The 72,089-nt window shown below is 43.7% G+C and overlaps 2 protein-coding genes across 5 annotated transcripts; both read right to left on the bottom strand.

Annotated features, from left to right (window-relative positions):
* Positions 1-15,989: 15,989 nt before the first annotated feature.
* On the bottom strand, positions 15,990-67,799 carry LOC147618058 (ubiquinol-cytochrome C chaperone family protein). 3 transcript variants are annotated; one of them, XM_086775298.1, is made up of 8 exons: positions 67,636-67,799; positions 67,325-67,538; positions 26,813-26,979; positions 26,536-26,660; positions 26,344-26,404; positions 16,505-16,553; positions 16,279-16,357; positions 15,990-16,147 (listed from the first exon to the last, which is right to left on the bottom strand). In XM_086775298.1, the coding sequence occupies exons 1-7, from the start codon at positions 67,765-67,767 to the stop codon at positions 16,293-16,295; spliced, it is 813 nt and encodes a 270-aa protein (XP_086631424.1). In that variant the 5' UTR covers positions 67,768-67,799; the 3' UTR covers positions 15,990-16,147; positions 16,279-16,292. The 3 variants fall into 3 exon arrangements, with proteins under 3 accessions (XP_086631424.1, XP_086631423.1, XP_086631425.1); XM_086775297.1 differs by having other exon boundaries at positions 16,286-16,357; XM_086775299.1 differs by having other exon boundaries at positions 15,990-16,144; positions 16,286-16,357.
* LOC147618059 (uncharacterized) lies at positions 64,193-67,313 on the bottom strand. 2 transcript variants are annotated; one of them, XR_015262164.1, is made up of 3 exons: positions 67,015-67,313; positions 66,010-66,914; positions 64,193-65,774 (listed from the first exon to the last, which is right to left on the bottom strand). XR_015262164.1 is itself a non-coding variant. In XM_086775300.1 (2 exons), exons 1-2 carry the CDS (start codon positions 66,189-66,191, stop codon positions 65,501-65,503), a joined length of 456 nt encoding a protein of 151 aa, XP_086631426.1. In that variant the 5' UTR covers positions 66,192-66,998; the 3' UTR covers positions 64,193-65,500. The 2 variants fall into 2 exon arrangements, 1 of the variants encoding a protein (XP_086631426.1); XM_086775300.1 differs by lacking the exon at positions 67,015-67,313 and having other exon boundaries at positions 66,010-66,998.
* Positions 67,800-72,089: the final 4,290 nt, after the last annotated feature.

Below are 72,089 nucleotides of genomic sequence, written 5' to 3'. Positions count from 1 at the left end.
AAAGTCACTAATATCATGGAGAGCAGAGGCCTATGAGGAATCATGAGATCTCCAAATATCAAGCATACGACGTGATAGATGTGCATCTAAAAACAAATGATCAAGGATGTGTACATGGGGTGCTGATCCATGGTAGTTTGGATCTCTAATACATAAACCACTGGGCAATGATCTGATTTAGAGGTGCCTGTAGTAGTAATAAAAGTATGCCCCCCTTTGTCAAGCACCCAATCATCCACATAAAATCTGTCTCACCGTACATAAATACGTCATGCATCCCTTCTCCTGTTAGACCATGAATAAAGAAGAGTGGATGGTCTCCTCAAAATGTCATCCTCATGTGCCAACAATCTCTGCCACCATGAATGGAGAGTATAAACCTCTCCCAAGATGCTCTTTCAAGAGGATGCACCATGCCCTCATGTCCACCTCTTTTATTTGTTTTGGCATCTCAACCATGTTAAAATCCCCACCAATAATCCAATGGTCGACGAGAGGCATTTGCGTAGTGAGAGATTTCTAGAAGACAATCCTCTCACCTCTATGGTTAGGAGCATAGAGGTTGAGAATACCAATGTGTGTAGTACCTTGCATAAGAAGGATCCACTTCGCTCTCGCAAGCAAAATGACACCATGTCCAATGATGCAAGGCAAGATCAAAGCTGAAACAAAGATATACAGACACCACCCTTGGTATACCAATAGCTGGTGTGACGAAAAGGTGTGTCCCGAGAAAAGCTCGCCTGATCTCCCACACTGGCTAGAGTTTATGCTCTTGCAAGTTTATGCTCTTGCAAGAGCAATACATCCATACGTCCACCTATAATTGCACAATGACGCTGGGTTTTTATAAAATTTTTCAGCCGCCGACACGGAAAAAAAACCCCCAAGATCCTAAATGTTCCAAGAGACAATCCTCATAAGGACTCACAGTATGAACGACCAGATCTCGTGTGGTCGACAGAGCAGACACCCTTCAGAGAGACATAAGTACGTCTTGCATAGGTAAGGGAGGGAAACTCTGACGATGTAAACCTTACCTCTCTCTCCCACTCCAGGGGAAAGCAAGGGCAAATCCTCAAAACTGGAGAGGTACCATGACAATGCAAATGTGCATCCAAATCATGTGCCTGCAAAGCCTCATCCTCCACCAAAGAAGGATCCAGATCATGTGTGCCCGTAAAGCCTCATCCTCCGAAGGAGGATCAACATCCGATGAGGCAAGAGCTGCATAAGGGTTAGGATGCTCCACTAGGGGTGTGGGTGAAGTGGCAGGTACAGGGGTCCGAGGGTGCCTGCCATCCCTAACCACAACCCAACGCTATGTGGTTTGTTGTGGCAAGTCTGGGCAACTGTAGAAGGCATCCGATGGGTAGGACCACGCTGCCTCCTAGCATGGCCCCTCGATCTAGGACAATATCTAGCAAGTCTGGGCAACTGTAGAAGGCATCCGATGGGTAAGACCACGCTGCCTCCTAGCATGGCCCCTCGATCTAGGACAATATCTAGCAATGTGGCGCTATCGAGACAACATATCCGACACTGGTCAGGTCAGCTTGTAATCTCCATCCTCTGGAAAAAATGAGATCCATTAGTTCTCTGAAGTATAATATGGTCATCAGTAAAAATCAATGGATCAGGAACAAGCACAAGGACCCAGGAGAGTACACCATCAAGAGTGGTAGTACCAGCTTCGAAAGTTGAGGGGGAGAGCCCGGAAGGGCTGGTACCTAGAACATAGCCAAAGGATACCCCTATGAAAGCTAAAAGCTTCCAATAGGACCGAGGAAGAGCAAGAAACCGTAGTGAGACTGGGGTAAGGCGCTGATCCTCCACCACTGGATCAAAGCCCACCTGGTGTACTGAAAGAAGAAAATCTTCCTAGGGCCAAGAGGGAAGGGGCTGCTAGAGCCAAAAATTGAGAAGCAGCTTCTGGAGAATGAAAGTCCACCTGGAAGAAGCCTTGACCAAGCAAATGAGTATCGTGGAAGTGCACAATCAGCTTTGAAGGGAGAGCTGCTAGAAGCCATTCATAGGCTTGCGAATGAGAGGGGTGGAAACCATAAACTCTCGCAAACGAGGGTGGTCTAGACCTTAATATCAATACGAAAGAGAGGTGAGCTCGTCTTAAGAAAAATTGATGATTCGTCTTAAGAAAAATTGATGATTCTCCTAGCCACTGGGGGTGACGAAAGATTGGCTACAGAGCAAAGATTGGCTACAGAGAGCAGAGAAGAAGCCATAAAGCCAATAGACAATGTGTGGGCGCCCGACTTGAATCCAAATAAAATTATTGTTGCTGAAAGAAAAAGGGGAATGGGGGAGGACAAGGTGGAAGTAGAATGCGGGAGCAAAACAGAGGAGGCGGGTGCAGGATGAAGGGGGGCAGAGGTGGGAGAAGAGTGGGGGTGGCAAGGCGGGAGCAGCTGGGGCAAAGACAGGAGCAAAAGGGTAGGCGGTGGCATCAAAGGGTAGCAATGGGACTGGTGGGGGCAACAAAGGTAGAGCAGGAGATGCTGGGGCAGAGGCTAAAGTGGTAGGGCAGGAGTAGAATGGACAGAGGCGGGGCGGCAGAGAATAAGCGACTAGGGCAGAAGTGAAAGAAATTAGGGTAGAGGCAGAAGGGGCAGTCGGGAGAAGAAGGGACATAGGTGGGGGCAGGAATCAGCAGAGTCAGTTGTCTATTCGAATGATATGGGTTTCATATCTATAGCCTCTCGAAAGATCCTTTTGGGGGCTATAGATAGATATGACTATAATATAGCAATTGAGCAAAGCTTACATTGGGAGACTTAACTAAATCCCAACCCTAATAACCTCACAAATTTTTAATTATGTTGGGGTAAAGGCATTATGCCCACCCTTATAGTGTGTACTAGCCCATAAGTTATAGTACATAGTACACTTAGTACTTTTAATGTACTAAGTGCACTATGTGTACTAGTGCAATATACATGTGTGATAGGGGAGTCACACACTCATATCATTGAGTTGACTTATCCCCACAACTCTCTCTCTCTCCCTTCTTCTCTCTGTGTATGTCTCCCACATGAAAACCTAACCCTAATTAACTCTCCCATTCAACTGGTATCAGTGCCCTGGTTTAGGGTTTTGTTCTCAAGGGTGCAGAGCTGGAAATCGACGTAGAAGAGCTGCAAAACGACCTCATGTGCTGTACTACGAACTCCTGTGTGCTGTTGTGCAGACCTGGTAGCCCTGGTTGCCTCGCTTCTTCAGCCAAGTCGCAGGCAGCGTGAGCAGCTTGCAGCAGGCGTTGGTCCACAAGTCGCACGGCGGGTGGACATCGTGGGGAAGCGTGTAGACGCCTGGCCACAAAGCGTAAGGCTACTAGGCGGAGGCTGCATTACGTGTCCCCGTGTGAAGGCGAGCTCGAGCTACTGGACGCGTGTATGTAGGCAGACGGGTAGCTCAGCGCATCGTAGCGAACCATTAGGCGAAGGCAGGCGGGCGTCCATCGAACACACCTACGAGTGAGCCCCTATAAAACTGCCAGATTCAGTGAGCCGTGTAGCGCTGGCACTGGGCAAGTTCGCTTCGCTCCACGTCACCTTCTCCAAGGCAAAGCTCTCCTTGTTGGCGAATACGTATACTGCCCAGCAGTAGCTGGGCGTAGGCAGCCAGCAGCGTGGGCTGCCACGTTGCCCAACTAGGCAGCGCAGAGGGCTGCCCAGCCATCCGTACAACTGCAGAGCAGCAGCAACAGCATCAGCATCAGCATCAGACGTGTCCCCCCTCTCTCCTGCAACAACAAAATTAAGTCTGCAAATCTCAGAGAAATTCAAAAATTAAGAGGTATTTGCTTCAATTCTTTGGGAATTTCTTATCAATTCAATCAATTGGGCAGGTACAGGTGCCAAATTGCTCAAATTTTGAGCGAAATTGGCAAAATTGGGTGACATTGGTCACAATCAGGATCAATTTGCAGAAAATTGGATGTCAAAATTTGGGGCTTTTGATGTAATTGTGCAATTAAGCATTCATACATGCTGTATGATGTGAGAAATTGCATATTCGGGCAAAATTACAGCAAATTGCATACAGGCACTCGCATTTGATGCTTTGGGCAACGTGTTGATGCCTGTCAAGCACTCAATGTGCCTGTAAATCAAGAAGTTTTTATGTACTGGATGTATATGTGGCCACAGGGAAGCATTATGAAGACTTTGGATGCCTTCATGTGTGTCAATGTACCATGTATGATCAGAAATTGATCTTAGATCAAGGGACTTTTCTAGATTTTATGCTTGTTAAGCTTGGCAAAGCAGCAGGCAAGACTTTTATGCCTTGAATCCTCAGAAATCAGTTGCAGTCAAGGGGCTTTTGCCCAATTTCTGTTTGGGACTATTGTATGCAGTGATCGAGACTGTAAAAGTCCGATTTTCACTCATTTGGACAGCTAGGAGAGCATTTATTGCTACAGTACCTGTTGGTACAGATTTGGTACAGCTTTGTACAAGTTTTGGCATGGCTGCACATTGATTTGAGTGAGCAAAAATCCCAATTTCAATTGCTGTACTTGCCGGTATAGGTTTGGTACATCATTGATGAAGCACTTAGTACTGCTGTACAGTACTTTGGAAGGGCAACAGAGCACATTTAAGGTGCTGTCCTAAATCTGCACCAACCAGATTTTGGTGATTTTATCACATACAGTGGGAGTAGAGTTGCATTCGTACTTCCGCAGTGGGAGATAAACTTTGGGAGAACAACTGTGAGCACTTTGTGTGCTTTTGGTGCAGTGTTTGTACATTTTGCAGGGAGTCAGGCATTGACAGGTTGCATATTGCTATGGCAACCACCACAGGTGAGAGCTCTTCATTGCTTCACATCAAGAAGCTTGAAGGCTCACATAACTATGATATTTGGCAAACCCAGTGCTATAATGTGTTGCTCCAGAAGAAGCAGCACAAGCCTATCAAAGAAAGGGGTGTAAAGCCCGCTTCTCTTACTGCTGAAGAGTGGGAAGATATGGATGAGCTGGCAAGATCTACTATCATGTTGTCTGTGTTGTCAGACTCTTTACTTTTCAGCATTCGTGTGAAGAGAAGACAGCTTGGGAAATGTGGCAAAGATTGCAGGACTTGTATGCCCAGCAAAGTACCTCAAGCAAAGTGTATTGGTTGAAGAAACTCATAGGTCTTCAGATGAAGGAAGGGGTGTCTATGGCAGCCAATCTAAATGAGTTTAATGGTATTGTCAGCCAAGTTATAAATCAAAAGTTGGCAATGGACGATGAGTTCAAAGCCACTTTTCTCTTATGCACTTTGCCAGAGAGTTGGGACACATTCAGGACAGCCACTAGCAATTCAAATGCTATGCTGTCATATGCAGATGTGGAGGGTGCTCTCCTTCAAGAGGAGATGAACAGGAAAAACAACTTTGTTGGAAAGTCCAATGCAATGAATGCATGTGGGAGATCCCAGCAAAGGGGTAAAAGCCAAGAACGGGGAAGGAGCAAGTCCCGCTCCAAAAAGGACTTGGAATGCCATTATTGTGGCAAGAAGGGACACATCAAAAAGCAATGCTACAACTGGAAGAATGATCAAAAGGAAAAGGGCAAAGGAAAGGACAAAGACAAAGATGAAGCCAAAGATACAAAGCCAAAGGGCAAAAGTGGAGTCAAGATTGAAGAAGTCAATGTGTCACATGCAGGTGACAGTGAGGATGAGGTCCTATTCACGTCTTCACTTGATGCCCGTTCACTTCTTACAGGAGATGGTCATGGTATGCACTCATGGATCATTGATTCAGGTGCCTCCTTTCATGTCACAGGTTGCAGAGACTTGTTTGTCAGGTATAGTGCTGGCAATGAAGGAGTAGTTTATTTGGGTGATAACCATGTATGCAAGATTCTTGGCAGAGGTGATGTGAGGCTTGTGTTTTCAGATGGCTCACAGCTTATGCTCCATGATGTCAGGCATGTGCCTGAGATCAAGAATAACCTGTTTTCTACTGGACAGCTTGATGATGCTGATTATGTTACCACATTTGGTCGTGGAAAGTGGAAGATTAGTAAGGGCTCATTGGTTGTTGCCAGAGGCTCTAAGGTGGACACTCTTTACTTCATGCATGCAGGTGTTTGTGACCATGCTAATGTAAATGCAACCGAGCTGCCGGAAATCTCTATGTGGCATAGCCGGTTGGGACACATGAGTGTCAAAGGAATGGAGCAATTGTCTCGTTTTGGTTACTTGCCTTCTCTAAAGTTTTCAAGTTTTCAGTTTTGTGAGCATTGTATATATGGCAGGCAACTCCAGTGCCCCCACAAGAAAGCTCTTGGACAGAAAGATGCTTAGTTAGAGCTTGTGCATACAGATGTATGTGAGATGCCTCAGCTTTCTTTGGGAGGGGCAAAATATTTTGTGTCTTTTATTGACGATGCCACACGCAAGGTGTGGGTCTATCCTCTTCGTTTGAAGAGTGATACATTCTCAGTGTTTCAGACGTTTGTTGCTCATGTTGAGAATCAAACTGGCAAAACACTGAAGGCTTTGCGTTCCGACAATGGTGGAGAGTATATGTCCAAACAGTTTCAGGACTTTTGTGATGCTAAAGGCATCAAGAGGGAGCTCTCTACTCCTTATGATCCTCCACAAAACGGGACAGCAGAGAGGATGAACAGGACCATTCAGGAGAAGGTCCGTTCTATGTTGTCACATGCTGCGTTACCTCATGGTTTTTGGGCTGAAACTGTTATGACAGCCGTTCATCTTATAAACAGGTCACCTAACACGAGGCTTGGTGGGAAGTGCCAGAGGAAGTATGGACAGGGAAGCCTCCGTCATACAAGCACTTGAGAGTGTTTGGTTGCACTTGAGAGTGTTTGGTTGCATTGCGTACGTGCACATACGCAGGGAAATACGCACCAAACTTGATCCTAAGTCTCACAAATGCATATTCCTAGGATATGGTGACAGAGGTGAAATGGGGTATAGACTTTGGGATCCAATGAATAGAAAGATTATACGCAGCAATGATGTCATTTTTTATGAAACATGCATGTATAAGGAGCCTGCAAGGCAACAGGAGCCTGGCAAAGTCATCTTTGATGATGATGGACATCATGGACAACAACCAAGGGCTGTAAATCAGCCATTACAGCAGCAAAACCAGCCCTTAAATGGTGTTGAAAATGGTCCAAATGGACAGCCAGAGATGGCAGAAGATATCCCTATGGATATCCCACAGTTAGAGGAGATACCGGGCATGATATTTCAGCCTTATGGCATGGAACAGGAGCCACCAATAGGTGATATGTAGGCTGGACAGCAACCTGCAAATGATGGTCATTGGGTACGGAGGTCCACAAGACCCTCCAGAGCCCCTGACAGGTTTGTTCCAGGGGTTGACTACTTGATGCTCACTGACTGTGGGGAGCCCTCATGTTATGAGGAGGCTTTACAGAGGGCAGAAAAGGCTCTTTGGGAGCGTGCTATGAAGTCAGAGATGGATTCTCTGCACAAAAATGGAACATGGAAGTTGGTGCATTTGCCTACAGGCAAGAAGGTTTTGCCATGCAAGTGGGTTTACAGGCTCAAAGTTACACTTGATGCAAAGCCAAGATACAAAGCCAGGTTAGTGGGCTAAGGGCTTCAAGCAGGAATATGGTGTGGACTTTGATGAGATCTTCTCTCCAGTGGTCAAAATGACCACACTTAGAGCTGTATTAGCTTTGGTTGCTCATGATGATCTGGATTTGATTCAGATGGATGTGAAGACTACTTTTCTTCACGGTGATCTCCATGAGGAGATATATATGCAATAGCTAGAGGGTTATGCAGTGAATGGAAAGGAGAAGCTTGTATGCAAGCTAAAAAAGAGTCTTTATGGGCTCAAACAGGCACCAAGGGAATGGTATCATAAATTTGATACATTCATGAAATCCCAAGATTTCAGGAGAAGTGACATAGATTATTGCTTATACACCAAGAAAGCTTTGGATGGCAGTCTATTGATCCTCATCTTGTATGTTGATGATATGTTGATTGCCGGGAAATCTCGTAAAGAGATGGATGCCTTGAAGAAGAGGCTGCATCAAACCTTTGATATGAAGGATTTGGGTGATGCAAATCACATTTTGGGTATGCGGATACTTCGGGACATTAATCAACATGTGTTGTATTTGTCTCAGAAGGAATATATTGGCAAAGTTTTACAGAGGTTCAATATGGACGGGGGGGAAGAAGACTAGTACTCCTTTGCCTCCATATGTGAAACTTAGTGCTATGGACAGCCCACAGTCAGATAGTGGCAGGGCTGATATGGCCAAGATTCCGTATGCTTCAGCTTGTGGCAGTCTCATGTATGCCATGGTTGCTACTAGGCCGGACATTGCATTTGCAGTGGGAGTGGTTTCTAGATACATGGCCAACCCTGGCAAGAAGCATTGGGAAGCAGTGAAAGGTGTCATGAGATACCTGAAGGACACACAGGATATGTGCATTTGTTTTGGCAATTGTTTTGGCAAACAGGATGCATTAGTGCATGGTTACACGGATTCGGATTATGCCGGTCATCCAGATAACCGGAAGTCTACTACCGGTTATGTTTTTACGTTCACAAGAGGTGCTGTGTCATGGATATCCAGGATGCAGAAGTGCACTGTCTTATCTACTACAGAGGCCGAGTATATTGCAGCCACAGAGGCTTGCAAGGAGGCATTATGGCTATCTCGGTTAGTGGTTGATTTGGGTTATACAGGGGATGTTCCATTGTTGCATTGTGACAGTCAGAGTGCCATCCAGTTGGCAAAGAACCCTGTCTTTCATGCAAAGACCAAGCATGTGGATGTGAAGTATCACTTCATCAGAGAGGTGATAGAGAACAAGCAAATTCAGCTTGTTAAGATTCATACGGATGACAACCCGGCTGATCTGTTGACAAAGAGTTTACCTCCGGAGCGAGCGGTTTGCTCATTGCAAACACTTGATGGGCATTGGGGATGAGGCCAGTTTCAGCCTTGATATGGCGTGGTATATTATCATGTACATGCTGATTTTTCTTTTCCTTTACTTAAGGGCACTTTGCCTTTAAGTGGGAGGTTGTTGGGGTAAAGGCATTATGCCCACCCTTATAGTGTGTACTAGCCCATAAGTTATAGTACATAGTATACTTAGTACTTTTAATGTACTAAGTGCACTATGTGTACTAGTGCAATATACATGTGTGATAGGGGAGTCACACACTCATATCATTGAGTTGACTTATCCCCACAACTCTCTCTCTCTCCCTTCTTCTCTCTGTGTATGTCTCCCACATGAAAACCTAACCCTAATTAACTCTCCCATTCAAATTACACTTCCCTTAATTTCATTCTATTGCCTCTTCATATGTGATTGGATTTGATTTCACTTAAAGCTAATGCATAATAAGGGCTGGCTATAGAGTCAATATCTCATGAATTGTAATGCTAGTGGTAGGCTAATAGTCCTTATCATCTTCTATAGCTATCAACTCATCATTAGATGTATTTTTTTAGTAAGCTAGAAATTAGAAGTTGCTTCCCCTTGATTGAAATTGGCATGAACTTTTTCCATGAAAGTAGGTGTGTGTGACCCTTACATAATGCTAAATAATATACATACCTAATGTAAAATGAGTGTAAACCAATTTAGGCATAATTAGACGTTATTTAGTTATCCTAACGGTCTTGTTCGAGACGACATAGCACCCACATAGCATTCCTCCAAGCATTGCTCCTTCTTTCCAATGAGTTGAGGTCGACTATGGCATGCAAACGTGAATAGCTTTCACTGTTGGCACCACCTTGTACATAGTAATTTCTAGCCCACGGGCACCCCGAACACACAGTCTTAGGCAACACTTGTAAAAAGGTGATCATCTGTATAATATACTCTTGCTAAAATGAGAAAGGAGATCATCAAAATTGCGTCTCTAAAGACCCTTGCATAAACAAGGTTAAACATTTTTAGTGCATCTCTAAAAAATGGCCTTATTCGTTCCGTATTTTGCATTGTGTTTGATTTATTGCAACAACTATGGCCCAGAGTCAAGGAAGGAACTCACGATTGATATAGTTGTTTTGGTTGAGTTTTTATGAATTTGCATGTTGATTTTTGTGTTTTTGAGGTTACAAACCAGCATAAAGGAGGACACCATGTGAGACATTAAGTCCTTATTTATTGTTTTTCTTGCATTCTTTGATTCATTTGATAGCATTTGTGATTTAGAGTAGGATTAGGAATAATTTAGGATCATTTGGACATGCGAGAAGCCCCAAACTTACAATCACAATTCAACCATTGCTCCCTGGAAGCACCTTTATGACCTCTTCTACAAATTATAGAAGTCACTTTCACAAATTTTTTATCCAAATTGGTCCAATCACAAACTACCAAATATTAGATAGAGTTGATTGTAAAAGTCTATTCCTCCAACAGTGACACTTCTATGATCATACAGGTTTAAAGACTTCTACAACCAAAGAAATATAAGTTTATATAACATTAAAATTATGTTTTGAAACAAATACAAAATAATTCCTCCAATCGTGTAAGACTTCCACAGACTTCCACCACCATAGAAAAACACTTCTACAATCGAAGAAATCACTTCTCCAATTCACAATTTTTCTTGGACTTCTACGAGCATTAAAGTCAATGAACTTTTGAAAATAAAAAATTTATCCATAGAGTAAAAATTTGATGGAATCTTCACTCAAGATGGTTTGTCACATACAACCCACTTCACAAAAAGAAAGTGCAATAAACAACTTCCAATCATCACAAAAAGAAAGTGCAATAAACAACTTCCAATCATCACATCAATCCAATAGAGACACTATCCTTTGGGCATGTACTCAAGAAAGTTCTTAACTCCTTCGTTGTTGTCAAGAAACTAATAATAGTGAGTACGCATAAATAATGAGTCAAGAAGAGAGTGTTAATCTAGGGGGTGCGTTTGGAAATCAATCTAATATAACCTAATTGTCTAGGGCCAATTAATTCAAACTAGCTACTACATGGACATGATTCACTGACTAAGTAGGAACCACAGCGAGACCAAATCTAGATCAAGGACACACACACTTAATCTAACCATGACTACTTGATGGGAGAAACCAATAGAGGGAGTGCAAGGATTAACATCATAATCATGTTAAATAATATAATTCCTTGAGGGAGCTTGAGTATTGTATTACCAAATACAAGATGGAACCTTGCACCCACTCATAATATCAACTTTTTAAAACTAATCATCAAGGAGCCGGCTTACATTTTTAATTGGTAAAGTAATCTCTCTTTTTTTAAAAGAGAAAGCTAAAAGTACATTTAGTTATAATTTTTTAACAAGTCTAGTGAATACATAGTTTCCAAATAAGTTTGTGGGATCAATATTAAAAACTAATCTCATGAAAGGTAAAACAAGTTATACTCTATAAATAGACAAGGAAAAGATATGGATCATGGTGGAGCTATTTTTCTCACAAGCACCTCTATATTGTTTATACACAAACACAAGAATGAAAACTCCAAGAAGGTACAAAAGATATCTAGGTATGAAAATATAAATAACTAATGTTTGAGTTCTAATGCTAAGGCCCACCCATGGCAAGCGATCACTGTCACATCGACCATGATAAGGTACTCTAGTATATCTCTCTCTTTGGTGACAAGAATAAATTCAATGTAGATGGGCTATTGACAACAAATGTAGTAGGGCTTTACACACCCATGCAACAAGGGATGGCCACAAGGTGGATATCTGTAAGGTCCCCAACCACCATAACTAGGCTAAGGGGATCCTTTTGATAAGCCGCTAGGTTTCGTGGTCTCCGATTGGTGACACCTCAATCTCTCAAAAATACGAGGATACGAGCAACGGAGGAATGTAACCCTATCTCACAGGGAAAACGTAGTCATTCTAAAAGAAATCTATTCCTCAGATCAAACAACACTCCATGTGCATGATTGAGGATGAAATAAGTCCCGCACTTGGTTCATAGAATTCAACTTCTTTTTCCTTCCTTTTTTAAAAAGGCACGGCTGCTGGCTCGGTCCCTTAAAACAAAACTTTTTTGGAGCCCAACTTTAACTATGGATCGTAATAAATAAATCTATTGGAAAGTTACCCGACTCATCAGGTCCACCCATCCAAAGGATGGTGCCATCGGGCATCCATCCATCCACTTTTCACCCACTCACCCAATTCATTTATGTTATCTAATTAAGTCCTACCATGCTGTGAAAAGTGCTTACACAATGTTTCTTAAGCAGCCTTTAGTGCACAAACTTGAAAAAAATAGTACTTACATTAAAATATTTACAAAGAGAGTCTAAAATCAGGTCAACAGCCAGATCCAAGATTCCAAATCCATGTCCATAGACATATCCAAACCAAAACCAAGCCACCCCCCGATGATCTAGAATTTGATCTTCCAGTCTCAAAACCAACTGAGCATATCCCACGAACCATACTCCCCCGTCACCGACTAATTGGCGAGAGCCAAGTCAGTCTACCGCCTCCTCAAGCACTGCCGCCTTGTATTAAACCCTCTTTCTCCTCAGAGGGGACATCAACTCATGAGATGGGCTAATTCACTGCACTAGCCTTGAGCCGTAGAACTAGGCAGCATCCATAATCACATGTCCACCCTCATGGGGAAGAAATCCAGTGGCATGGAGAGAGATTACTCTAGGCGAACTCCCGGCCTTGCTACTGCCTTCGCTCAACTACACAAGCAAGAGTGGAGTTAGCTGAGGTGGGAAAAAGATGTACCTGCAAATTAGCAATGAAACCAATAAACATATCCATTGAAACCAAGATAACATTTTCTAACCATTCTTTTTCAACAATTCATTCAGTGATAATATAGAAAGCAAACATCAAATAACAATGATCTTCTTAGTTAATAATCCTTATCAATATGAAAAGAGAACCATGAAGAACACGGACCATACTCTCTAGTTGTCGGCTAATCAACAAGAGCCAAGCTAGCCTGTCGCCCCCTCAAACACTGCCGCTTGTACCAATCCCTCCTACTCTTTTCAAGGGATATCTGCTCATGAGGTGGACTAATTCACTGCCACTGGCCTCAGCCCGTAGAACTAGACAGTATTCATAATCACATGTCCACTCTCAGGGGATGGAAATCCAATTCCCAATGGCACAGGGAGGGATTACCCTGGGCAAACTCCTAGCCTTGTTATTATCTATGCTCGATTATACAAGCAAGAGTGGAGTTAGCTAAGGCGGAGAGAAGATGTACCTGCAGATTAGCACTGAAGCTAGAAAACATATACATTAAAACCAAGAAAACATACTCTTCTAAGCATTCTTTTTCAACAATTTATTGAGTGATAATATAGAAAGCAACATCATATAACAATGATCTTCTTAGCTAACAGTCCTTGTCAATATGAAAAGAGAACCATGAAAAATTCTGAGAGCAAGATTACTTGCTCACAGTTTCGCTTACTAGCCATGCTTCAAGACACTTAAGATTATTTATGAGGAGAGCAATTCCCCATATTAGAATCTTAATCTTTTAAACTACTTATCCAACTTAAAAGTGAGGTGTGATACTTCTACGATACTAGTTGTAATTGTTGTATGTTTATCCAATTAGAAAGTAATCTTTCTAAGTTTAATTGGGTGCTAAGAATCTTAACTTCATGACTCAAAAGAACGAAATTGCTTATATTTAAAAGAATTAAAAATTTTACCAACCTGGTTTTCATTTGCATTATGACTTGCTTCGGAAGGAGCAAAGTCGTTTACATGGATGTGTGCCTTCGCATTTTCGCCTTGAATGTAGTGCGGTTCCTCATTTTGACAACATTTCAACACCATAGTAGTACCTTTATTTGCAGTGAATAGAAAACAGAGTGAGGTGGGTGTGAAATGCTAGGGATTACTAGGAGAGAGGATTCTAACGGATCACACAAATTTGGAATGGATTTTGTTTGGGTCGCAAAAGCTTGCTTGAAATCCTAAAGCTTCACTGGTGAGAACAAACCCTATGCTTACCTTTAAGTCTCTTCATATGAAGAGGGGAGGGCTTTTGGAACGACTCTCCTTATACAGAGGACGGGAAGGGAAGTGGGCCTTGGGTGTGGGTAATCTTGGCTAGGGGAGGCTAAAGAGAGTGGTGTTATGTCTATTCACATGGGAAAAAGAGAGGAGTTTTAGAACATGTCTTAAGAGTCTAGACTACAAGGCCTACTTGAGGGTTACCTCCTAGAGAAGGGAGCGGAGGGGCCGGGGGGGGGGGGGGGGGTGGGGGGGTGAGGGAGGGATTATATAAGTGCAGGGAGGAGGTGCTTGCGAAAGGAGAGAGTGCCAAAAGAGGGAGGAGAGATGTGTCTGGCTAGGAGCGCCACTTGGACTAGATGCATCTGGGAGGGATCTCAAAAGAGATGTACATAGAAGATGGGAGGTGGTAGAGGGGTACATGCACCACTTGCCCAACATGGGTCTAAAAGGGGTGTACGTACGTCAGGAAGGGATTAGGAACGAAGGGGGAGGGAGACGAAAGGTGGTAGGGGAGTGAGGGATACGTGTAGAGAGAGAGGGGTGCCTTCTCTGGGGTGAAGGGAGATAGGCATGGCGAGCATTGTTCGACGTGTTAGGTAGGATTCGAGAAAGGCATCCGTGGATATGTGCATCTTATGTTACTCAGACCGGGATCATGAGAGACGCATCGCTTGCACGATTGAGAATGTTCATCAAGCAATTGAAATTTTTTGAGATTGCCTCATGATCCTATAGATCCTTTCCATTAGTCATTATGGACATCAACAAGGCTACTAGTTCTGCTTTAAAGCTATTAGATCTCAAAACTTCACGATTCAATTTCAAAAACTTAGGTTCCTCATTTTGATTCTGAAAAAAGTCCTATTGGTAGTGAAGTTGCTTAAGATTTCAATTTTGAATTCCATTTTCTCATTTCCCAAGTAAAAGGTGCTTAATTTGTAATCGACTCAAAATAGCAACTTCCTAAGGATTAAAATAACTACTTCCTAAGGATAAAAATAACAACTAAATGCAACCATAATAAACTCTCTCAACTATATTTGCAATGGATATGCCACATTGTGCTTAATGTGCTATATTTACAATGGGTATGTTCCAACATCAGTAGAGGCAAACAAAGCACTAATGAGAGAGTTATCAACACCATTCTAGTTACAAATCCCCTCTTAACATTCGTCAAAGTAAAAAGATTTAAAGTATCATTACAAATTCTTCTTTTATTTTTAGGGGAGTTGGTTGTCATCCACACCTTTGGAAGCTCAAAGCATGTAGCTCAATATGCAGGACGTTTCAAATAAAGATAATAGGTAAGCATGTTGTCCAACCATTGAACTTGCTTTAAAGTGTTTTATAGACTTCACTTCTAAGTGTATGAGGAAGCGTGCATAATAGAAAGAGATTAAAGTCAGGTTACATAAGATTACATTTGATGAGCAGGACAAAAACGGTTGTCATATGCACTACATTGTACAAAGAAATTAGTCAAAAAATAATCAAAATTATATTAGGGAACTATAAAGGTTTGTACACATTGGAATTCATAAATGTTCCCTCTATGTATATATATCATAATATGACTATCCATCTCTTCACCCCACAGCAACATGCAGGTTTCACACTAGTATATATTATGAAGAAAGGGGACACTTGAAATTCGTAAATGTTCTCTCAATGTATGTATATCATAATATGACTATCCATCTCTTCACCCCACAGCAACATGGAGGTTTCACACTAGTATATATTATGAAGATTAACTTTATCAAAGGTACTAACACACATGCTAGCAAACAAATACCTACTTGCTTCACATCACTGATTTCACATGGTAAGATCGCGTCACGTGCAGGGACACATGTACCCATATGCACACCAGCTACTTAATGGATGTGCATAAGAGTTTCAATGTGCAAAATCCCAACCATTTCAAGCAGTAGACAATAACAATAACCACTTATGAATTACTTTATCGCTTTATGAACTATGTAATCCCCTTGAAAAGGTAGGTGAGAACTTGGTACACATTTTTTAGTTTGAGTTGTACATCTTCTCATGATATATATGCCAGTCCACATCTCTTTCTTTAAAATAATGAGTTATCCATGCATACTGTTTTCCAACACATTTCCCGCTGCAAAAACAACCAGGCTCGTAATAAGGCAGGCTACCTCTGTCCCCCCCAAAACCCCCCCCCACACACACCAGCCCCCCACCCAAAAAAATATTCCATACAGTGGCCATGGAAGGAATGTTTTAACACACTTCTTACTCAAAATTTATTCTGAAGTTGCCAATGAATCCGTTGAGAACAGTATGTTGCCTGAAATAAGTGCTTCCTTATCTACAAGACCACAAAACACACACCACTTCAATGAAATCGAATGTGACCTTTTGAGTAATGAATACAAATATCACAAATATAATGTACGGCACAAAACTATGTGTCAGTTAGATGCAAATAATAGTCAAGTTTGCAAGATACTCAAACCTGTCAATGCTAGACAGGCAGTCTCCCTGCGTACATATCTAGCTAAGCTCTGCCAAACACCAAGTGAAAACCACAGAAGGCATTAGCAATCCTTAGCAACTCACCAGGCTACACATGCTTATGTTCAAGACATCGTCCCATTGCCAACGATGTGCCTATGTTTGCATTCCACCTTGGCAACCAACAGATCCAAATTGCGTTCCCAGCAGATCCAAACACAATTGTCATGCATGCAAGTTGGGATTCTCACATCCAAGAAAATATAAGAAATATTTACGTTCTACACAATTGTGGGAATGCATTTAACACTAGTCTTCGCATTCTTCCTACACACAACTAGATAATAATCATATGCAGTTCTTGAAAAGTGCATTGAAAAATACAATACATGTCCTTAAAAAGAAAGATGAATTAAACCGTGGAATGCTGACATGGTGTTGGGATCCATTTACATTCTCATTTTTTGCTGTTTTCAAAATGTTTGGAGGGTTTTCATCTTCCTTGCATTGGGACATTTGACAAATATGGGTTCAAGGAAACAAACCAATAAGGGCCTCTTGAATGCCACCAATACAGCTGTGCTTGGAGCTTCTAAAAATGGTCTACTCTTCAAAATACATTCTCTTTGAAACAGTTGCTCTGACAGAAAGGTTGCAGTGTCTCTATTTATAGAATCCTCATGAAATGAATTAACATAAGACCAATGTGATTTTATACAGAGGAGTCCTATTTATAGGCAAAGAGCAACAAAAAGCTTAGTCTCTGGAAGACGACCCCCTTGCCCCAAACCAAAAGAAAGGTCGCCCTGTGCTCCTCAACAGCACTAAAACCACCCTCATTCTGTTCCTACATGTCTTGAAGAGAGGGAAAGTGATATGCCCAAATGTTCTCTGAATCTCTGTGCAGTCATCTGGCAGGCCACCTCAGTGGTATCACTGCATTACGCCCATTGCCAAGCAAGGTCTGCAAATCAAGCCATTCTCAAGACTTGTTGAGCCTCTCTAGGTCACAGATTGTAATCAGGAGCAGGGAGCTTGCACACTTAACTATAATGTAATTAATTATTAGACAATTAATGAGTGGCCCCAGCATGATTCTACACAACTCTCAAAGAGATTTGCACACGAACACCACACTGGGACAGAATGGGCTGAGCCCCCCCTTGGAATTTTATATTACCAAGGAGCCTTCGACAAGTACACGCTTTGCAGGCCTCTCATTTCCCTATCAGCAGGAACAGAAGGTACAAATACATGGTACTGTAGGTATTGCCAAAGTACAGCCGGTACACAAGGTATTGTCATTAAATACAATCAATGGGTACAAAATAATGACATCAGCATGTACAAGATGGCTGAAGGTACCGTACAGCAGCACATCAGCAACTAGTATCGTTAGAAACATGCAGATATAGTCGATGTAGTCACAGCAGGGATGATGTCGTCGGGAGCTGGTACAGTGTGTACAGTCTGCCATATCATCATAGTACAGACTGGTACAGAAGATACAGCCTGCACGGAATCGTATAGTGCAGCAACAGAGGAGCGCGAAGATGATGGCGAGGATGGGAGAGCTGGCATTTGTGTCATGGTATTCTCCTTCGACCTAGAAAACTTGGTAACGAATATATTTATATACATGCACAATGCTTTTGTGTTGATTTTCTTTCCATGCCGTTTTCTCCACATTTGTGTTATTATATGCTTTCCCCCCAAATAATGAGCTAAAGCTTCAAACCTTACAAGTGAGTAATATCCAAGCTTTCTCCGGCGACCACACATTGATGTGTAAATGCTTTTAACCACAAGGGCCCAAAATATAATTAGTCCGGCCTTGGTTAATAAACTTGTCCGCCCTTTAAAATAATGATGTGCACAAATAACCTGTTTTGAACTTGTTTTCCACGCAATTGATCTTCCAGTCAATTCAAGAGCCTATTGGGGGCATGTTCTACGTAACCCATGAAATCATAGATAATCTGTCAGGCCTGAGTCATGTTCCTAGCCACCCACAAAGATGTCTAGAGTGCCTGGAATCCATATCTAGATAACCACCCATTCCCAAACCTTGTCCAAAAGTCCATAAATCCTCACAAGTCCTGTAAACGACTGATAAATGCCAGTAATAAATCCCATAAATGGTAAACATCACCCCTCATCTTCTAAGCAGTTGTCCTCAACGGTAAGAGGAGTCATATAATCAAAAGTCCAAAACCATAACTTCTTGTAAAATCTAGAGGTCCAAGACCCTCTAAGTCCTGCATAATCTGAGAGCTTCAATAACATAACTGCCTATAACTCCCAAGGTTCTCAACAACCACAAAATACTGGACAGAGAATTGATCCCGCTGAAAGTGACAATGCAAAATCATGGATTCATGTTCCCACAAACCAAATCCGAGAGTCCATAATGCCAAATTCATAAACCTGTAGATGGATCCATATTCCAAGAAAAACAGATCTAGAAATCCACAATGCTAATCTATAAACTTGTGTATCATACTTCCCTAAGGAATTCCATCTATCCATGGAGAAGATCCAAAGGAAGTCAATCTGTGCATGAAGAAGATCCATAATACAGCCGATGTGTATCATACTTCCCTAAGGAATTCCATCTATCCATGGAGAAGATCCAAAGGAAGTCAATCTGTGCATGAAGAAGATCCATAATCCAGCTGATGAGGTGATAGCTCAACTTTCAAGTGGTGATAGCTCAACTTTCAAGTGGTGAAGGTGTTTGCCTAGGACCAAGAGGTCCTGGGTTCAAAACCCCCTTTGGTGCTTCCTCAGCAGCATCACCTACGGGCGGATAATTAAGCGCCTACGGGCGGTGAAAAATTGGTAACTACGCGAGGATCTTGGGCCTAAGGCCTGTCGAAGGATCCACAATCCAAACTCCAGTACAAAATACAAGAGCCACCTATGTCTCCAAACTAACAGCCAAATCAAAGGCTAAGCTGAAACTAGCCAATGTAGCATCTAAATACCCAAAACATTGGCACAAGAGCTGTACAACACTTGTGCTATGTTATAGGGTTTTCCTTTCATGTTGCCCGTACTGAGGCCAGGGCTTGTGTCACTTACGGGAGGCCAAGCCTCGTGTCACCTGTAGTGTGGTCAGGATGTGGAACCCACTGTGAGGGATCCCAATTTAGGCTTCCCACTGAGCCAATTCCGTGCTCGGGAAGACCTGCTATTTACATGTTCCAATAACGGGAGATATATCCATTACATAATGCATATGCACAGTGCACACATCTCTGCCTGCTTGAAATTGTTTTCGCGCATCTTGTTTTCGTGTGACTGCCTCCTATGACGTGTCAAGTTCACGGGCAAGGGACGCCCACCCGTGAACCATGCGAGTGCCTGTATTCTGACATGGTTTGTGGCATGTGCATTGTGAACAGGTGGTAAGAATTCATTTAAACCTTTGTTTATTTCTTTAAGACTTTATAACCTTAGCACTTCACATTCTTTTAAGTTAGTCACCAACCATTGGCCAGTGCCCGGAGCCCAAGGACCAAGGTATGGCCAAACCAAGCCTTGGGCACCCTTTTATCCCATTAAAATCCATTTGTGGGACTCTTTAATGAGGGGGCACCTTATAGAGGTGCCCACCTTCATTAAAGGGGGGTGCCATGTGTCCTATAAACAATGGACCCTTCACCCCCCTTCCACCAAACCTCTCCCACAACTAATCTCTCTCTCTCTCTCTCTCTCTCTCTCACACACACACACACACACACACACACACACACACACATTAGGGGTTGGCGCATCTTTCCTTTACCCCTATCTGCAAGTCTGCTATCCTGTTATACTTGTTGTAGCCGCCTGCCTATTGTACCTGTTGTGCACTTGTTGTGCACCTGTTTGTACCTCTTGTGTACCTACTGTAGCTGCAAACTATACCTACTGTATTTGACTATGTACTTGCCGAAACCCGAATTGTACCTGCAAGCACAAGCTGAAACCCTAACTATAGTTACAAGTACATGTTGAAACCCTAATTGCACTTGCAAGTACAAGCTGAAATTCTAAATGTACCTACAAGTACATGTTGAAACCCTAACTGTACCTACAAGTACATGCTGAAACCCTACTGTGCCTGCAAGTACCTATTGAATATCACCCTACATCTAAGAACCAGCACCAAGTGTACCTGCTTGAGTACTTGCTATTGACACCGCATACCTGTACATGTTCGTGTATTCAGGGCTGGTGCAACTATCATAGCGGCTGGTACAGCAGGTACAGCAGGTATAGAGGCTGGTGCAGCCATTACAGCAGGTACAATGGCTGATGCAACCGGTACAATGGCTGGTACAACAGGTACGACCTGTGTAGAGGGGAGTGGAGTAGTGTAGACTCTCCATAGAGTGATGTAGACAATAAGGCGAGCAGCCAACATGGTAGAAGAGAGCCTACAGCAAGAAAGAGCCTCCTGAATGAAGAGAGAGGGCTCCTATGGGGCTCCCATGAGTAAAAATGGAAAGTGAAGACCATAATGACAAGTTGAGAGCTGAGTTGACAAGGGTGAGGCCAGGTGTCTCACTTTGATCCACTTTCATGCCACACGTCCCAATCTAAGAGATGGTTCCCCCCATAAACTTCATCTCTAAAAAAATCTCTATTCATAGACATTCTGTCAAAGGTGCTTTAGCAAATCCCCCCATTTGCCTAGCTTACGGACGTAATGATGCAAATAGAATTTCCATTCAAGGTTGTCCAAAAATAGTAAAGCTCCTAGATTTTAGGAGTGTGCTCCTATACCTTATTAGAAATGTATGTGAGAACTACGTAGAAGCATGTTTCGATGCTAGATCTCTCCCAAATCCTTGAGAGCTTGCCATACATGTTTTCCACTTGACACTTAAGCTCCAATGCCAATTCTATGTCCAAGAAATTGTATTGGGCACCTGGTCTTGTATTGGGCACACAAGCTTTGGGAATGGTCCCCCATTCCCAAAGCTTGTGTGTCCTTAATCTTTTGGGCATCCAAAGCCATCCCCATATGAAACCTAGGGAAATGTCCGGGCTGGTGATAGGCAAACGGCACGGGGCTGATGAACAAAGGAACTCCATCAGCAGACCACCAAGGGTAATTTTGGGTTGAAAGCAAGGGCCAATTGAGGGAAGTCTAGACAGGTGCAACCTGGGAACCACCCAAAACAGCCCGCAAGAAAGCCCATGTGGGCAGCTAGCAGCCCTCAAAGATGAGCAAGATGTAAATCCACCATCTCCACAGCAATTGACATGTGGCAAAGCATGCCAAGCCTCAAATAAAACAATCAATTGTGTGGAAGCCACCACACATAGGAGGACTATGCTAAAACCATTGCCCTTAAGAACCTGGAGATGCTCAAATAGCTGAATACCTAATCGTGGTGACCATTCAAGAAATTGATATGTACCAACCATAGAGATCAAGTGCATACAATATGTACATACGCATATGCATGTGTACGTGTATGTGTTACATACCAGTGCTAATCCTCGAGATTAGTGGCCTAATCCGGTAGGGTTAGGGGAGCCATGGGTTTAGGAGAAAGCAAGCTAATATGGGCAACTAAAGTAGAAGTTGTTTTGAGAAATCAAATACAAGAAGGAAGGGAGAATGAGACTATGGATTGCAAATGATCGCAAAGTGTGTTATGTAGTTGCTTGGCATATGCAACTATGATTGGGTGTATGTGTTTTTGGGTAAAGCGGTTATGCTTTGCCAAATGTTGGGTGAGCTTCTTTGCTTCACAGAGATGGTTCTCTGAGGGATCTTGGCACGCGCACATATATTTTGTAGAGATCCAGATTCAAAGCAGATTTTGCTCGTGTTGAAATCATTAGGTTTCTCAAATAGATTTATTCTCCCGAGAAGGTTCAATTTGTATTTGCTAGCAATCTTTGGTAATCTTTTGAAAGACTTGTAAGTTGAGGAGTGATGGATTTGTAAGACACGTATGGGGTATCTAGTCCATACTATGCATAATGGAGTTGATAGTTATATAGTCTTGTGGGTTGACTACCATAAGTATATAACATGCATGTTCCTAAAAGATGAATTTGGGCATGTTCCTGGATATATATATATATAGATATCTATCTCTCTCTCTCTCTCTCTCTCTCTCTCTCTCTATATATATATATATATATATATATATATATATATATATATCTATCTATCTATCTATCTATATCTATATATATATCTATAGATATATATATATATATATCTATATATATACATATAGATATATCTATATATATACATATATATATATATATATATATATATATATATATATATATATATATATATATATATATATACATATAGATATATATATAGTTCTAGTGGTATGGGACACTAGGATGTATCACATGTTCCAGTTTACACCACTCTATCGAGGCAGATGTTTTAGCCTTTGACAAGATAGTTCTCCAGAACTCAAGATTGTAAGATATCTAGTTCATGGGGTGAGTGCGCTAGCCTCTCATATGGCAGATGTCCAGTTCATTAGCCACACTTTTGATGTGGCAGATGTATGGTTTATGGGCCATGACACTGACGTGGCAGATATCCAAATTATCAGTTTTTATTATGGCTAATATTCATAGAAGGGTGTTGACAAGTGGGGTTTTTCTATTTCTATCTGGTTCCAGTAGAATGTTGATGTTGGCAAATTTCACTTGCATCTTGATTACCTTGACAAAGTAGATTGAGTTGGCACTTGAAGTTTCTTGATACTTTAGGCAATCAGAGACTGACTGAGGTAGGTTCCTAGTCATGATGATTGTTCTTAGTCTATCAGGCAATAGAGAGGATAAATTAATTATCGTGGAACATTGCACATGTTCAACACCGAGAGATCATTTGATTGGTCTGAATCTGTCTGTGATATTATTGAACAGGTTATGTTTGGTATGGGTGTCAACCCAAGTTTCCCTTGAGAATTAGAACTTGAAGATGTAGTTCTAGGTGCAAATAATGCTAGAAAAAATTGACCTCCTGTACAACCAATTCCACAGTTGGTAGAGGATATGATACAAAGAAGGAGAGTTATATCAGGGGTGTTCTTGTTTGGACAGGGTCTTGATAGAACCACTTTCAGAGGTCATTTACGACGAGCTACGACAATTGTTTGTGATGTTAGATTATCTGATTCTCGAGAGTTGATTGAAGGGGGGTTGTGTTTCTCGCGACTCTGGTTCGAGTTGGTCTGCCTTTAGTTCCATTGAGATAGTTATAGAAACAATGATTGCAAATTTAGTCAGTTCCTATGACCGAGTTATGAGTGGAAAGAACACACATAGTGAACCAACTTATGGAGTCAATTGTCAGATGTAGTTTGAGTTTCCCCTGTTTATTTTCGAGAGGGGGAATGTCTTAGGGAAAAAAAGTCTAGTTTTTCATGTCAGATTATCCCAATCTGTCACATGCACTCTGCACTCAGTGCATGGTGACAAACTGGCTCATCAGCAGCAGTGCAACATTTGTACATTATTAGAACCTAGTAGGATGATATTTGTCGTACGCCGTGACCCCATTGTACATCCTCAGTCCAGGATAAGTCAAGTACGAGCTACGTAGGTCATTCCTCAGCCTTAGCGGGTCAGTCAGTCAATCAAGTCCCTTAATCCACTTGGAGAGAATCATTCATGCATGTAGAGTCAGTAGAAGCCTTAGGGTTTGCATCAGAAAGCACTCTACATCCTGCATAATATGCATTCATATGCCTATGCATCATTTAGAACATCCCAGAAGCCTTAGGAAATTTACTAGGATTTATCTGGTATTTTTTCCATATTTTATGGTATTTATTTAAGCATTTATTGTCGTTTATAAACATAAAGTTTATTAAATTATGACCAGCCAACTTGACCAACCCCTATCTAGTATAAATAGGCTTGCATAGGGCTTAGTTTCTCATTCAGTCTTCAGTGTGCTAAGAGCTTTCCTCCTCAGCCCTAGGAGTACCCTTGCCTTCAGCACTAGACTAGTCTCATCCAACCCTTGGAGTACTTGAGTTTTGCTTCAACCAGCCTTGGTTCTCCAACGCATGCAGTTCAGCAGTCCCTACAACCATAGGCGCAGCCATATAGTACATCCACAGGCTCAAATCAGCAAACACACGTGCGTTTTCTGCATATAAACCAGCCGCTTGCAATTCAGTCCCCTACAGTCTGCGTTTACAGATCTACAGCAGCCCTACAGTCTGCGTTTCAGTCCCGCATCAGCCCTACAGTCTGCGTTTCGGGCCAGCATCAGTCCTACACTAGTAATCAGCCCTACACTAGTAATCAGCCCTACAGACCATGGAGCGTCTCCAACTCTTGGAGGTAGCAGCAGCAGCACGTCCTTCTCCGCCTCCAGCAGCACTCGACTACATCTCCCTCTTTTTTCAAATGGAACAACAAAGGAGAGAGGATGAGGCCCGAAGGAAAGAAGAAAAAGCAGAAAGACGGGACTATGAGGAAGCCCAACGCAGGATCGACGAAGACCGGCGTCAAGCTGAACTCGCCGCTCGAGAACACCAACGTGAGCTTAATCGAGAACGTATGTTATTGGAGCACCAACGGAAAAAGGAAGCCATACACTTGAGGTATCAGCAGCTCTCCTCAGTCTCCCCAGTCATAGGTGTCACCAGCCAGCAATCCGCAGCACATCAACCACCATCATTCGTAGTCAATCAAACTTCCGTAAGTATGATGGTAAGTGTGATCATTCATCAGTTAATCAATTTATTCATCACTTTAATGCTCATTTTCCATTAGCTAGGATCACAGACCCACAAGATAAAGTCCACTTAGCGGCTCCCCATCTCACTGGTGAGGCAGTCACTTGGCAGCATTGGTCTAGTATTCATACAGACCACGCCACAGGTGTCACAGCCTTTGACTGGGACATCTTTGTCCATGACCTGAAGACCAGATTTCTCCCGCCCCAGTACATGACCGGTCTGAAAGATGAGTTCTATGGACTCAGACAGAACGGATCCCCAGTGCTTTAGTTTTCCGGTAAGGTTATTACTTTGGCACAGCAGTTAGGGTTATCTGCGCAGGCTAAGATGGAGCAATTCATTCGTGGATTGGACTCTAACATTCGGTTTACAGTGCGTAACTTTGAACCAAGTACATATGACCGGGCTCTGACTCTCGCTCAGAATGAAGAAATGAAGCTGAACGGGGGCAAGCCCAAGCAGTCATCTCCATCCAGTACCAAACCCCGGCAACAGCAATCAACTGCACAGATAGGGAAAGGTAACGCTTCTTCTAAAGATACTAAGAAGGACGGCAGTAATAGCTCCAGTTCAAGGGGTAAGAATCCCATACGGTGCATGGTTTCTGCCACAAAGTCCCATTGGACTGTGACAAAGGCCTTTTCAATATCTACTTGCATTAGAAGCACATCTTGTTCTATATATTTGGCATACTCAATGCCACTGTACGCATTCCCAATGTTGTCCGTGATGTGTTTTTGAGGCACAAACCCATATTGCGCCAGATGCAAACCCGTATAGACCGAGCCCTTGAGGCGGTTAACGAGCATTTTTGCAACCAATTTGTATGCCACTGGCATGAGTGTGATGGTCTCCAATCTGCAAAAGACTCACACAAGCTCTTTTTTGGAAAAAGTTTTAATATTCAGGCAATTCCCACAGACACACACGTGTGTGCAGACATATATACACACACACACATAGGTGTCGTGTTTCGAACACATGCCCCTTGCTGAGCAATGCGGTATGATAGCCACTCAGGTAAGGGCCCACCGCTGACAAGAGCGTGTTTGTCTTAAACGTAAATGCACCTGTGGTGTAGAAAGAAGATACTAAAATTCACCTGCACAGGTATCGCTAGTGTTCCAGTTGGCATCAATTTGTCATCCTCAGCAAACACATTCCTGCAAAACCATAATTTTTCCACAAAAGTACACAGAAAAACAACATGAGTGCACTCGCTTTGACGCAATTATTAGCTATTTGGTCCATCAGAAAAAGAAAGCCGAGTGTTGAGGAAATGTTGCCTACTTACCGCCAAAGGGCCCGAGCAAGTTCATCTTTGGAGGCCTCAGGTTTCATGGCATTATCATATGCAAGAACAGCTCCATAAAATATCTTTTCTAGCTCTTTCATCCATTTTGAAAACAGCATTTTCACCTATGTAGTACCAACTGCAAGGAATGTTACAACTAATGCCCCAAGGAAGTGAAATTCAAACTGCGTGTGTGAAACATTCACATGCACAGGAAACAAAAGTCATCAATGAGATAGTCTAATGGTACAATGGTTTTTAGAAAATCGATACACACCCCTGCAGCCACCACTCGTCGTTCCAGGTCTTCATTGTAGACTTCATACAAGGCTTGGCCGAAATCAGTACCATCTTTTCCTTCCACTCGAAGCCTCACTAGGCACATCCACATGTGTAGAACCAGCATTGCATGTGTTGTCCGAAAGGTCTTCTCTAGACTAAACGCTGTAATAATTGCAAACCCCAGTTGGTTAATACACTTACAGATATCTACAGATGCACAGGTCTTGAAGAAATTTCAATCGTACCTTAACTATATAAAAAAAGAAGAAAAACGCCACACACTCGTTATACCTTTACGAGGGAGACTGACACCGTGTACACGGATGAGATATACAGACGCTTATGTGCCGAGGAGCCGGGACGGCCATTGGATGAGCTCACTCAGATATTGATAGAGACGCTTCATGCTGCAGCATCAGAGGCATATCCCCATAGTCAACCTACACGGAGACGATCTGGGAACATGCCCCAGAACAGCTGGTATGATGAGGAGTGCAGAGAGATGAGGATCAGATTACAGAGAGAGGTGCTCATGGGTGTTACCACTCACAGACAGTCACGGATTACCTTCCGGCGCCTAGTGCGACGGAAGAAGAGGGCTTATCTTGCTCAGTTAGAGAGGGATTTGTATTAGTTATTTATGAGTCAGGACTCAGGTGAGGCATGGAGACTATTCCATGAGCATTCACCATTACCTCCACAGAGATTTGGGGTGAGTATGCAGCATCCATGTACACCATCCCTGTACACAGCACCAGGACAGCCGCCCCTGCCAGACCCATCGGAACCATGCCCAGAGACATGTGCTTTCTTTACTGCTGAGATGGTAAGGAAAGCTATTGACAGGATGAGGACTGGGAGACCATATGATCATGATGGTTTGGTAGCAGAGCACTTTATTCATGCCAGAGATATGCTTGCAGAGCTTATTGCTATGATGTTTAACCGAGCCATGTGTGAGGGTTTTCCTAAGACTTGGAATATGTCCACGATTGTGCCTATCTTCAAGTCAGAGGATCCCATGCTTCCTGGGAATTATCGTACCATCATGATTGGTCACACATTGGCTAGATTATATGCATCTATTCTTGAGCAGGAGTTGAGTAGATGGGCAGAGAGAGAGGGCATACGTGCATCAGGGCAGGCAAGGTTCAGGAGAGGTTTCTCCACTCTTGACCATATCTTGACACTCAGAGCTATTATTGAGGAGGGCAGATTATATGGCAGGAGGATTTATTGTTGCTTTGTGGATTTCCGCAAAGCTTTTGACACACTACCGAGAGCCAGACTGATGCGCAGACTATAGGACATGGGAGTGCCCACAGAGCTGATTTGGGGAATCGTGGCTTTATATAGGACAGTTGTGGGGCAGGTACGTACTACTCAGGGTATATCTGAGATGGTTCACTCCACTATTGGGGTGAAACAGGGCTGCCCCCTTTCTCCCACCTTATTTGGGATGTATGTGGATGAGGTTTCGGACTATGTAAAGCGGGAGGGTGACAGAGGAGCACAGCTAGCAGGGACATGGATTTCGCTGTTATTGTATGCTGATGATATTGTGCTAATCTCAGATTCTCTAGAGGGGATGCAGCGTCATTTGGATGCATTGCACACGTTTGCACAGGACAATGGATTGTCTGTTAACCTTGGTAAAACCAAGGTGATGGTGTTTGACACCACAGCACATTGGGTTAGGAGGTCAGTTCCCACCTTTACATATGGTCAGGAGACAGTGGAGTATACAGATGCATATACTTACCTTGGTGTGGTTTTTAGTGGCCCACTATTTTCCTTGAGGAGAGCAGCGGAGACCAGATTGACCAGAGCTTATGCAGCATTGGGGAGACTAGAGAGGATGTGTTCGTAGGTTCAGTTTCAGGAACCTCGAACAAAGCTCTGGCTCTTTGACACTTTGGTCACTTCAGCCATGCTGTATGGAGTGTAGATAAGGGGACCCTCAGTGGATCACCACAGCCGAGCTGGTAGCACTGATGGATGGAGATGTATGGAGTGGCCCTTGGTTTCTATGATTTCCCGGATGATTAGGGCCAAGGCCTCCGTATCACATGATATTATCCCTGCAGAGATGGCTACCCCCCCATTGGTAGTAGAGGCACTCACTCGATCAGTCTCCTTAATACATAGCACTTGGGCTCTCCCTAGAGACAGATATGCTCGCTTAGCCCTAGAGTCTTCACGACAGTTGGCATCACAGGGAGACAAATCATGTTGGTATGCACAGATGACAGCTTGGTTCCAATTGCATGGCTTTAGTATGAACAGGCTACCTCCATTTCAGTACTCCCTGGATGCACCCTCCCTCTCTCTCACACGAGCAGAGATTACCAGACTTATCAGGCAGGACTTGACTCAGCTGGACACTAGGTACGTAGATAGGATGCTAAGAAAGAGTAACAACCTTGGCACAAGGAGCTGGTCAACAACACCCTACAGCATTGGCCTACTTGTAACCAAGGTTCTTGTTTGTTGGCCCAAAATCGGCTTTGCAAATCAAAGAGCCAAAACCAACAAGCCATTTCTACTCGTCATCACAGGAAACTATGGTGATCATGAGGAGTTCCTCATAGGTCCTACTTCTTCGGGATATGATGTTTTACTTGGCATACCCTGGCGTTTTCGCATGCTTCCAGTTCCAGATTTTAAAAAGAAGACGCTTACCTTTACTCATAAGGGCAAGCAGTATTGTATTCATGCAGGCACTACTAGTGCAACTATTCCCGTTGTAGGCTATATTGCCATTAAAAAGCAAATAAAGAAGTCTATTTGTTCGTACTTGGTTTTTGTCAAAGAGCAAATCAGGTCTAAAGATGAAAGCATGACACATCTAGATAAGTCGGGGGTAAATTTTTTTATATCATTATGAAGATTGTTTTGCAGATGCTTTGCCTAGGCAACTTCCCCCGCAGCGTCCAGAGGATCATCGCATTGATTTGATTCCTAGGAGCTCACCTCCAAATCAGCCCCCTTATAGAGTGAGTGCAAGTCAACAAGAAGAAATCATGACACAAGTCAATGATCTTCTTGAGAAGGGTTTGATACAACCCAACTCATCACCTTATTGCTCACCCATTTTGTTGGTACAAAAGAAAGATGGTTCATATAGAATGTGCATTGACTACAGGGCCTTGAATAAGATAACCATCAAGAATCGGTTTCCAATACTGAGAATTGATGATATCTTGGATAAACTCCAAGGGACATCTATTTTCAGCCGCATTGATTTGAAAAGTGGTTATCACCAAATAAGAGTAGCTCCTCAAGATGTACATAAGACAACTTCTAGGACTACATTTGGATTGTATGAGTATTTAGTGATGCCTTTTGGTCTTACTAATGCTCCTGCTACTTTTAATTGCATTGATGGATCGTATTTTCAAAAATCACAGAATGTTTACAAGAGTTTTCTTTGATGATGTACTAGTTTTCTCCAAATCCGAGGAGGAACACAAGCACCATTTGGCTATTGTTTTTGAAGAGCTCCGCAAGCATAAACTTTATATCAATCCCAAAAAGAGTGAATTTTTCTTGGCTGAAATTCATTATCTTGGCCATATTGTTTCTAAGGACGGTGTACACATGGACCCTGCCAAGATTCAAGCTATTGTTGATTGGCCTGACTTGACTTCTGTGCATGAAGTCAGAAGCTTTCTTGGTTTATGTTCATATTATCGCAGGTTCATTAAGCATTTTGCTCTTTTGGCTGGTCCATTGCATGATCTTACAAAGAAGAAGATTGCTTTTGTTTGGGGTATTAGACAAAAGATAGCTTTCCAGAAGCTAAAAGATGCCATTAGTCAACAGCCAGTTCTTATTGTGCCAGATTTGCATAAGCCTTTTGTTGTGGAATGTGATGCAAGTGGTGATTGCATAGGAGCAGTGTTAAATCAAGAAGGCCATGCTGTGGCTTTTGAAAGTCGAAGATTGCAAGATGCAGAGACACATAGTATCATCTATGAGAAAGAATTAATGGTTGTGATTCATATGAAAGCACTATCTCTTAGGTGCTGAATTTATGGTCAAAACATATCATCAGAGTCTCCGGCACTTTCTCACACAAAGAAAACTCTCTGAGAAGCAGATGCGATGGGCTAATTTTCTTTCCATGTTTCATTTTCAGATTCTTCACATTTTTGAAAAGAATAATTCAATAGTTAATGCATTATCTCATAGACCCAAGGTGAATGCTATCACCACTGCCTATCATGAGGACCTTTCATCTATGCCTCAAATGTATAATACTGATGAAGATTTCAAAGAGATATGGGCTGATTTACAGGCTGCAAAATCAGTCCATCCTTTCTCCATCAAGGATGATTATTTATATCACCGTCAAGCCATTTGTGTAGTCAAGTAGCTTCGTCAAAAGGTCATGGATGAAGCACATGCACCTCCCTATGCAGGTCATAGAGGTATTTTGCCCACTACTCAAGCTTTGGAAACATATTTCTATTGGCCTTCTATGGGGGCTGATATAGAAAAATATGTTCGTGAGTGTGTGGTATGCCAAAAAGTTTAGTATGATAGACATAAGTTGCCTGGTTTACTTCAGCCTTTGCCTATCCCTCAGGCACCTTGGGTTAGCATAGCAATGGATTTTGTCATAGATCTTCCTCAATCTACTTATGGTAATAATGCTATTTGGACTATTATTGATCGCTTTAGTAAGCAAGCTCATTTTATTCTCGTAAGAAAGACTATCAAGCCCAATCATATGGCTCGACTCTTTCTTTTTCATGTTTTTAAACATCGTGGAGTCCATTGTGGGAGACAAAGATCCAAGGACTACGAGCTTATTTTGGAGAGCTCTCTTTGACAATATGGGTACTAAGCAATTTCTCTTCTACCTATAGTCCCCAAACTGATGGGCAAAATGAAATAGCAAATTCAGTGGTCCTCGATCTACTCAAATGCTATGTTTCTAATCAAAAGGCAGCATGGGAGAAATATTTACCCTTGGTTGAGTTTGTATACAATAATACAATCATTCCTCCACTGGCAAAGCTCCATTTGAGGTTATCTATGGCAAGGTAATACTTCCACCCATCCTTCGCACTAAGGATGAGATTTTTGCTACTGATGAATATGTTAGAGATCTAGATACCGCATATGCACAAGTTCGGGTAGCCATACAACGCTCTCAAGAAAAGCACAACAAAGTTGTCGATCGGCATCGGCGTCATATGGACATCAAAGAGCAAGATTGGGTTCTTCTCAAGTTTGAAAAGACGCGTCTCCGCAAGAGACCAGGACAAGAAGGCAAGGCTCTCAAACTTGCCAACAGGTATTATGGTCCATTTCAGGTTATTCAAAAGATTAATGATGTGGCTTTTAGATTGGCTTTGCCCAATCATTGGAAGATACATAATGCTTTCCACATCAACCTGTTGAAACAATATATTGGAACTCCACCTTCTCAACCAGTTACAAAAGAATCAAGATCCACCAGAAGTGGATGATTTAGAGGAGGTACTACAACCCGAACAGATTGTCTTCCATCCAGAGCGTAAGCTTGAGGAAGGCAAGGTCATACGCAAGTATTTGGTTGAATTCAAAAACTATTCTCCTATGGATTCAAGGTGGATGCAAGAACAAGATCTTAAAGAATATCCCGATCTCCTCAACAACTACTTGGAAGCTTTTCAGTTGAGGACAACTGTTTAGAAGCCGGGGGGAATGTAACTACTCCCTAATTTCTCGAGATTCATATTGTAAATTCTCTATTATCCATGGAAATGGGTGTTGGTACATGTAGCCATGGAATGTTTATGGTTAAGCTTCCCATGTATGTGTATGCTAGCTATATCTATCAGATCCTGGCTGCATAGAAGCATGTTAAGCATTTAATGGATCTTGGAGAACCAAATGCAATATATAATGCCATGGATGTTTGATGGATCTTGGAGAGCCAAATACCATAGCCCTTGTAAATATCAAGTACATATAAATAGATGGGGTTTCTTCCAAAATATGTGTTTAAATGCATACATTTGTGTGCATGGCTTATTTTTATTTGCGTGTATTGTTTTGTTTGCCTGGACAATGCTTGTATTTTATTGCATGAGAAGCTCATGGATCTGGGGACGCCTGGATTGCACCCATGGGTTAGTATGTTGCATAACCTGTCTTCAATTAACTTGTATTGATGGATTTGTACAAGAATAATTGACATTTTCAAGGCAGCCCACTCTTATGCGGGTTTTCTATCTCTATGCATGCATACATGCATGCATGCATGACATTCTAGCTAAGTATTGTTGATAGACTTCTTCTCCATGATGAGAAACCTCCATGCATGCGACATGCATAGTCAGAAACCCTCATGCATGTGACATGCATAGTCATGCATAGTTAGAAACGCCCATACATGCGAGTCACGACATGCATAGTTAGACACCCCCATACATGCGACATGCATGGCCAGAAATCCTCATGCATGTGACATGCATGGCCAGAAACCCCCATGCATGCGACATGCAAGCTTTTTCAGCTACATGCATGCATCATGCAATGCTTTATCTTTTCATGCATCTAAAAGTGTGCCATGCAAGCTTACTTTTCTTAAAAGTAAAGCATGCAAGTTCACTTTGAAGGGAGCTAAAGAAGCTCAGCTGAAACAGTTAGGGTTTCATGTGGGAGACACACACAAAGAAGAAGGGAGAGAGAGAGAGAGAGACATGTGGGGATAAGTCAACTCACAAAGTATGAGTGTGTGACTCCCCTATCACACATGTATATTTGCTCTAGTGCACATAGTGCACTTAGTACATTAAAAGTACTAAGTGTACTATGTACTATAAAACTTATGGGCTAGTACACACTATAAGGGTGGGCATAATGCCTTTACCCCAACAACCTCCCACTTAAAGGCAATATGTGCCCTTAAGTGAAGGAAAAGAAAAAATCAGCATGTACATCATAATATACAAGGCCATATCAAGGCTGAAACTGGCCTCATCCAATGCCCATCAAGTGTCTGCCAATGAGCAAACCGCTCTGGAGGCAAACTCTTTGTCAACAGATCAGCCGGGTTGTCATCCGTATGAATCTTGACAAGCTGAATCAGCATGTTCTCTATCACCTCTCTCATGAAGTGATACTTCACATCCACATGCTTCGTCTTTGCATGAAAGATAGGGTTCTTTGCCAACTGGATGGCACTCTGACTGTCACAATGCAACAATGGAATATCCCCTGTATAACCCAAATCAACCACTAACTGAGATAGCCATAATGCCTCCTTGCAAGCCTCTATGGCTGCAATATACTCGGCCTCTGTAGTAGATAAGGCAGTGCACTTCTGCATCCTGGATATCCATGACACAGCACCTCTTGTGAATGTAAACACATAACCGGTAGTAGACTTCCGGTTATTTGGATGACCGTGATAATCCGAATCCGTGTAACCATGCACTAATGCATCCTGTTTGCCAAAGCAGATGCACATATCCTGTGTGCCCTTCACGTATCTCATGACACCTTTCACTGCTTCCCAATGCTTCTTGCCAGGGTTGGCCATGTATCTAGTAACCACTTCCACTGCAAATGCAATGTCCGGCCTGGTAGCAACCATGGCATACATGAGACTGCCACAAGCTGAAGCATACGGAATCTTGGCCATATCAGCCCTGTCACTATCCGACTGTGGGCTGTCCATAGCACTGAGTTTCACATATGGAGGCAAAGGAGTACTAGTCTTCTTCCCCCCCTCCATATTGAACCTCTGCCAAGAGACAAATACAACACATGCTGATTTCTGTCCCGAAGTATCCGCATACCCAAAATGTGATTTGCATCACCCAAATCCTTCATATCAAAGGTCTGATGCAGCCTCTTCTTCAAGGCATCCATCTCTTTACGAGATTTCCCGGCAATCAACATATCATCAACATACAAGATGAGGATTAATAGACTGCCATCCAAAGCTTTCTTGGTGTATAAGCAGTGATCTATGTCACTCCTCTTGAAATCCTGGGATTTCATGAATGTATCAAATTTATGATACCATTCCCTTGGTGTCTGTTTGAGCCCATAAAGACTCTTTTTCAGCTTGCACACAAGCTTCTCCTTTCCATTCACTGCATAACCCTCTGGCTGTTGCATATATATCTCCTCATGGAGATCACCGTGAAGAAAAGCAATCTTCACATCCATCTGAATCAAATCCAGATCATCATGAGCAACCAAAGCTAATACAGCTCCAAGTGTGGTCATTTTGACCACTGGAGAGAGGATCTCATCAAAGTCCACACCATATTCCTGCTTGAAGCCCTTAGCCACTACCCTGGCTTTGTATCTTGGCTTTGCATCAGGTGCAACTTTGAGCCTGTAAACCCACTTGCATGGCAAAACCTTCTTGCCTGTAGGCAAATGCACCAACTTCCATGTTCCATTTTTGTGCAGAGAATCCATCTCTGACTTCATAGCACGCTCCCAAAGAGCCTTGTCTGCTCTCTGTAAAGCCTCCTTATAACAAGAGGGCTCCCCACAGTCAGTGAGCATCAAGTAGTCAACCCCTGGAACAAACCTGTGTCAGGGGTCTGGAGGGTCTTGTGGACCTCCTTACCCAATGATCATCATTTGCAGGTTGCTGTCCAGCCTGCATATCACCTATTGGTGGCTCCTGTTCCATGCCATAAGGTTGAAAGATCATGCCCGGTATCTCCTCTAACTGGGGGATATCCATAGGGATATCTTCTGCCATCTCTGGCTGTCCATTTGGACCATTTTCAGCACCATTTAATGGCTGGTTTTGTTGCTGTAATGGCTGATTTACAGCCCTTGGTTGTTGTCCATGATGTCCATCATCATCAAAGATGACTCTGCCAGGCTTCTGTTGCCTTGCAGGCTCTTTATACATGCATGTTTCATCAAAAATGACATCATTGCTGTGTATAATCTTTCTATTCACTGGATCCCAAAGTCTATACCCCATTTCACCTCTGTCACCATATCCTAGGAATATGCATTTGTGAGACTTAGGATCAAGTTTGGTGCGTATTTCCCTGTGTATGTGCACGTACGCAACGCAACCAAACACTCTCAAGTGCTTGTAGGACGGAGGCTTCCCTGTCCATACTTCCTCTGGCACTTTCCCACCAAGCCTCGTGTTAGGTGACCTGTTTATAAGATGAACGGCTGTCATAACAACTTCAACCCAAAAACCATGAGGTAACGCAGCATGTGACAACATAGAACAGACCTTCTCCTGAATGGTCCTGTTCATCCTCTCTGCTGTCCCGTTTTGTGGAGGATCATAAGGAGCAGAGAGCTCCCTCTTGATGCCTTTAGCATCACAAAAGTCCTGAAACTGTTTGGACATAAACTCTCCACCATTGTCGGAATGCAAAGCCTTCAGTGTTTTGCCAGTTTGATTCTCAACATGAGCAACAAACTTCTCAAACACTGAGAATGTATCACTCTTCAAACGAAGAGGATAAACCCACACCTTGCGTGTGGCATCATCAATAAAAGACACAAAATATTTTTCCCCTCCAAAAGAAAGCTGAGACATCTCACATACATCTGTATGCACAAGCTCTAACTGAGCATCTTTCTGTCCAAGAGCTTTCTTGTGGGGGCACTGGAGTTGCTTGCCATATATACAATGCTCACAAAACTGAAAACTTGAGAACTTTAGAGAAGGCAAGTAACCAAAACGAGACAATTGCTCCATTCCTTTGACACTCATGTGTCCCAACCGGCTATGCCACATAGAGATTTCCGGCAGCTCGGTTGCATTTACATTAGCATGGTGACAAACACCAGCATGCATGAAGTAAAGAGCATCCACCTTAGAGCCTCTGGCAACAACCAGTGAGCCCTTACTAATCTTCCACTTTCCACCACCAAATGTGGTAACATAACCAGCATCATCAAGCTGTCCAGTAGAAAACAGGTTATTCTTGATCTCAGGCACATGCCTGACATCATGGAGCATAAGCTGTGAGCCATCTGAAAACACAAGCCTCACATCACCTCTGCCAAGAATCTGGCATGCATGGTTGTCACCCAAATAAACTACTCCTTCATTGCCAGCAGTATACCTGACAAACAAGTCTCTGCAACCTGTGACATGAAAGGAGGCACCTGAATCAATGATCCATGAGTGCATACCATGACCATCTCCTGCATGGAGTGAATGGGCATCAAGTGAAGACATGAATAGGACTTCATCCTCACTGTCACTTGCATGTGACACATTGACTTCTTCAATCTTGACTCCACTTTTGCCCTTTGGCTTTGCATCTTTGGCTTCATCTTTGTCTTTGTCTTTGCCTTTGCCCTTTTCCTTTTGATCATTCTTCCATTTGTAGCATTGCTTTTTGAAATGTCCCTTCTTGCCACAATAATGGCATTCCAAGTCCTTTTTGGAGCGGGACTTGCTCCTTCCCCGTTCTTGGCTTTTACCCCTTTGCTGGGATCTCCCACGTGCATTCATAGCATTGGACTTTCCAACAGAGTTGTTCTTCCTGTTCATCTCCTCTTGAAGGCGAGCACCCTCCACATCTGCATATGACAGCATAGCATTTGAATTGCTAGTGGCTGTCCTGAATGTGTCCCAACTCTCTGGCAAAGTGCATAAGAGAAAGGTGGCTTTGAACTCATCGTCCATTGCCAACTTTTGATTGATGACCTGGCTGACAACACCATTAAACTCATTTAGATGGGCTGTCATAGACGCCCCTTCCTTAATTTGAAGACCTATGAGTTTCTTTAACCAATACACTTTGCTTGAGGCACTTTGCTCGGCATACAAGTCCTGCAATCTTTGCCACATTCCCCAAGCTGTCTTCTCTTCACGTATGCTGAAAAGTAAAGTATCTGACACAGACAACATGATGGTGGATCTTGCCAGCTCATCCATATCTTCCCATTCTTCAGCAGTAAGAGAAGCGGGCATTACACCGCTTTCTTTGATGGGCTTGTGCTGCTTCTTCTGGAGCAACACATTATAGCACTGGGTTTGCCAAATGTCATAATTATGTGAGCCTTCAAGCTTTTTGATGTGAAGCAATGAAGAGCTCTCACCTGTGGTTGCCATAGCAATATGCAACCTTTGACACAGTCAATGCCTGAGTCCTTGCAAGATGTGCAAACACTGCACCAAAGCACACAAAGTGCTCACACTTGTTCTCCCAAAGTTTATCTCCCACTGCGGAAGCACGAATGCAACTCTCCTCCCACTGAATGTGATAAAATCACCAAAATCTGGTTGCTGCAGATTTATGACAGCACCTTAGATGTGCTCTGTTCCCCTTCCAAAATATTGTACAACAGTACTAAGTGCTCACCAATGATGTACCAAATCTGTGCCGGCAAGTACAGCAGCTGAAAATGAGCCTTTTCCTCACTCAAATCAATGTACAGCCATGCCAAAACTTGTACAAAGTTGTACCAAATCTGTACCAACAAGTACAATAGCAATAAATGCTCTCCTAGCTGTCCAAATGAGTGAAAATCAGACCTTGACAATCCCCACCACTGCATACAACAGTCCCGGACAGAAATTGGGCAAAAGCCCCTTGACTGCAAGTGGATTTGTGAGGGTTCAAGGCATAAAAGTCTTCCCTGCTGCTTTGCCAAGCTCAACAAGCACAGAATCTTGAAAAGCCCCTTGATTCAAGATCAATTTCTGATCATGAATGGTACATTAATGCACGTGAAAGGCATCCAGAGTCTTCACAATGCTTCCCCTGGCCACATATACATCCAATACATAAAAGCCCCTTGATTTACTGGCACATTGAGTGCTTGACAGGCATCAACACATTGCCCAAAGCATCAAATGCCAGTGCTTGCATGCAAATCAACCCAATTGGCACAAAAGCCCTTTGATTTGCACTCCAATTTCCTACAATTTAGCCCCGAATGTGAGATTGCTCACATCATACAGCATGTATGAATGCCCAATGGCACAATTACATCAAAAGCCCCAAATGTTAACACCCAATTTCCTGCCAATTGACCCGGAATGTGACCAATGTCACCCAATGTTGCCAATTGTGCTCAAATCTGAGCCATTAGGACCTGTACCTGCTCAATTGATGATAATGGACATGCAAATCCCAAAATTGAAGCAAATACCTCTGAAAATTTTTGATTTCTGTTGCAGAAAGGGGGGTTGCGTCGTATTTGCTGACTCGTGTGCTGATGCTGCTGCTGCTGTGCAGGTACGGATGCTGCTCTTGTGCTGTACGGCTGTTGAAGGGAGCTGCCGACTTTGACTGTCCTTCATGCACACCTGTGGACGCAGCGCACTTGTGTTCACCTGCACACCTTGTGCCACCTCAGCTCGAGCAGCCGAATGTTAGCACTCAGGTGTCGCAGTGCTCTGCACTCCAAGTTGCTTTTGCGTGCTGCACATCCGACTGCGTGTTGCCCTACACTATCTGCTCAGCAAGTCCAGCTACTATATGGCATCGCAATCGCCTTCTTCCTCTTACGGAGAGACACGTACGGAGAGGACCTAGAGACGGTCTTCGGCGTGGGTCTCGATGACGACGTCCGAGGTCACGTAGGCTACATAGGTGAGCACAAAGCCGGCCTCCTGCTGGTCATCGTCCAAGAAGGACTGCCCGTCCTGGTCCATAGAGCCCGCAATGACCTTGCCCGTGCACAACGAGTAGGCGCCCGCCCGGCAAGAGTAGGGCAAATCCAGCCCCGCCTCCTCAGCCGCATCCAATAAGTACGTGTCTCCCGGCACGTCCACCACCGACTCGCCGCTTGGGGTCTTGAGTGTCACCTTGAACGCCTGCACCCTTGAGATAAAAACCCTAAAAAAAAAATGTAACCCTAAAACCAGAGCTCTGATACCAATTGAAGGGAGCTAAAGAAGCTCAGCTGAAACAGTTAGGGTTTCATGTGGGAGACACACACAGAGAAGAAGGGAGAGAGAGAGAGAGAGAGAGACATGTGGGGATAAGTCAACTCACAAAGTATGAGTGTGTGACTCCCCTATCACACATGTATATTTGCTCTAGTGCACATAGTGCACTTAGTACATTAAAAGTACTAAGTGTACTATGTACTATAAAACTTATGGGCTAGTACACACTATAAGGGTGGGGATAATGCCTTTACCCCAACACACTTTTCTCCAAAAGAGTCATGCAAGCTAGTTAACTCAAAAGAAAAAGATAAAAAGTAAACTTTTCCTCCTCTTTTAGCTACACAAGTTGCTACTTTGCTAATAGCCATTCTTCGATCCAAAAGTCTTGCACAAACCTCTCCCTACCACATCTTTTCATGAGCAATAACCTCCACTCCTCCTCTTCATCTAGGCACCTCCTTCTAGGCTGAATAGAACTCTATAAATTCAGATTTCCAGCCTCATTCAAGAGTACTTCTTGGCCTTTGTTTATTGCTCTATCTAATACACTTATTCTAGAGTATTTTTCCAGCCATACCATAGTGTTTTTATTTCCCGGAAAGAGTCATGGACATCATGAAGAAGTGTCTGTCGCTTTTCCCTTAGTATGCATAGCCGGTTCTTGTAAAATAACCAGCCATCGTGGATGGCATAGTGACCCGGTTCTGACTGTAGGGCCAATCTATACTGAGTCTCGAATGTTAGCATTTCACCCCTGAATGCTGCCCATATTTGTTGCCTCTTTATGGCCCTTGATTGTGGGCTGGCCACCCTATTTTTTCCCCATTTCCCCCCTAGTTTTATTGCATTTTTCCCAGGCCGGTCTTCATCTCCTGTCAGCCAGCTCCTTACCTATATATAGGTGGGCTGGCCTCTCCCATTTATCATGTTCATTAGTGGTGTTGTGTGGTTCATGTGTTCACACACATGCTCCCTTTTGTATCCTTCACTTATGAGACTACGAGGTCTCTTGCTCGGGATTGTATTCATTGCAGTATGTATATTCAGCCTTTGGCTTCATATCTCTCTCTCTCTCTCTCTTGCTCTCAGTTCAGCACATTCTAGCACTCTCTTTGCTTCTACACTGTGCACACTCTATCATGGTATCATCGCTCTACGCTTAGTGCATTTTTTTGCCTCATCTTCAGCCCTGATTTCAGCCTCTCCTTCCTGCGTTTTTTCTCAGATTTGCTCCTGCTTGTCGGCCTGTTTTTTCAACACAGTAGCCCCTTTATTGGCTGTGTTTTCTTCTCCAGTGGACACATGTCACTTGTAGAGGAGGTTTGGTGTGGCTGGTTGCTTTGAGGCATCTTGGTACCTGTGGTGGACAGTTCTTTCTTCTAAGTCGTGCATTTTTTTTCTGAGATTTGAGCTCAAGTACAATGATGGTTGCTTCGACTGTGCTTCATATGTTTTCTAAGTCTGCCAAGCTGGATGGTTCCAACTATACCCTGTGGAAGGTGAAGGTGAAGTCGGCCTTGCGTGGAGTGAATCTCTGGGACTGGGTGGCTAGTCAAGCTACCAATGCCACCCCTCCCGCCCTCTCTACAGTTCGTGTGACTCAGGCACAGGTTGATGCATGGGAGGCAAATGATCGTCAAGTTTTCTCCTTTCTCATGTTGAATTGTCAAGATTCTGTACTCTCATGTGCGTATAGTAGATGCGGCAGGAAGTTTGGAAGGCCCTTGTAGATCTTTACGAGATTTAAGTCTCTGAGATGGATTTTGGCTTTGGAAAAGCAGCTTATGAATCTTTAGATTTTCGCCTTTCCTTCTTTATCTGCTTTCATCACGAAGATGAAAAAGCTATGAGATGAGCTGCTCTAGCCTTGTTATACTTAGAATAATTCTTTTATACATCATTTAATTTCCAGCTATAATAAGCCACTAGGCACTCTTCCTGTTGGAGGAGAGCTCCTATGGCTAAATTATTGGCGTCGGTAATCACCTTGAAAGGATCATCCCATGAAGCTAATTTGAGAATCGGAGACTCAGAGGTAACTTTCTTCATTGCATGGAATGCCTTGAGTGCCTTGCCTTGTGACGTACACTTTATGTTGACACGTACTAGATTGAATGCCTCAAAACAATAAGCAACTTTGCCTTTTAGAGCCCATAGAAATTACTGATGGACTGGCCGACTGTTGGTCAACCAAGTCCTGGACAAAACCTCCTCGAGCTGCTGCAACCGATTGATCATCACTCACATATGTGCTAGCCGACAACCCTCACTTGTCCTCCGCTAGTCCTTCCCTGCCCATGACAGCAACCGATGCTCCAAAGTTTGGTTCTAATCTAGTTCTTTATCTTGTTGCATAGTTGCCCTTCAGGATTAGGCCTATAGCCCTGCACATGGCTTGCACACGACACATGATCCTCGAGATACAGTGGTTTAGACAGTATGCAGTGTGCACCCATTCCTGATTGGAGGCAGGACACTTTCACTATCGTTGAAGGTTTTCCTAAGCCCCTCGGGATTCACCGGGATTGGAGCATTCCTGGAATACCACTCATTTCCCATATTCAGGCCCAATGAGCCATAAGAAAAGCAGCAAAGTGTGTGTTGCTATATGTTCGCTCTCAGTCTCATGCAGGTCAGACAACACCTGTAGTGGAGCAAAGGATGGCTGGCCTTTTGTTTCAATATAGCAACATCATGCTGCGAGATGACCTTCCGCCCAGTAGACCTGAGGACCATCGCATAGAGTCGGTACCTTGTTCAGAGTCTCCCAACAAGTTCCCCTACCCCCTTTCTAAGGCAATGGAGAGCGAGCTAGAGCAGCAATTATCCCAGCTACTGCGGTCTAGATTTATCCGACCTTCCTCCTCCCCATTTGCCGCTCTCATTTTGTTTGTCCAAGAGAAGAATAAGACCACACACTAATGTGTGGATTAGAGGCTGCTCAATAAGCTAATAGTTAAGAATAGATTCCCCATGCCCAGAATAGTGTACATCCTAAAACAACTCAATGGTGCAAAAATTTTCTCTGAGATAGATCTTAAGAGTGGCTACCATTAAGTTCAGATCTTTGAGGCCAACATTCCAAAAACCGCCTTCAGTACCGAGCGCGGCCACTTTGAATTTGTGGTGATGCTCTTTGGACTCACCAACACACCAGTGATGTTCAACAAGATGATGTCTTGGGTTTTTCGGGATCTCATTGGCAAATGTGTCATCATCTTTCTAGATGACATTCTTATCTTCTCAGGGACTACAGAGCAGCATGGGCGAGATGTGGCACAAGTTTTGCAACTAACTTTAAGGAAGGGGATTGGATATATCTTTGCATCATGAAGTAGCGGCTAAAGCAAGTGGACAAGCGTTGTCCCAAGCTTTCATTCCGAAGTTTCGGCCCATTTCCCGTCATTCAGAAGTTAAGTGATGTCTCTTAAAGTTGCCGGAAAGTTGGAGGACTATACACAATGTCTTTCATGTTTCTTGGTTGAAGCCATAAGTAGGTCCACCATTGCAAGATATATCAGAAGAGCAACAACTAGATATAATTGATGAAGCCGAGGTCATAGAGCCAGAGAAAATTCTCCTCCACAAATGGAAGCATGGCTCCACTCAAAGAATACGACAGTTTTATACGAAGCTTAAAGACCGAGAAACCCATGAAGCAATATGGCTGAAGAGTTCTTTCAAGAGTACTGCCAATTGTTCGCGGACTACTTGGAAGCCCTAAACTTGCCGCTAAGTTAAGCAAGAGAGAATGTCATGTGCACCCTGCACTGGGGTGCGTTGTAGCACACTAGCATGATCATCAATGCAAACAGTTGTAAAGAATAGTACCATTTTTATAGGAATATTTGTCAGTTCAGTCTCTGAGCCTTAAAGATCAGTCTGGAGTCAACCCTCTTAATCCACTTGGCGAATTCATCTAATAAAGTATGTAGCAGTTAGCCATTGCATGTAGTCAGTTGTAGAACTTTATAGGTTTGCATTTGGTCCAGCCAAAGGGCCAGCCCATAGTGTCATCAGCCTGTCCAAGGGATGTTCACAGCCCTGGACATCAGACTAGCATCTAGGACCAGTATGCTCCAATCGCCCAGCATTTGCAGCAGGCCGACAGCCTAACTCTGCATGCACAACAATCGACCAGCTTAAGGACTCTACATATGCTCCAATCGGCTAGCCATCTGTGTCTACCATGTGGGGAGCCCGCTGCCATATTGTACTACCTTTTTGGTCTCATATACTTTCTGGGTCTTTTGAAGATGTCACTCTCTCTCTCTCTACCGACGTTAATACCTCTCTCTCTCTCTCTCTCTCTCTCTCTCTCTCTCTCTCTCTCTCTCTCTCTCTCATAGCAATTTGGAACTGTAATGGAGTCCTATGGACACATTCAGGGAGACTTGAGGAGATGATGGAGGGCCGGGATATCATCTTGATGACAGAGACACATGAGAGCCCGGAGAGGGGCTTACCACGGGTTGAGGGTTATCAGTGGGAGTCCGCTCACCGACAGGGGATGAGACAGGCCACCTCCCGAGGTTCCGGAGGTATTGCAATGCTTTTCAGACATAGGTTACATGAGCATGTTCGAGTCGTAGCACGAGACTCGGAGGCGAGATACATGTGGATTAGCTTACGTCTCTCGGAGACCAGATGGATTTATATCGCCCTTTGCTACTTTCCTCCGAAGGGGTCGTGGTTTGCCACCACCGAGGAGCCGGGTGGAGGAGAGGCTAGTGAGTCTCCATACTCTGTCTTATCTGAGGAGATCTTACACTATTCGACACTGGGAGAAGTCTTCTTGATGGGGGACTTCAATGCACGGACTCAGAGCAGACAGTGCGAGATCTATGACTTTGAGGATCCCTTGAGACTAGAGTCGCTAGCTACATAGGATACACGGACCACTCGGATCTCCGTTGATGGAGGAGCTGACAACACTGGATATGGGCAACATTCGCTGGAGCTTGAGGCCCGACACCATCTCGTTATTTATAACGGGATGACTTAGTGGCCAGATTCAGGTGGGTTGACTTGCTTTCCAGTGGGAGGCGGCAGTAGTACAGTGGATTATGTGATGGGATCCCGGGAGGCAGCAGATATGGTGTCTCACTTCACCGTACCACCATGCCCCATTGGGGCGGATCATACATACCTATCCCTCACTCTCAGGAGCTTACTGGAGACCCACCCACCCATCATACAGCCACCACGCACTATTTTTCACTTCACTCAGGACCTAGCCGAGGTGTACGACTATCATGTTCATGATTAGCTATTTGCCTTAGATCCATCGGCACCCATGGCCATGCTCACCTCCTAGCTCTCACATGTACTGCACTCCGCAGCCGTGAGGAGTTTCCCATACCACATACAGACAGGACGACCACCTACATCTGGGAGCATGCCCCAGAACCGATGGTATGATGATGAGTGCAGAAACCTTTACCGCAGTCTCCGAGTGCAGAGGGCTCGCGGGGAGATCACCCAGAGGCAGGCACGCAGGAGGATGCATACTCTCACCCGCCGTAAGCGGCGAGCTTATGAGGAGGCTTAGTACTGGGACATATCACATGCTCATGAGCAGAGATGCTGCTGCTGCTTGGAGGAGACTCAGAGAGCCCCGTCCTCCCACACCTATTGCCGATCCTCAGAGCTAGCAGACATATGCAGAGAGACTTTATGATGTGCCTGCACAGCCCCCTATACCACAGCCCACAGAGCCATGCTCCATAGTCTCCACCTTCTTCACCCCACCTATGGTTAGGAGGGCCATATGCCGACTCCAACATGGACGGGCGACAGATCATACAGGATTACAGGGAGAGCATCTCATCTATGCTATTGATACATTGGCACCATTTCTTGCTCATCTCTTCAACAGAGCTCTGTCAGAGAGGTTTTCGGCTGAGTGGACGATGCACACTATTGTGCCGATCCATAAAGCGGGAGATGTACTAGACCCCGGGAACTACATGACCATCATGATTGGCCATATATTGGCCAAACTACACGGGGCAGTTTTGGAGGCAGAGCTGAGCACTCATGCAGAGGTTGGGGGATTGAGAGCAGCAGGCCAGGCAGGCTTCCGTCGAGCCTTCTCGACCATCGACCACATTTTTACATTGAGGTGCCTGATTGATAAGGCCAAGGCACGGAGGCAACGGCTCTATTGTTGCTTTGTGGATTTCCGCAAGGCATTTGATACTGTGCCCAGAGAGCGCCTCTTTCGGCGACTACAGACACTAGGCATACCTTCAGACATGATGTGGGGCATATACAGGCTATATAAGCATGTCTTTAGGAGAGTCCGATGCCCAGAAGGCTTGTCCGACGCAGTTGCTAGCACGGTGCACCACTGGTGTGAAGCAGGGGTGCCCACTCTCCCCCACGCTCTTTGGGCTCTATATTGATGAGGTGGTCGATTACATCACACAGGGAGGCGGCTCTGGGATTGAGCTATCAGGTATTACTGACCATGTTATGCTTTATGCTGATGACATCGTCTTGGTATCTGACACGCAGGTTGGGCTTCAAAGACACCTTGTGGCTCTTGATGACTCTGCGCACAGCAGGGGCTCACAGTGAACCTTGGGAAAACCAAGGTTATGATCTTCCACACTTCACCCGCAGTCAGGAGCCACACTACTCTCACATTAGCAGGAGGGCGGGTCGAGGTGGTGAGCTCTTATGTTTACCTTGGCATCACATTTACTAGCTCAGCTAGACGCTTCTCCATGGCTCAGGCAGTCCGGGACAGAGTGACCCGAGGGTATGCAGCTCTTGCTGGCCTTGAGCATCAGTGTCATCAAGCACATTTTCGGGAACCCCGCACGAAGGGGTGGCTCTTTGATACATTAGTGACACCAGCCTTGATGTATGCAACAGCGGTTTGGGCACCAGGGCTTGCAGCCTTCACATGGGTATAGCTGGAGAGACCACAGATCTTGATGCTCTCGAGGATGATACGCAGCAAACCATCCGTCCCGCACGACATTGTTCGAGCTGAGTTTGCTGCACCACCTATGGCAGTGGAGGCATTGTTCAAGATGATCTCCTTTATATACAAGATGAGGGAGATGCCCACGGAGAGATTATCCCGTCGAGCTTTTGAGGCATCCAGACAGCTGGCTGAGGCTGGACACACTGGATCTTGGTATGCACAGATGCTACAGTGGTTCTCACATCATGGGATAGACATTGAGCGGTTGCCACCTTTTCAGTATGATCAGTCTGCTCCACGGGGTTACCTCTCTCTCAATGAGAGGAACAGAGTGATGAGACAGGACATATGGCAGCACTACATACAGGAGACATGGACAGCACCAGAGAGCCCGCTACCACCGAAGATGCTGTATTACAGAGACCACTTTATGAGCATCTCAGGGGATGGGTTTATACATCGACCGCAGTACATGGATGTATACATGCCACACAACTCTCGCATTGCTATTGGACAGCTACGAGTCTCATCACATCAGCTAGAGATAGAGGCTGGGAGAGCGGCACGGGTTCCCAGAGCTGAGCGGATATGCAGATTGTGCTGCGAGGAGGTGGAGACTGAGGATCACTTTGTATGTAGATGTAGAGCCCACCAAGGGGTCAGAGATAGATATGCAGGATTGTTTGAGGAGCACTCTTCACTACATCACTTGATGGAGGCCTCGGACTAGCGACAGCTTGGCAGACTACTACTAGAGCTTCATAGTTCTCGAAAGAGACTCCTCCAGACACCCGCTCCCACTAGGGGTGGACCGTGGGAGACAGTCCCAGCTCACAGATTTCTTCCAGAGAGCTATGCCAGTGCCAGCTGATGTACCACGTGGGGTGACCGCACAGAGAGCAGAGGAATTGAGAGCCAGGAGGAGACACCAGATGGAGACACAAGAGAGGCTAGCTCGCTTTCATTCAGACTCAGGGTACATGTTCACGCCATTCACAGCCTCAGCATCGGCGATGTATGATATCTTATATCCCTCTTATGGCACTGGATGGAGTTAGACATAGATCTGCATAGCATGCTTGTACTACCCCTTCAGCATATAGAGATGCATCTTGCCTTAGCACTCCATCCACATCCCCACCCCCCCTTATATTGTTTGTATATGCGCTCCACCGATCCATGATGATTCACAGTTGTATCCAGACACATACACACTTTTTCTTTTCTTTCTTTTCTTCCGATGACCGGAAGAACACAGTTGTATTATTTTTTGTCTCATAGGCCGACTTTGGCCTCTCGTAGACGTTAATATATCTTTCTTTCTCTCTCTCTCTCTCTCTCTCTCTCTCTCTCTCTCACACACACACACACACACACAAAAAGCTTGGATTTGACATTCCCAGCTCATAGCTCTCATCTTTGTTTCCTTTTGTATCATGATGAGATTGATAGAATGTGCAGCGGAAGAAGGGAAAGTGGAAACACAGTAGATGGAGAGAGTGAGAGAGAGAGATACAGGTGAGAACCTGCTCTCAATATCATCATCCAAAGGAATACATGTTCCGAGCAAGAGCGGAGAAAACCTCGTATGTGAGGGACTGCAATAAACAATGCTAAGCAAGCAATGAAGAATGAGGGAGACAAGCCAGCTGTCACCATTTGGCCACCCGAATGGTTCACTCTTGCTTTCACACTATGTACATATTGGATTGGTGTCCATGGCTTATGGAATGTGCCTATGCATGTGATTGACACGTGTCATGCTGTATAGTTGGATATGATAGTCCGCTGGGAGTTGACATTATCATGCCCGGAATATTTGGAGGACTTGGCTTTCCGCTGGGACTTGTGCCTTTGTGTACATGCCCGGAAACGCCTGGAGGATTGGCTTTCCACTGGGTCTGGTATCGCATATACTTGCCTGGAAACGCCTGGTCTTATATGGTTTCATGAACGGAAATTGCTCATGCCAATGCTGCATTGCATAGCATCTTTATGTGCTTGCTTGCAAATGAAATTGCATGCTGTTTTCATGCCTGCATGACCTATGTGTAGTTGGACGCCCGCCCGTGAACCGTGTGTGTGAAACTGTCTACTGACATGGTTGTGTGGCACCCACTTCATTAAAGTTTGGGCGCCCAAAAGTCACTTATAAATTATGACCGCTTCCAAGTTCACACTCACTGAAGTCCCGAGGCGGACAAGACTCAATGTCCAGGACCTGATCCTCCCTTTTTACTCATAAATGGGCATCTCCCCATGTCCTCTCACCTGATTGGACCCCAATTCACTTACTTATTAAGAGAAAATTTGTGTTTTCTCTTCATGAGGATTTTTGGAGGCTGAAAACTCTGTTTTTTCCACCATTTTTCTCCATTTCCAAGCTCTCCATAGCCATACCCAACTTGCTAGGGTGTTTTCCAAGCTTCCAAGAGTGTTTCCAAGTGCTAATCACTCTCCTACTCACTCCCAATGACTGAAATTCAGCAAAACAGCTCTCATTTTTGCTGTAATTTCTGGTCTTTTTGCTGAAAACCCTAATTTCAGCCTTTCTTTCTCAAATTGAACCATAGGGGAAGCTTTCCCAGGGTTCCCTTCATCCTCTTGAAGACTTTTCTCGCGAAGGATTGCGGCAAATCGAAGATATCAACACTTCTAAGGCTTCCAACGCGAAGGCTTCCGCTTGCAACAACTTCTATGAAGACTGGTAAGCTAATTGGACAATGTGTTGTCATTACTTATTCAGTAGAAGGACAGGACTCCTTGTTTAGCCGCCCTGTGTAGTATTTCTCTCGTCTTATGTGCTCTTGAAGATGTTGCTACCTTGCTTGGTAGAACATAGAGCCAATGGTAGAGAATATGGACATTGAAGTCGGGCCGGGCATCAAGGCAGCTCCTTGGTGATCTACATCGACATACCAATGTTTTCTAAATGCTGAATTTCATATGCATTGACATGGAGGATTTGGCAATGGATGCCCGTGAAGCTATGTATTGAATTTCTCCAATAGTAATACAATTTACTCAAGGGAGGGGTCGGCCGTTCCGGCTCATTGTGTGTCTCTTGTCAATTCAGCAATTTACTTCTTGTATTTGAGCAAGTGTCCTTCAAATCTTAGTGTATTTAAGTGTATTGATTAGCATTGTGTTCAACCAAGTTACATTGGTATCAGAGCATACGGTTCTCTTTCACTTCTATCGTGAGAGACGATCACCGTGAACACTAGCTATCTCTACACTTAGAACATTATGGACAGCCATACAATGAATGTTGGAGATGCTAACACAAGAGGCAGGGACAATGAAATGCATGCCTCCAATGCTTTACAGGATAAGCAAACTCATGTGGTGCACAATAGGGAACATGAATATGTGGGACAGCCGTCCCGTGTGGCAAAGAGAAGATGCAAGAAGAAGAGTCCATAGTCTTGAGGGCTGAACTTACTCATATACAGGCTCTTCTCCATGCACAACAAGAAGAATTGAATCTCTATCGCCACGAGGATCCATTGGTACATGATCGTTTGAAGGCCAAGAAAGCTGAATCTTATATGGATCCATGGTTAGTTAGTACAAAAGGTACGGTACGGTACGGTGCGATAAAATACGGTACTAATTGGTACCTTAAAATTTTTTGAGGTACGGTACGATATTAGTACGTTTTTAAAAAAAAATACTTCCTAAACTTAAAAATTGTAGACAAGAAGTTACAAAATAGTAGAACCATGAACATAATGTCATCATGCCATTAGAGTACAAAATTGCTACAAAAGGATAGGCCAAAAACTCATGGCATGGGCGACCGCCAACATGCGTACATACATGATACTACATACTACAATACATCATCGATGGGCTAGAAGGAGATAGATGCCCAATGCCTAGAGAGCTATAACATATCAAAAGTCTACATCATCACCAACATCTGCATGATTATCAACATGATCACTACTAGAGTGTCCATCAAGAGAGTTCTTTGAAGAGGACTCTTCGAAGGTGGACGAGACGCTCTGGGGATCATTCTCGCTAAGTAGGTTGCCATCATCATCAAACAAGGGCTCTCTAGGCAGTGGGGTATCATCATGAGGGGGCAATGGAATATCATCATGAAGGCGGGGATTGGAGCTCGAGGATCCCCGCCTCACATATGTGCGAAGGCCACCCTTTGCCGATGCCGAAGCCGGAGGCCTATGAACTCCAACTGCTCGGCCCCGTCCATGCTGACTCCTGGTGCTGCAAGTATCTGCTGCCACAAGCTCACTATAGAGCTCCATGAAGATTGCCTCCTCCTCCTCATCAGGCAATATGATCGCTTGCCTAATATGGCAATGGCAAGTGCACATGCTCCTGACAAACAGCTCCCTATAGGCTGCAAAGGGCGATGAATGGCTCTCTAGAAGACTGAAATTGCTCCACGCAACAACAACAACAACAACAACAACAACAACAACAACAACAACAACACAAAAAATAAAAAAATTAAAAAAATAATCGTACGGTATCGTACGAATCCGTACAGTACCATACCGTACGGCAGGTACGTACGGTTTCAGTCGTACGACGTACGGAACTAACCCTGTATGGATCATGCAATGACAATGATTGCTCAAGAGTTGCACATGCAACCGAGGGATGCAGCACATGCATACTTGGCTCGTACCGAGGATGCCTATGCAAAAAAGGCAACCATTCCACATGTCTTGGAATCCCCACTAGTGCCCGAACAAGAACTTATGTCTAAGAGGATAAATCTCCATGCTATGGGAGAGGAACAATCAGTGACTTCACGCCATGCAGGAATACCTTATGTAGCCCGTGAAGGATACAATGTTTATGGCAGTGGTCAAAATGTATGTCAAATGCCATTGCTGGCTGAAAATGTGCATGCACAACACATGCAACATGGGCTGCAATTTTCTGTTGGTGCAGGTATTCCGCGTATCTCTCATGCCACTCATGCCTTCGAGTGTGCTCGTGAGGGAGAAGTTATGGCTGAAAATGTATCAATGCATGTTGAGGAGCCAGCCATGCCTCATGCTTACAAGGCACATGTATCTATGCCTTATGCATCACCTTTTGGTCCAAAAATGATGCCAATCACACAGGGGCTGTTCCAATGGACAAACATGGGGGAAAACATGTTGAGATGCACACACATGCATCAAAGTCTCGTGACTTCAAAGCCGGAGACAAATCTATGAAGTTTGACACATATCATGGGGAATATGATGCATCAAAGGCACTTGCTTTTATTGCCCAGTTTGATATTGCTTTCAGTGATCAGGATTTCACTCAGAAATCCATGATCCGGCATGTAAGCATGTTCATGAAAGGCATTGCTGCCCATTGGTGGCTCACGGAGAAGCTCTCACCGAATCCTGTTAGATCATGGGAAGAGTTCAAGGAGAGGTTCTATGCTCAATTCTTGCCTCCCAATGCATTGAATGAGATAACAATGAAGTGGGATTGGGTAAAGCAAAATGAGGGGGAATCGGTAAATGCATATATACAAAAGTTTTGGAAAGTGCTCTTGGAGGTGTCTCCATTTATGCATGTCACCGAGGCGGAAAGGAAGAGAAGGTTTCAATCGGGGTTGCAACCCGTGTACAAAGCGGGATTACAAATGTATCCTGGTCATACCTTACACCAATTAATCGCCGCCGCCACCACCACCGAGCAATTGGAACTCAAATTGAGTCGATCCAATAAGGCTAAACCCTCATTTCAAGGCAAAGTGAGGGCTGTCCAAAACCTGCAAAATGATGGACAGTCACCTAAAAGGGACCAAAACCAAGCCAAATCAGGTCCAGAAGCTGAAAATAAGTTTGCTAAAAAGCGCCCTTATAAGCCGGCAAACTTTGGTCTTAGTGCTGAGAAGGAGGAGCAGTATATGCGTGAAGGCAAATGCTTTACTTGTGGTAGCACTGAGCACATGGCAAGAGCATGCCCAAATAAGAAGAACAAAGCTAAAAAAGCTAATGTACCGAAGCCTAATGTGCATATGGTTCCGGATGTGCAGGGCAACACTTCACATGATAGCAAAGATAGGGTTGTATGTAAAGCTTGGGGACAGCTCAAAGATCAGCCCGCTTTGTTCATGTTTGATGATTGTGCATCTGAAAATTTCATATCCACTCAGATGGTAGCTGCTTTGGGTATTGAAGTGGAGGACATGGGTCCTCAAATTGAAGCAGGGGCTACCTTTGTTGGTAGAGAAGTGCAGGTCATGCCTATTTTTGGCAAGTTGCGCATACACATTCAAGGCTATGTGGATCATGAGGATTTTCTTGTAGTGCCTTTAAATGGCTGTGATGTATTGCTTGGAAAGCCTTGGCATACACGTATTGATCCGTGCAAGGCTTACAAGACTAACAGGATCACCTTCATGCATAAAGGCCGAGAACATGTAATTGATGCTAGTGAAGAGGGTGATACCATTCCCCTTGTATCTCATGTACAAATTAAGAAAGTAATGAAAAAGAGTATTTTTGCGTACTTGATTTTTGTACGAGATCCTGTTGTGTGGGAGAAGGATGAATTAGGGTTAGGTTAAGAGTTCATGTGTGGGAGACATACACAGAGAAGAACAAGGGGGAGAGAGAGAGAGAGAGTTGTGGGGATGAGTCAACTCATGAGGCATGAGTGTGTGACTCCCCTATCACACATGTATATTGCACTAGTACACATAGTGCACTTAGTACATTAAAAGTACTAAGTGTACTATGTACTATAACTTATGGGCTTGTACACAGAGAAGAACAAGGGGGAGAGAGAGAGAGAGAGTTGTGGGGATAAGTCAACTCATGAGGCATGAGTGTGTGACTCCCCTATCACACATGTATATTGCACTAGTACACATAGTGCACTTAGTACATTAAAAGTACTAAGTGTACTATGTACTATAACTTATGGGCTTGTACACACTATAAGGGTGGGTATAACGCCTTTACCCCAACAACCTCCCACTTAAAGGCAAAGTGCCCTTAAGTAAAGGAAAAGAAAAATCAGCATGTACATGATAATATACAAGGCCAAATCAAGGCTGAAACTGGCCTCATCCAATGCCCATCAAGTGTCAGCAATGAGCAAACCGCTCCGGAGGCAAACTCTTTGTCAACAGATCAGCCGGGTTGTCATCCGTATGAATCTTAACAAGCTGAATTTGCTTGTTCTCTATCACCTCTCTGATGAAGTGATACTTCACATCCACATGCTTCATCTTTGCATGAAAGACAAGGTTCTTTGCCAACTAGATGGCACTCTGACTGTCACAATGCAACAGTGGAATATCCCCTGTATAACCCAAATCAACCACTAACCGAGATAGCCATAATGCCTCCTTGCAGGCCTCTGTGGCTGCAATATACTCGGCCTCTGTAGTAGATAAGGCTGTGCACTTCTGCATCCTGGATATCCATGACACAGCACCACCTGTGAATGTAAATACATAACCGGTAGTAGACTTCCGGTTATCTGGATGACCGGCATAATCCGAATCCGTGTAACCATGCACTAATGCATCCTGTTTGCCAAAGCAAATGCACAAATCCTGTGTGCCCTTCCCGAATCCGTGTAACCATGCACTAATGCATCCTGTTTGCCAAAGCAAATGCACAAATCCTGTGTGCCCTTCAGGTATCTCATGACACCTTTCACTGCTTCCCAATGCTTCTTGCCAGGGTTGGCCATGTATCTAGAAACCACTCCCACTGCAAATGCAATGTCCGGCCTAGTAGCAACCATGGCATATATGAGACTGCCACAAGCTGAAGCATACGGAATCTTGGCCATATCAGCCCTGTCTCTATCTGACTGTGGGCTGTCCATAGCACTGAGTTTCACATATGGAGGCAAAGGAGTACTAGTCTTCTTCCCCCCGTCCATATTGAACCTCTGCAAGACTTTGCCAATGTATTCCTTCTGAGACAAATACAACACATGCTGATTTCTGTCCCGAAGTATCCGCATACCCAAAATGTGATTTGCATCACCCAAATCCTTCATATCAAAGGTTTGATGCAGCCTCTGCTTCAAGGCATCCATCTCCTTACGAGATTTCCCGGCAATCAACATATCATCAACATACAAGATGAGGATCAATAGACTGCCATCCAAAGCTTTCTTGGTGTACAAGCAGTGATCTATGTCACTTCTCCTGAATTTCTGGGATTTCATGAATGTATCAAATTTATGATACCATTCCCTTGGTGCCTGTTTGAGCCCATAAAGACTCTTTTTCAGCTTACATACAAGCTTCTCCTTTCCACTCACTGCATAACCCTCTGACTGCTGCATATATATCTCCTCATGGAGATCACCGTGAAGGAAAGCAGTCTTCACATCCATCTGAATCAAGTCCAGATCATCATGCGCAACCAAAGCTAACACAGCTCTAAGTGTGGTCATTTTGACCACTGGAGAGAAGATCTCCTCAAAGTCCACACCATATTCCTGCTTGAAGCCCTTAGCCACTAACCTGGCTTTGTATCTTGGCTTTGCATCTGGTGCAACTTTGAGCCTGTATACCCATTTGCATGGCAAAACCTTCTTGCCTGCAGGCAAATGCACCAACTTCCAAGTTCCATTTTTATGCAGAGAATCCATCTCTGACTTCATGGCACGCTCCCAAAGAGCCTTATCTGCCCTCTGTAAAGCCTCCTTATAACATGAGGGCTCCCCACAGTCAGTGAGCATCAAGTAGTCAACCCCTGGAACAAACCTGTCAGGGGCTCTGGAGGGTCTAGTGGACCTTCGTACCCAATGACCATCATTTGCAGGTTGCTGTCCAGCCTGCATATCACCCATTGGTGGCTCCTGTTCCATGTCATAAGGCTGAAAAATCATGCCCGGTATCTCCTCTAACTGTGGTATATCCATAGGGATATCTTCTGCCATCTCTGGCTGTCCATTTGGACCATTTTCAGCACCATTTAAGGGCTGGTTTTCCTGCTGTAATGGCTGATTTACAGCCCTTTGTTGTTGTCCATGATGTCCATCATCATCAAAGATGACTCTGCCAGGCTCCTGTTGCCTTGCAGGCTCCTTATACATGCATGTTTCATCAAAAATGACATCATTGCTGCGTATGATCTTTCTATTCATGGGATCCCAAAGTCTATACCCCATTTCACCTCTGTCACCATATCCTAGGAATATGCATTTGTGAGACTTAGGATCAAGTTTGGTGCGCATTTCCATGCGTATGTGCACGTACGCAACGCAACCAAACACTCTCAAGTACTTGTATGACGGAGGCTTCCCTGTCCATACTTCTTCTGGCACTTTCCCACCAAGCCTCGTGTTAGGTGACCTATTTATAAGGTGAACGGCTGTCATAACAGCTTCAGCCCAAAAACCATGAGGTAATGCAGCATGTGACAACATAGAACGGACCTTCTCCTGTATGGTCCTGTTCATCCTCTCTGCTGTCCCGTTTTGTGGAGGATCATAAGGAGTAGAGAGCTCCCTCTTGATGCCTTTAGCATCACAAAAGTCCTGAAACTGTTTGGACATATACTCTCCACCATTGTCGGAACGCAAAGCCTTCAGTGTTTTGCCAGTTTGATTCTCAACATGAGCAACAAACTTCTGAAACACTGAGAATGTATCACTCTTCAAACGAAGAGGATAGACCCACACCTTGCGTGTGGCATCATCTATAAAAGACAAAATATTTTGCCCCTCCCAAAGAAAGCTGAGGCATCTCACATACATCTGTATGCACAAGCTCTAACTGAGCATCTTTCTGTCCAAGAGCTTTCTTGTGGGGGCACTGTAGTTGCCTACCATATATACAATGCTCACAAAATTGAAAACTTGAAAACTTTAGAGAAGGCAAGTAACCCAAACGAGACAATTGCTCCATTCCTTTGACACTCATGTGTCCCAACCGGCTATGCCACATAGAAATTTCCGGCAGCTCGGTTGCATTTACATTAGCATGGTGACAAACACCTGCATGCATGAAGTAAAGAGTGTCCACCTTAGAGCCTCTGGCAACAACCAGTGAGCCCTTACTAATTTTCCACTTTCCACTACCAAATGTGGTAACATAATCAGCATCATCAAGCTGTCCAGTAGAAAGCAGATTCTTCTTGATCTCAGGCACATGCCTGACATCATGGAGCATAAGTTGTGAGCCATCTGAAAACACAAGCCTCACATCACCTCTGCCAAGAATCTTGCATGCATGGTTATCACCCAAATAGACCACTCCTTCATTGCCAGCAGTATACCTGACAAATAAGTCTCTGCAACCTGTGACATGAAAGGAGGCACCTGAATCAATGATCCATGAGTGCATACCATGACCACCTGTAAGAAGTGAATGGGCATCAAGTGAAGACGTAAAGAGGACCTCATCCTCACTGCCACCTGCATGTGACACATTGATTTCTTCAATCTTGACTCCACTTTTGCCCTTTGACTTTACATCTTTGGCTTCATCTTTCTGTTTGTCTTTGCCTTTTCCCTTTTCCTTTTGATCATTTTTCCATTTGTAGCATTGCTTTTTAATGTGTCCCTTCTTGCCACAATAATGGCATTCCAAATCCTTTTTGGAGCGAGACTTGCTCCTTCCCCTTTCTTGGCTTTTCCCCCTTTGCTGGGATCTCCCACGTGCATTCATTGCATTGGACTTTCCAACAGAGTTGTTTTTCCTGTTCATCTCTTCTTGAAGAAGAGCACCCTCAACATCTGCATATGACAGCATAGCATGCGAATTGCTAGTGGCTGTCCTGAATGTGTCCCAACTCTCTAGCAAAGTGCATAACAGAAAAGTGGCTTTGAACTCATCGTCCATTGCCAACTTTTGATTAATGACCTGGCTGACAATACCATTAAACTCATTTAGATGGGCTGTCATAGACGCCCCTTCCTTCATCTGAAGACCTATGAGTTTCTTCAACCAATACACTTTGCTTGAAGCACTTTGTTGGGCATACAAGTCCTGCAATCTCTGCCACATTCCCCAAGCTGTCTTCTCTTCACGAATGCTGAAAAGTAATGAATCTGACACAGACAACATGATAGTAGATCTTGCCAGCTCATCCATATCTTCCCACTCTTCAGCAGTAAGAGAAGCGGGCATTACACCCCTTTCTTTGATAGGCTTGTGCTGCTTTTTCTAGAGCAACACATTGTAGCACTGGGTTTGCCAAATATCATAGTTATGTGAGCCTTCAAGCTTCTTGATGTGAAGCAATGAAGAGCTCTCACCTGTGGTTGCCATAGCAATATGCAACCTGTCAATGCCTGACTCCCTGCAAAATGTGCAAACACTGCACCAAAAGCACACAAAGTGCTCACAGTTTTTTCTCCCAAGCTTTATCTCCCACTGCGGAAGCAAGAATGCAACTTTTCTCCCACTATGTGATGAAATCACCAAAATCTGGTTGCTGCAGATTTTGGACAGCACCTTAAATGTGCTCTGTTGCCCTTCAAAAGTACTGTACAGCAGTACCAAGTGCTCACCAACGATGTACCAAACCTGTACCGGCAAGTACAGCAGCTAAAATTGAACCTTTTGGTCACTCAAAACAGTGTACAGCCATGCCAAAACTTGCACAAAGCTGTGCCAAATCTGTACCAGCAGGTACAATAGCAATAAATGCTCTTCTGGCTGTCCAAATGAGTGAAAATCAGACTTTTACAGTCCCGTACACTGCATACAACAGTCCCGAACAGAAATTGGGCAAAAGCCCCTTGACTGCAAGCTGATTTTTGAGGATTCAAGGCATAAAAGTCTTGCCTGCTGCTTTGCCAAGCTCAACAAGCATACAAACTTGAAAAGCCCCTTGAATTAAGATCAATTTTGGATCATACATGGTACATTGACGCACATGAAGGCATCCAGAGTGTTCACGATGCTTCCCCTTGGCCACATATACATCAAATACATGAAAGCCCCTTGATTTACAGGCACATTGAGTGCTTGTAAGGCATCAGCACATTATCCACAGCATCAAATGCAATTGCCTGCATGCAAATCAACCAAATCGGCACAAAAGCCCCTTGATTTGCCCTGCAATTTGCTGCAATTTTGCCCAAATGTGCGATTTCTCACATCATACAGCATGTATGAGTGCTTAATTACACAATTACATCAAAAGCCCGAAATTTTGACATCCAATTTCTTGCAAATTGATCTTGATTGTGACCAATGTCCTGCAAATTGATCCTGATTGTGACCAATGTCACCCAATTTTGCCAATTTCGCTCAAAATTGAGCAATTCGGCACCTGTATCTGCTCAATTGTTCATTGTACTTGCTCAATTGCAAATCCCAAAAAAAAATTGAGGAAAATACCTTGTAATTTCTGATTTTTCTTCAATTTGCAGGCTGAATTTTGATTGCAGATGCTGTTGCAGGAGAGGGGGGCAATTCTTGCTGATGTTGCTGCAGAAAGAGTGCTGCTATTGATGCTGATGCTGATGCTTCTGCAGCTGTAGCTGATGCACGGCACGGGCTTATGAATGAATGTGCTGTTGAGGTTGATGCTGCGCTGAGAGTCATAGATCCCTTCAGGCTACTGTGAGCTTCTTCAAGAAAGCGAGCTTGGCCTTCCCCAATCACAAGGGGTTGCTCGAGTCGTCATGCCCGCCTGTGCGCTTGACTCATAGACCCATTCACACGTAGACGCCTGGCTGCGAATGATTCAACGCCCGGTGGTTTTACACCGTCGACTTTATTTCCGCCTGGTAGCAACACGTCGCCAGTCCACGCTCACCGCACCAAGGTTTGTGTTTTCGCCGCCTTCGCCCAACCTCCGCCTACGTGTGATTCAACGCCCGCCTTCGCTCATGTTTCGCCTAGCGCTTCTTCGCTCCACGCTGAAGGGCCAGCGCTGCCTTCGCCGTGTAGAGCTACCACACTCGCCTATCAATGGCCAGCGTTTTTGCACGCCTTGTCTGCCTGCGATTGCTGCGAGCAAGCTTCACTGTTCTATGCTGGCCGAAGGAGGTGTGAAACGAAAGCTATTTGTAAGCACCTATTCCACAGCCTGAGATGCTATCAAGAGGGAGAGGAGAGAATGAAGAGGCTCTTATACCAGTTGTGTGGGAGAAGGATGAATTAGGGTTAGGTTAAGAGTTCATGTGTGGGAGACATACACAGAGAAGAACAAGGGGGAGAGAGAGAGAGAGTTGTGGGGATAAGTCAACTCATGAGGCATGAGTGTGTGACTCCCCTATCACACATGTATATTGCACTAGTACACATAGTGCACTTAGTACATTAAAAGTACTAAGTGTACTATGTACTATAACTTATGGGCTTGTACACACTATAAGGGTGGGCATAACGCCTTTACCCCAACACCTGTTGAGGAAAATAATGTACATGTAAACACTCTTAGTAATGATAGGCTGAAATTTTTGCAAGAGCACAATGATTGTTTTGCTGATGAGTTACCAAATGAGTTACCACCTGTACGACCAAAAGATCATCGTATTGATCTTGTGCCGGGTAGCTCACCACCTAATAGGCCAGCCTATCGTGTAAATGCATCCCAGATCATGAAGCAAGTAAATGAGCTTCTTGAGAAGGATTTGGTTCAGCCAAGCTCTTCCCCATATTGTTCACCGTCCTCTTAGTTCAAAAGAAGGATGGATCCTTTCGTATGTGTGTGGATTATAGAGCTTTGAATGAGCTTACCATCAAGAATCGGTTTCCGATTCCACGCATAGACGACATCCTTGACAAGTTGGATGGATCGGCATGCTTCAGCCGAATTGATCTCAAGAGTGGATATCATCAAGTGCATGTAGTGCCTCAGGATGTACACAAAACTGCTTTCAGGACAGCATTTGGGCTTTATGAGTATCTTGTTATGCCTTTTGGTCTTACAAATGCCCCGGCTACATTCAATAGAATGATGGATCGCATATTCCGTGGGTACAGAAAATTTACAGATGTCTTCTTTGATGACATCCTAGTCTTCTCGAAGACCGAAGAAGAGCACAAAGCTCATTTGGCTATTGTTTTTGAAGAGCTCCATAAGCATAAACTCTTCATAAATGAAAAGAAGAGTGAGTTCTTCTTGTCAGAGATACATTATCTTGGACATATTGTGTCCAAAGATGGAGTGCGGATGGATCCGGCAAAGATTGATGCAATTCGGAATTGGCCCGAATTGAGTTCGGTGCATGAGATCCGTAGTTTTCTTGGATTATGCTCTTACTACTGTCAGAATCGTGTATGCGGAAGCTTAACACACGCAGTGAGAGAGAGAGAGAAGTTGACGAACAAGGCTTGAAGTGCTTTAGCAATGAATAGATGATAATTACAATGGGTGGGCATGGGTATTTATACCCTCACATTGGAAATGGCCGACTCATGTAGCATAAATTAAATAATAACTTATGCCCTTTGTTAAGACTCGTTTCCACATGAGATACTACTTTTAACACCCTCTCTGTAGCTCATAGTGGGCATAGATGAAGAAACCAAGTCGATGTAGATGCAACCATGGACACCTCAATACTGGCCGGATACCGAATACACCTCGAAAAATGCACCAAACAACCTGTCTCCTCAAGGAATGCCATCTTGAGCTTCAGCTGCCACATAGAATAATGAATTGCAGACAACTCCACATCCATGATCCCCCATTCATTGAACTGCGAACACATCACGTTCAAAAAAAAAAATCCTCTGAACCTTGAACTGTCGACACACGACGCCCAAAATTCTGCTACACAATGAACTAGGAACTCATCCCAACCATAGTCTACTACCAATGAACTACGAACACATCACGTCCATAGATTTGTCAAGCTGTTCCATGCCAGATGCATGTGCCTTGAACTCCGACACACGGGTCCAAATCACCAAAACGGGAGCACAGACTGCCCCTCTCTGCCACTCACATGCCTCTCTCTGGCTGAAGCACGTGGTAGCATCCATCCACCAAGCTAGAATGCTGGAGCATGTGCCAGTGTAGTCCTCGCCACACCGGCAGACGCCGTAGCATCTCTAGTAGAATCACTGTCACTGTCATCCTCGTCAGCTTTGCCTTTGCCTTTGTCATTCGTCGAGCCTTGAGCTTTAGCTTTGGATTTGCAATCCCGAGCCAAATGCCCTCGCTTTCCGCACTTATAACAACAGCTCCTAGACTTCTTATTGGATTCCGATGCAGCATGTGCCGATTCTACATCCTTCGGAACTCAAATCTTGCCTTGGGAAATGAGCACTGCTTCCTCCTCAATGAGAAAAGAGCTGAGATCATCAAATTCCAGCTTTTCCTTCGTGACTTGTAAGCGTAATGCCCTCGAGACCATCTCGTACTCCTCAGGCAACTTCGTAAGAACCAAGGCAGCTAACTGGGTACTAGTTAACGCACTATTCATAGCCGATAACTGATCATGGATAACCTTTGCCTTCATTAGAAATGACTGCATAGAGGTCCCGGCTTCAAACTTGATGGAAAACAACTGGCCGAGAAGGGTTACTGCTCGCATTGTTGAGTCTCGATCAAACATTCCTACAAGCTTTGACCACATTTCCTTGGCAGTCTTTAAAGTCTGAATGGCAGGGGAAATTTCCTTGGTGAGAGATTCTGCAATTGCCGACATCGCCTTCGCATTGTGAGCATCCCAATCCACAAGAGATTTGAGAAACTCCTCCTGAAGACGTGTGAACCGATTGCTATCCCTTCGGGGACGTTCCTCCGAGCCATCAACAATGTCCCATAAGCCTTTTCTGCTAAACCATAGCCTCATGATCAAGTTCCAATGCGCATAATTGTCGCCATTCAGTTTGTCGTCCTTGCTCGAACACGGGAGTCCCATCTTGAAAACTCCGTCCACCTCTTCTCAGTCGACTCGGTCTGCTCGCCTTGCTCCTTACTGCCTTCCTCTGCGCATCACCACCGGCGCTGCCTTGTAGCCGCTTGTGGTATTCACCAAGCACTGCTTTACTCTTTGTTCGGCTATGCTGGCTGCTGCTTGCAAGAAAAAAAAAACGCTTGTGTGCTCTGCCTACAAAAATGCAGGCCCTTTCAACACAGATGCCCTTGCGCTAGACTGCACACCTAGCTCCAGCCGCCTCCTTGCTCACTTTGGTTGGCTGCTGCAGATGCTCGCTATTCCCAGCCTTCACCTTCTTCTTCGTGCGGAGTGCATAGCCGAGGATCACGAGCGCCTACTGCTCCTTGCGTACAGCCAAGGATCAAGAGCTGAGCTCTGATACCATGTCAGAATCGTGTATGCGGAAGCTTAACACACGCAGTGAGAGAGAGAGAGAAGTTGACGAACAAGGCTTGAAGTGCTTTAGCAATGAATAGATGATAATTACAATGCGTGGGCATGGGTATTTATACCCTCACACTGGAAATGGCCAACTCATGTAGCATAAATTAAATAATAACTTATGCCCTTTGTTAAGACTCGTTTCCACATGAGATACTACTTTTAACAACTACCGCAGGTTCATTCGCCACTTTGCATGGATTGCTTCTCCTTTGCATGATTTGACAAAGAAGAAGGCCGTGTTCAAATGGACTAATGTAGAGAGAGATGCATTCCTCAAATTGAAAGATGCAACTACTCATGGTCCAGTGTTGATCGTTCCGGATTTGCAAAGTTTTGTGTGGAATGTGATGCATCTGAAAATTGCATAGGGGCTGTCCTTAATCAAGAGGGACATGCCGTGGCTTATGAGAATCGTAGATTGCATAATGCAGAGCTATCTCTTGGCATTTATGAGAAAGAGCTCTTGGCTGTAATTCATGCACTTACTATATGGAAACATTACCTTCTTGGGACTGATTTCACTGTGAAGACAGATCACCAAAGTTTGAGGTATTTTCTTACTCAAACTAAGTTATTAGAGAAGCATATGAGGATGGCCAATTTCCTCTCTATGTTTCATTTTCAGATCTTGCACACCCCGGGAAAGAAGAAAGTAGTGGCCGATGCATTGTCACGAAAGCCGTATGTAGCAGCTATCTCGGTTGCCTCTCATGGGGACTTGTCTACCATGCGTGATTTGTATCATACGGATGCTGATTTTGCCACTATTTGGGCTGATTTGATGGCTGGTCATGCACATCCCTCATATGTGATCAAAGAGGGTTATCTCATGAAAGATAATTGCCTATGTGTGGTGTCTGACATGAGACAAAAGGTTTTGGATGAGTGTCATGCTCCTCCATATGCTGGTCATAGAGGCATAATGCCTACTACGCACATGATTGAGCGGTATTTCTTTTGGCCAAGTATGGGGAAGGACATAGAGGCACATGTACATGCATGTATCACCTGTCAAAAGGTCAAATTTGATAGGCAAAAGGCACTAGGTTTGCTTCAGCCATTCCCTATTCCCACGCAGCCATGGGAAAGTATTACAATGGATTTCATTATGGACTTGCTACGTACCCAACAGGGTAATGATGGTTTCATGAACGGAAATTGCTCATGCCAATGCTGCATTGCATAGCATCTTTATCTGCTTGCTTGCAAATGAAATTGCATGCTGTTTTCATGCCTGCATGACCTATGTGTAGTTGGACGCCCGCCCGTGAACCGTGCGTGTGAAACTGTCTGCTGACATGGTTGTGTGGCATGTGAACGGGTGATAAGTATTACCCAATCTAGGCTCAAATAGCCCTTAGGACTTAGCCAATATTTATAAGTGAGTGCGTTCCCACTTCATTAAAGTTTGGGCGCCCAAAAGTCACTTATAAATTATGACCGCTTCCAAGTTCACACTCACTGAAGTCCCGAGGCGGACAAGACTCAATGTCCAGGACCCGATCCTCCCTTTTTACTCATAAATGGGCATCTCCCCATGTCCTCTCACCTGATTGGACCCCAATTCACTTATTAAGAGAAAATTCGTGTTTTCTCTTCATGAGGATTTTTGGAGGCTGAAAACTCTGTTTTTTCTACCATTTTTCTCCATTTCCAAGCTCTCCATAGCCATACCCAACTTGCTAGGGTGTTTTCCAAGATTCCAAGAGTGTTTCCAAGTGCTAATCACTCTCCTACTCACTCCCAATGACTGAAATTCAACAAAACAGCTCTCATTTTTACTGTAATTTCTGGTCTTTTTGCTGAAAACCCTAATTTCAGCCTTCCTTTCTCAAGTTGAACCATAGGGGAAGCTTTCCCAGGGTTCACTTCATCCTCTTGAAGACTTTTCTCGGGACGAAGGATTGCGGCAAATCGAAGATATCAACACTTCTAAGGCTTCCAACGCGAAGGCTTCCGCTTGCAACAACTTCTATGAAGACTGGTAAGCTAATTGGACAATGTGTTGTCATTACTTATTCAGTAGAAGGACAGGACTCCTTGTTTAGCCCCCCTGTGTGATATTTCTCTTGTCCTATGTGCTCTTGAAGATGTTGCTACCCTGCTTGGTAGAACTTAGAGCCAATGGTAGAGAATATGGACACTAAAGTCGGGCCGGGCATCAAGGTAGCTCCATGGTGATCTACATCGACATACCAATGTTTTCTAAATGCTGAATTTCATATGCATTGGCATGGAGGATTTGGCAATGGATGCCCGTGAAGCTATGTATTGAATTTCTCCAATAGTAATACAATTTACTCAAGGGAGGGGTCGGCCGTTCCGGCTCATTATGTGTCTCTTGTCAATTCAGCAATTTACTTTTTGTATTTGAGCAAGTGTCCTTCAAATCTTAGTGTATTTAAGTGTATTGATTAGCATTGTGTTCAACCAAGTTACACCAGCTATATATATGCCCATATGAAGGCAACCGACTAGGGAAAAAGTCCTCCATGACTGGGAAAAATAACCAAGACTCCATAAAATGGGAAATAATATGGGAAAACATATGTGAGGGGTGACCAACCCCTCTAGCTAACATGGTCAACACTAGAGGCTAAAATAGGACACCAAACAGGAAGCTAGCAAGAAGGGGATGATGTCTAACACCCCCTCTCAGCACCGGATGCTGAGTGAACTCCAAGAAGCCAGAGACGCTGTCCTCGATCAAAGATGAAAGACTGCAGAAACAGGTACCAAGAAAGCTCCACAAGCAATCTCCTCAACAACTCAGCGACAAAAGCAACAGAACAAGCTCCCAAGTACACCGCTCCTCTGAAAGAAAACAACCAAGTAGGTTGCAACGTGTTGCTCCAAATAATGGTTCCAAACCCAAGTGTAAGAACACTCCCCGAAGTCGAATGTCGTGTATCCAACCTGGAGAAAGTATGAAAAACCTCATAACCAACCAAGATCAGATCCTGTATATAATCAATCTTGGGAGAAGCAAACTGCTCCTCACTGCAATCCTCAAAAGAAATAGACTCAATCTACTCCAACTCTGTACCAAGAGTAGCCAAATACTGTACAAAAGCATCCTCTGAAAAGGTCGACATCGCAAGATGTAAAGACTCTGTATAAAAGATGGAGTCCGTCTGCTCGAACTCCGTACCATGAGTTGCCCAATGCTGTACATAAGTACACGCCACTGAGGTGGGCATCGCAAGATGAAAGGACTCCACATTCCCCTCTGAAAACTGATGTCGTCGGACTGATACAAGCCCAACCTAATTCTGATCCAAATCCAAAAAACTCTAGAAGTACCACTGTGCTCCAGGCACGATTAGCAACCATAGATCCAAAGCATCTCACTGGGTCCAAAAAACCATCCTCCAAAACAACAAACCTGCAGAACTGACAAGGGAAGGGGCATCCTCAGAAGCATCACAAAGAGAGGCAGAGGTAGACTCCTCACAATGAGGAAGGAAGCAGGAATATAAACTGCAGTGGTAACAAAAGGTTAGTACATATAAAAACCTTTGCCCAAATAAAGTTGCTAGTGGGCCTTGTTACATAAAATGACTTTGTGCACATTTACACATATATATTAATCTTGTTCTCACTTGCACATTCCATTAAGCTGAGTCCTGTACAAATTAAATTAAATATATTTTTATACGATATTAATTCATCAAAATTATGATAAAATATATACATGTAACAATCCTCCCATTTTGAGAAAGCAATTATCCTCAGTTGCATAAGAAAAATATCGAGAGAAGAAGATTATGATGTCATAACCTACAAGGTAAACTCAGAGGTCTGAACATGGATCAGAGGCACAAAGGTTTGGCTCATAGGTTCTTATGGACATGGAATACCAATCAAGAAAGCTTGTGCAACACGAAAATTGGTGATCATCACAGTGATTATCAAATAAAAAATAACATGTACAAAAAGTTTAATACAAAAGAAAAATGATCATCTTCACATCACCTCAATTGGTACCCTTGTATAGTGCGACACTTCAATCGGTACCCTCTCACATCTCATGCAGTGCGACACCTCAATTGGTACCTTCACACATATACCATCTAATGGGGGCTGATGCTCCTCTCATGTTCTATGTTCCTGGTATCCCATGATGAGTTTCCATGTGCGACACCTCAATTGGTACCTTCACACATATACCATCTAATGGGGACTGATGCTCCTCTCATGTTCTATGTTCTTGGTATCCCATGATGAGTTTCCATGGGACAATTTTGTATCACCCCACTGAGATAGCTATGTTTTTGTATTTTCCATTCCATGATGAGATATCCCATGCACAATATTGTATCGCTTTGGTCTCATAGGCCCATTGGGTCTTTAGCAGACGCTTAATCTCTCTCTCTCTCTCTCTCTCTCTCTCTCTCTCACACACACACACAATTTAAGCGGATTTTCAGCCCTGAAAAATGATCTGCAATGGAAAGCTAGCATACTTGCGTACAGGGCAGGGTTCTCTACATGGCGAGCAACACGGGAATGCAGGGTGCAGGCTCCACGCAAGAACTTGCTGTCTCGGTGGTAGTAGCCCATGAGGCGAAGGGCAAACCCTGTCAGACCAATGGGCTGGCGCTCCAACACTCGCAGTTTCGATTCCGGGGGGAGGGTGAGGGATTGTGGCTTCGAAGCGAAGAGCAGTTTGGCGGCCCCCTGCAAAAATGTGAAAGCAAAAAGAAAGATATTATCGTAACCCTAATCATGAGCAGAGAACAGGACGATTTAAAGGTGGGGAAGAAAAAATGGACACCTGCGTCTCGCTGTCTTCTACGCTTTTAGGGCCTTCTTGGAGTGCGGGGTTGGAAAAGAGTCGCAAAGCCTGCAGAGTGTAGTAGTTGCAGCAGTTGCGGCGACAGGCTTGCCTGCTCCATCTCGCGAGCATCGTGCACGCGCAAGGGAAGCTGGAGTATTGCAATTAAAGATATTTATTAAAGGGTGACAAGGCTATGATAATTTGTTCACTCTCTTAGTACCATATTCTAGAATTGCTTGGGTAGCTCGGCTTTGTGTATATTATTAAAATATATAGTACAACAAGAATTTAAAAGTACATTAATCCATTTTTAGCATGATTTTTTACTCGAACCCGACTTAACCGTCACTAAAAACTTGCCTTCATCCACCAAAGTTGTGATACCTTGTTGATCTTAAGCTAATTCGTCATGTTTTTCCTAATTTTTACAACAGTTGCAACTGCCTCCTCTCTTGCATGGAGTTCCTTCAGAGGGGTACTAAAGGTCCATGCAAAGCCAAAGGGATCAGCCGCCTTGTAATGCATTGTGCCTGCCTCCAAGGCCTTTGCATAGGCTACACCCACACTCATTGAATCTTTATAAGGTTTGTATTTGCTTCATCACTCATAAGCTAGATTCACCATTTGTGCCTATGATCTCTCCCGTACATTTAAAATATAAATGCACAGTAGTAGGAAGATGCACAGATATGAATGCACCGTAGTAGGGAGATGCACTTTTGAGAGTATATTAGCGTGCTTATCGAGCCATGACCCATGCTTATCAAGTCATGACCTATTATCTTAGTCAATGAAATCACATCTGTTATGTTTTGAAACCACACACGTCTTCGTTAATCGATCCACATTCATAGGGTACCAACAAGTTAATGATTCACCCTTGCTTGGCAGCCCAAATTTCTCACAAGAGACCCACTAAGGCCCTAAGTGATATTTCTTTTAGTATAATATGACTAAGGCCTAGGCAACCCCTTTCTATATGGGTTATATTTATCATTCAAATGTTATTAACCTTAGTGTTCTTGAATTCTAAAAAGAAGAAGCTTACTTTACAAAGAGAAAATGTTGGTCTTCCATGAACTCTTTTTCTAATCATAAATCATGTCTATTCTGGTCTCAAACTTCGTTGAAATTTTTGACTCTATTTGTCCCTTATGCAAATAGGTGTCATGACCAGCTTTAAGAATCTCTTTCCCATTACATTTTGTGGTGGCTATTATCACGTCATTACAAGCACGCTTAACCTAAGCCATGTTTTCCCCTTACCTTATTGCATGTGGCTACCTACCTTCTATCCTTGCCTTAGCGAATGGGACATTTGAGATATTGCTTCTTGCACCTCCCTTGGCTATGCAAGACACGAGTGATCCCCTCTTATACACGTGCTAAGTATTGTGAATACCTTCAAGTACACATAACAACGAACATAAGCGAGTAAAGTCCACATCAAACCACTTCAATCCCATACATAGCAAAAAGCATGGGTAGATCAAATCTACTACCAATTGCAATAGCTAGCATACTCATGACTAGCTTAAATCCTTTGAGTTCCTTCAATTTCGTAGTACTCAACATGCCTCGAGCTCATGGAGCTTAAACATATTGCCCACTTTGCCATTTGTTAAAGCACTTGTTCAAGTCAAGGATGGTGCTCGTTGTTGTAGGCTCAGGCCTAAGAGAGTGGACTTTGGCATGGAGGCACCCCATCATTAGGCTCATATGGTGGTGCTTTATGTGGAACAAAGTAACAATGGGACTACATACATAACAGAGTTAGTAGCACTATGCTACATATAGCAGAGTTGGCAGCATTGGGTTGAGATAGTAGATAGTAGCATTACACAAGGCAACAACTTGATGGTTCCCTAATAGAGGTGACCAGTAGAAGAGAGAGAGAGAGAGAGAGAGAGAGAGAGAGAGAGAGAGAGAGAGAGAGAGAGAGAGAGCATTTGAGAAAACCTCTTGACTCCAAGAAACGAGTAGTGCTCAAAATTTAAGAAGCTTAAAATATAGCAAAATTTAAATATAGATTGAAAACAATTGGATGCTTATGTTATGTACCTAATGAGATAATCGCAATGTTAGTCAGCCTGAACTTGGGTTAGAGGACCTTCAAGACGATGATATAAACTTGATGATAATCGTATGGTTAGTTAACCTAATATTGGGTTAGAGAACCCTGAAAATTAGTGCAACAAGATGATTACATGGGGTAGGGTGTTATTATTATTCCATAAGTGCAAATTAGTGTAATAAGATAATTATATGGGCTATGGTGTTAATTAGTATTATCTCATAAGTTTTAGTTATTTATTGGAATATTATATTATATCGTGTTGTCAAGATGATAAGAGGTATTTGCTTAGGCATGGGACATGGTCCACACTCTAAGCCTTAGCCTTTGTTCTTAAGGGAGGTCTATCAATGTCTCATCGATGTAGACCTATGTGTTATGGCTCACCCTAACCCTCCTTGAAACACATTCAAAAAGAGATTACTTAGTGAACGCAACTGTCATTGAGGATCTTTCCAATGGTCGAGCTCATAACCCTTGAGGTCTCCAAGCTCTACAACTCCTTACGAAGCAATTCCACCTCGCCTCCCGCGAGCGTTTTCACACTACCATGTTGCACTACGGGTACTCGTCCCTCCTCTCACCTCACTTCACTCACACACACTCACTAGCATGCATTAGGGAGAGAGATTAGCAAGAGCAAGACTCAATTGCACAATGGGAGAGTAAGTTGTATTATGAGAGATATTCACTTATATACATGGCCATAAGTGTTCACACTCACTTAAATTGTGGTCGACCGAGCACTTTAGGCTCATAAGAGGCCTAATGCTATTACAATGACTACTCTCATGATATATCCATAAAGTACATCACTTAGGACTTCATCCTATCTTGCTACTACATGCTCTTGAAGTGGGAATCGCCATAAATACTCCGTCGCACCATTACGGGTGCTTGTCCAAATTATAGCTTTGGACACTATTGCTTCATATCTTGAATGTATGACCCTTTGGTGTATCTATCGTCGTGACTCCTTGATGTAAGATAATGGCGGTAGATTTTGTTAATCCTTGAATTGGGTTAACATCCCCCTCTTCCTGATGGCGATGACGTCCTCGTGATCGTGTTGAAGACCTTTGTGCGGGGAGAATGGACAAGCTTTGCCAATGGTGCTGAAGTTGATTGACGCTCAATGGTCTTTGTCCCTCCGGAAGGAATAAGAAAAGCTAGTTAGTGAATGAAAAGGTTAGTGGTTTATTGGAAATTCCTAACAGGGTGGGGAGTGGGGTTTTTTGCGAATGATTGCATTTTTATATTTGTGCGAGTTTTTTTTTGTTCACTTTGTTTTTGGCAATCATAAGCAAGGTTACATGTGATTTTTGTTAGTGGGGATACTAAGAGATGTTAATAATGGGAGAGAAAAGAGGGAAGGATCCGGAGAAACATAGACTTAATTATCAGAACGAGATGGTGATCCTCAATTCCTCATTTGATTCATCGAAGTGATATTCATCGTTTTAAGATTTTGCCTTCGATGATATCCCTTTATGTGGCAGGATTCTTATCAAATGTTGTTGGTGTAGGACATGTTCCTGCTTTTTTTTGTCCATGCGCTTTTTATGTTTTTATGTATATTTAAGTGCTCTTATGAAGCAGATATACATGAAGTACAAGAATTGAGTCATATAGACTCTTATTGAACCGCTCTATGTTGAAATAACCACTTGTTGGTGAGAACTGAAAGAATTCAGTCGACTTGTGAGACTAATATAGATGTTCCTGGAAGTTGTCGATGGTGATGTTTTGGTGCAAATGTTCTTGAGTGCATGAGTATGGATATGTACTCATGGAGTAGCTGCTACATTAGTTTAGCCAAAAGAATAGTAAGCAATAAACTTAACAATTATATAATGGCTATTGAAGATATTTGGGAAAGTGTTAATGCGTGAGATGGCTTAATCCATGATGTGGCTTAAATCGTGAAAGTGCAGGTTCTTAAGCCATGAGACTGTTAATTCATGCGAGACCTAAACTCGTGAGATTGCAGGTTTTTTGGCCATGAAGGGATATTCTGTGAAGTGGTGTTTCCGTGAATGGAATTCCGTGAAAGGTAATTTCATGAAATGGAATTCCGTGAAATGGTAATTTCGTGAAGGGTAATTCCATGAGATAGAATTTCGTGAGTGAAGGGTAATTCCATGAGATGGAATTCCGTGAAAGTGCTGGTTTTGACGACCCTGTGAAGTTACAGGTTTTGATTCTGATGATTTTTTATTGAAATGATTCTATGAGGGCATGACATGCGAGCAACAAGTTCTTGTGCACTTACGCTTCACGTCCAGAGGGGTGACAAGAGCATTGTGAGTTTGTTTTTGATGCGCTCATAAGTCTCTATTGCAGACATGGAAATTGCTTCTTGAATTTTCGGCTCACA

Source organism: Cibotium barometz, chromosome 35, assembly GCF_041138505.1.
Source record: "Cibotium barometz isolate CiBa-2024 chromosome 35, ASM4113850v1, whole genome shotgun sequence".
Lineage (NCBI taxonomy): Eukaryota > Viridiplantae > Streptophyta > Polypodiopsida > Cyatheales > Cibotiaceae > Cibotium > Cibotium barometz.
The sequence above is the reverse complement of the archived record's forward strand: the minus strand, read 5'-3'. Positions and strand labels throughout refer to the sequence as shown.

Coding starts and splice junctions, on each gene's coding strand:
- LOC147618059 (XM_086775300.1), bottom strand. CDS start 66,191: ATGGTTGCTAATCGTGCCTGGAGCACAGTGGTACTTCTAGAGTTTTTT. Junction 65,775..66,009: donor ACAGCATTGGGCAACTCATG/GTACGGAGTTCG, acceptor TACTTTCTCCAG/GTTGGATACACGACATTCGA.
- LOC147618058 (XM_086775298.1), bottom strand. CDS start 67,767: ATGCTCGCGAGATGGAGCAGGCAAGCCTGTCGCCGCAACTGCTGCAAC. Junction 26,661..26,812: donor GACGAGTGGTGGCTGCAGGG/GTGTGTATCGAT, acceptor GGTACTACATAG/GTGAAAATGCTGTTTTCAAA. Junction 26,405..26,535: donor CTTGCTCGGGCCCTTTGGCG/GTAAGTAGGCAA, acceptor ATGGTTTTGCAG/GAATGTGTTTGCTGAGGATG.